Source organism: Sinohyriopsis cumingii, chromosome 12 (assembly GCF_028554795.1).
Source record: "Sinohyriopsis cumingii isolate HCF-2022 chromosome 12, ASM2855479v2, whole genome shotgun sequence".
Classification (NCBI taxonomy): Eukaryota; Metazoa; Mollusca; class Bivalvia; order Unionida; family Unionidae; genus Sinohyriopsis; species Sinohyriopsis cumingii.
Window position 1 is genome coordinate 55,552,370 of NC_142972.1, and position 63,622 is coordinate 55,615,991.

Consider the following 63,622-nt stretch of genomic DNA (forward strand, 5'->3'; position numbering starts at 1 on the left):
TCGTTGTTTCGATCTAACATCACTAACATAGATCTAGGTGATTCACCTGACGGAGTCAGTGGATTAAGCCGTGAAATTTTGGTAGATATTATAAACGTTACTACACTGAGTACTTAGAGACTGTATATACCGGTATATACAGGTAACCTCATTGCAATGTTTATTTGTTTCATTGTGTGGTGACCATAATGCTTGGTCAGACGCTACTGTATATACCACGTTGATAATCTGCTTATGGGGAATTTTAATCCGATTAATGTTTTAACGATATCAGGAATTCCAGTTATAACATCTTCTAGTCTTTTTCTAATATCATCGATCTTATTCGCTATCGTGATTGACTCTGAAAATCATTTAGGATCTCTGATAACACCTAATTGTTTTTTAATCGTTTCAATGTCTGACAACTGTTTTATTATCGCCGAGTTTTGTGTCAATTTCAGAAAGTTATACTTCGGCAGTCAACGGATTTACAAAGAAATCATCTGCGATTTTACTGACTCTTTGGACGTTTCTACAGAGATCTGAAAATATACTTACTTGAACGTCATATTCAGCTCATAGCGTGGTTAATTTAGTATCTACTGTATCATAGTTTTTGTTGCGGCGTCTTCATCAGATGTTGGATCTCTTAAAACAACTATTTTATTGCCATTCATGCTGATTTCACTTGTCATTATATCACCAGTAGATCGTAAATGAATAGCAACAGTTTTCGCGATTTCATGTATAATATTTGCAATTTATATATTTGAATCTCTGGTTCTACCATTGTCAATAAATACTGGAATGTTATCCTGAATAGCACCGAGAACTCTACGAATTATGTCATTACATTTGATATTACTCGTCTTTAAAACAACGTATTTATCTTGAAAAGTAACTTTACCTCGGTCAACTCCAGAGAGGTTCATAATATCGGCAAGGTCATGTTTAGTCGCGTAATTTGACAAATCAGTATCATCTCTTTTTTGTATTTGATAGAAGAAAATCTTCCGCAAATATCAACCATTATATTTACTGCTAGTTAACAATTTTGTTTGGATGAAGATCAGATTCTGAAACAGAACTTAATACATTAATTACTTCACGACCACATATTAGCGAATGAATTGAAAGTTGTGTTGGTAATGATGAATATCAAAATGGAATGGTTCTGGTGCATTTTAAAAATTCTACTGGCGAAGGAAGCCCATATAAATCAGAATAAATAAAACCGCGCGGAACAAATGCGCATGCAACCCAATAAGTACCAGGCCCAGAATTATTATCAAGATTAATAATTCCTGTTTCAATATTATTTGGTTGTTCTGGTAATTTATCACGCATACAATCTCTCCTAAATTTGTTATATTTTCAGTTTATTAGCTAAATCAATTAAATCAGAATTTGGCATTGGAAAGAGCAACAATGTGTTCCTGGAAGTCTCAGGCCTTTTCCGTATCTCTTCTTCTTTTAAAATCCTGTTCCCGTTGCTTTATTTAATGCCATTCCAGCAGCAGTTCCAAAAGCACAAAGTGTAGCTGCTATTGATACAGCTGGAGTTGCAGCGAATATTAACGCTGGTAAAGATGCACGAATTAAAATTATACCGCCTATTTTAAATGAATTTTTAATAGCGCCGGCAGAAAGATTGAGTTTAAGGCCTGTTTTTGATTGTTTGGCGCTATTGAAATGCTTAAATTGACGTTCATTTAACGAATATTTTTTTGGCCACCTGCGATTTGATCTTTTTTAATTGTATTCTTAAACCGCAATTCGTTGCTGAACTTAACTGAAGTTTTTTAATTGGATCAGGAGTCAGACTGACACTAACATGACAATATGACAATAAATATCGTGAGTGATTTAATTGCATGTTTTCTACGGAAGCATCAGTAACTCTCATTCGTCCAGCAACAGCTTCAAGCAACATTGATTTGTAGCTGAGTATGACTGAAATTGCTCTATAACCACCAGCAGGTAATCTAGCTACACGAGATCAAAAATGAATATCAACAACGGATTGCCAGTATAAATCTAAATGTTCTAATGAAAAATAGTAAATTGGATATAATGTTGTAAAATCCCGCTGAGATATTTGCAAACCAGTGTCAATATTTTGATCACGCCCCATAAATATCATCAACCGATGATAAGCACGTGCAACATGATTGCATTCAAAATTTAACAAAACTTTTTCAATAGGTTTCTGATGTCCGTTTATCCTCAAATGAATTTCATAATCTCCATGTGTGTCAAATATCATTGGACTTCTTTCCTGCATATCTATTCTGGCATTTTCATTAAGATCAATACATATATGTCGTGGTTCAGAAACTCCCTGTTGTGATGCTATTTGCCATGTACATAAACCAGCTGCATTACCCTGAACGCTATCTCTAGTCATTGTCAACCATGATAACAATGATTTACCACTTGAATTCATAACGGAAATTAATTTTTGTTCTTCAGCAAGCGATGGAGCCATTACTGGCATCCACAGTGAACGTTTTGTTAGTATTGCTTTACCAGCACCAACTGCGTTGGGTCTCTAGATTGTATCATTCTCATTGGTTTTTCTCACAAGTACCACTTTATGTTTAGCTCCAAATATACTTTTTCTAACATTTCTTAAGAATCCAAATATATGTGATAATGGAATTGTACATGAAAACTCTTCATCATCCCTCAACATTAATCGACGTGCAGCAAATCTTAAATTGAAATTTCGTTCTTTGATGCGACTTCAGTTCCAGCTGCATTTAGTCTAACGTTACTAATCTTGGGTTAATCAGTGGTATCGTTTGCGAACACCATTGACGGACCAGCTGATATCGAACAATCATCGCTATATCTTGACAGACCTAATATCGTCGTAGCAATATCAACATTTTCGAGACATGATTCAATATTCTTTCCGTCAATCATGTATATAGCGCTATTAGGTAACGCCATGACACCAATATTAACAAAGCCAAATACGTCACCAATTTCGTACGGTGTATCGTCTGCTCTTAAATGTCTACATTCTACTTCAATAAACGCTCCAGCAGGTAAGAAATATCTGCTTGTCTCTTGAACTTGTAACACGAAAACCGCTTCCTTTTATTAAACTTGCCGTTTTATTTGTGTTTATTTTTCTGTCTGGGGTATACCAGCCAGCTCTGCTAGACTTTTATTTGCAGCTTGATTTATTATTTTACTAATTTGCACAAGCATAATTTCAGTGCAGAGGATTTTAAAGTCTTATTTTTACTTCTAGTTTTTATGGTTTATTTTCTTCTCTTCTTACTAGTTCTACATTACGTTTAAAATTTATACATTCCTTGTTTCGTTCAGTGGGAATCACACTATTGTATATAGAATATAAATCCCCAACCCAATCTATTTTACCTTCTATATAATCATCACTATATAATATTTTCAGTTTTTATAAGCTTTGCTAATTCTGGTGTTGCACCAGTATATACTTATTTATCATCGAGTAATTTGTTAATCCTTGTAATATCTTTAGGTAAAAAGCACTATTCTTAATTTCAGTTACTGCTGAATCTTCTTTTTCTTTTTCTTGCTCATGAAATTGTGGTTCTTGTTTCTGAGGAGGCTGTGTTTTTGTTGTAACAGAGGGATTCGTGATCTTGGAGATTTTTGTTGTCATTCTATCTGTTGCAGCGGTGAAGGAAGTTGATAGGAAGGTTCTTGATGGGGAGATTAGTGTTGTTGTTGAAGTCGTAACCCCCAAAATCTATATATATTTTTACAAACCCAGAAGCGACAAAAATACAGTGAGAAACTAACCTAATTAGTGACACTCTGGGTAAAGTTAGAGGTTTTCGTTTGGCGTTATGAAAGTTATATTTGTTTAATTTTTTTGTATGAGGTTTTTAATTTAAAAAATGACGTTTCAGCAAAAAGACCTTTCACCCTCTCTGCTGCTACTGTCACGATGCTATTTGTTTATGGTTTTCATACTTTAACATTAATACATTATGAGTTTGTATATGTTCCCAACAGGTTTTGTATCTCAAAAAATTTGAATTTCAGTTCGTGATAATAGAATCCGTACAGCAGTAGTTCCCTTTTTCAAAACACACGGAAACCTCCATAAATTGATTTCATAAGTTTAATCGTTATGATTTTTGTGCTGACTATTATCAAATCCTAATCCGAAGACATTATTCATATGTATGTAATTGCTGAACCAGGTAGGGCAGATCTTGATTATATTGCTGAATTGTTAACTTTATTTTTCGAATGCAGAATTATTCATCAACTTTTGAAAGTCGTATTCAGAGGTTTTTAATCTAAATTTGTATTCAGCTCGATTCACCATTTTAACATGCGATGTGGCAAAATATTGCAGCTGTGTGAATCTTTTTCACTTTCAATCATATGTGCATCAAATACTTTGTTTAGCCTAGTAGTGTAAACGGAAACTCAGGAAAGTACGAATCATTTCCTTTATATACACCAATAATTGCTTTTATCTTATGGTGATAATAATTCTTTATGTGAACTAAAGTTTTAAAGTAATGGTGGGCAATTTTATAAAATAGTCGAAATGAGTTAGAATCTCTAAATCAACTTCTAAAATTTCCCAAATCCATTAAATTGTTATTTTTAAAGTGAATAATATGATTCTGGTGTTAATGAATTTTGTTTGGATCATTCGTCACGAGTTGTTTTCATATATATATATATATATATATATATATATATATATATATATATATATATATATATATATATGAATCATAACACTAGAGGTTTGTGAGGAATAAAGAAATTTAAGCTGGTTTGTTAAATGTAGAAATGAGTTTCTATATCCTATTTACTTCTATTTTGGGCACTGTTTTACGATCGTTTGTTTAATAGTACTTTATTACCACATAAACATCAATTATTAAATATGACTGTTTGCGTTTGTGTTTGTGTAGACAGTAACTGCTTTTATTTAAAGCGGGCCAGACACGTATATTCATATTTTTCTGAATAACCCATGCATACAAATCAAGGATCGTTTTTGATAATATCCTTTTCACGTAACCTAGTGCATAGATCTAAGGACTAAGGATCTGCATAAATTATCACTTGAGTATTGAAGATGGGATATTAATAAATCTTTATTCCTAATTGAATGACACTAGTTGATTTACTTTCACCGACTTGCAGTTTATATTGACACAATTTTATTTTAAGATGAACAGTGAATTACTGGATTATACAAGTAAAATAAAAGTGACGATTCACTGAAGTTGATTGTGATTTAAAAAAAATGTATTGCTCCGTCGATAACAATATATGTGTGAAATTATTACACAAATCTTGGATACAAACGTGGCCGTGTGGTAAAATGACTGCTTGGCCGTGAAGCTTACTCGAGATCAAACACGTTTTCTTAATGTGCTATTTTACTTGAATTGGGACGAATAATTATGTAACTTTTTACATGTTCTTTGTGATAAACCATAAAGCACAGCATAAAATAATAGGTAAACCGCAAACATTGTGCTGGATTCAGTAAGAAATGTGCTTCTTCTGTCTGGTTTACAGACTACATACATAGTCCATCGTGTTAGCATTGCATTTATGCATACAATAATAATAATAATAATAATAATGAGGACTTTGTATAGCGCCTATCTTAAGATGCTCTAAGCGCTTTACAACATTGTACAACAACTATAACATAAAAAACCTGTATAATGATATGATTACAAAACCTAACACCATACAATTAGATAACATATAAAACATGCTGAAAATATTTAAGGTAGGAAACAATATTAAGTTTTTAAGCTTGTTCTTGCAGTCGAAAGAGGTGAGTTTGAAGAGCCTTCTTGAATGTGATCACTGTGTCTTTGTGTCTAAGTTCAGTGGGCAATTCATTCCACGTTGCTGGGCTTGGTATGCAAAAGAACGCTGTCCATATGACTTTGTTTTCATAGTGGGAATAATGAGTATACGATTGTCAGAAGAGGAGCGTAAGTATCTTGCTGGTGTGTACACATGGGTGATGTCGGATAGGTATGGTGGACTAGAGTCCGTCAGTGAAACGTAGCACAGAGAACAAATTTTGTGTTTCATTCTGAATCAAAGTGGTAGCCAGTGTCGGGTAAAGAGCAGCAGAGAGGTGTGCTCTGATCGTTGTACTCTAAGTATGATCCGAGCAGCTGTGTTTTGAACTCTTTGAAGTTTCTGGAGTAGATATTCAGATGAACCAGACAGAACTGAATTACAATAGTCCAGTCTTGAAAGTACTAATGAACACGCAAGTGTTTTAGTGGCATTAATTGAAATATATTTGCGAATGGAGCTGATGCTCTCAGCTCAAAATATGCAGCCTTGCATATATTCCTGACATGTTGGTGCAATATGAGAGTAATGTCCAGAGTAACACCTATGTTTCGTACTGATTGTGTAAATTTAATGTTGGTGTTGCTGATATTTATTGTTTGAGGTAAAGGATGTGAATGAGAAAGTCTTTGTGTTGTGATCAGAATAGCCGCAGTTTTATCATCATTCATATGCAGCTTGTTACATGTAATCCATGATTTCACATCAGAAATGCACCTATCTACACCTTGGATGGTAGAACCAGCTTCAGCTGAGTGGCTAGATTTGTATGTTTGGGTGTCATCAGCGTACAATTGGTGAGACACTGAATGATGATATATGACACTTGAGAATGGTTGAATATATATAATGAAGAGAACAGGTCCAAGAACAAACCCCTGTGGAACAACACATCATATATTAATAGGTCTGGAGTGTATTCCATTTGCGGACAGAATTTGTGTCCTGTTGACCAAGTAGGACTTGAACCACAGTAAGGCTGTATTATGAATGCCAAATACATGGAGTGCGAAGTTGGTCCCTAACACTGCTATACCAAGCAGAACACTTTTGAATTGATACTCTGCACTTGGTAGCTGGGGCATGTTTGTCGAGCAATGAGCGTAGGCGGTTATCGAGTTGTACTACTGTAGGAGGTAAGCAAGTTGTTACGTTTCCTTGGATGTCATGCATTAGTTTGGTTCTATTTATCTTACGGAGGTTTATCCTAGTAGCAGATAAAGGTGGAGGGTTAGGGACAGAAACGTCAAAATGACATATAATGCAGATGTGGTCTGATGCAAGTTCATGAGATACCAGTAAGGACCGTAGAATGTTATCGTTAGGTCTACGAATACTCCAGTCTAAAATGTGACCATGTTTATGGATAGGTTGGTTAACTGACTGTTTACGGTTAAAAACATTAATGGAATATAGAAGTTTTTATGTATTTGGGTTTCCGGGACAGTCCAAGTGAAAGTTGAAATCTTGAAGAATAATCAGGTTGCCACCTCTCGACCTTCCATACTCCAGGAGATTCGGAAACTGCTCCAAAAAGAGAGATTCAGTCAGCTTGTTTTTTCTACTAGGAGGAAGGCGGTATAAGCAGGAAAAATGGACTGATCTTTGCTCCAGTGTGAGTGTGGTTTGGACTAGTTCAAACGATGTGTGGTCGAAATTGAATGTTGTGTGGTTAATACGGTTGATCATATAGTTCTTTGTGATGGCAGTAATTCCACCTCCGCGAGAATTACGGGGGAACGACTTGATGGAGTAAACACTGGGTGTTAGATCCGCGCACTTGGGCTCATCGCCTGATGTTTTAGCCACGTTTCTGTCAGGAAAAAGACGTCGATAGTCTGGTTGTTGATAAAATTAACTATTTATGTGCACTTTTCCTGTGGTCCTACTGATTGGGCATTAAATAATTCAATACGCAGAGGTATCTCTTGGATAGTTGACACAAGGGTTGACGATTTAATAAGGATTTGAATTAGGTTATCTAAATTAACGGTCGAATTTTGTAATTATTGAGCCGAAAAGGGCATAAGGGAGATAACTGGATTTAGTCTTCCTGTTCTACGCCGGGCAGCTTTGAAACAAAGTTTCTTTTTTCGCTTCTGTTTACATTTAGGTAATGATGAATGTTCCAGTTCGTTTCGTCTAGAGCACAATGTAGTGTGGAGAGCCACGGAGTGGTCATTTAAAGCAATTAATGAGGGTCTATCATAGCAAAAACTGGTTGACTGACGAGTATCACGTGATGGCGGTTTGTTAATAAACAAAGGAAGTTGTAGCAGTGGAGCAAGACAGCTGAGAAAAAGTATAATTGTTCTGGTTTCCAAAACAAGGAGATGAAGAAACACTTACGAATTGAACAGCCAATACATGATGAACACAATAACGTAGACAAAGACAGGCAACAAGCACATCTATCATGAAAACGGCCTTAAAAAAAAAAAAAAGAAAAAACGGAACAGCTGCTTCAAGCCGGCTAAGCGATAGCGGTCATCTTGAGAACATCATACATAAAAAAAAATGTGCTTGCTATCGAGAGAATAACGGATATAATTCTTCTCGTGGGTGAAAAGCAAGTATTTTACTCAGTTCATGGAATATATTCGTTATTCACTCGTCGCAAACAAATATCCACTATTTACCTTATGCCAGCCCGTGAATTACTGGACATTACAAGTGAAACAAGTGTGATAATTCACTGGAGTTAAATACTATAAACATTTGCACTGCCGCCTCAATAACAATATTACCGTAAAATTCGAAGTTATTATTAAATAATTTAGTAGACGAGCGATAAATATGGCCCCCCTCGAGTCCAATCTCAAGTAGGCGCGAATTTTATTTTTCTTTATGTGCTATTTGCAATTTAAATTGGGAAGGAAAATGTGTAACTCTTTTTATTTGCCTTTTCGCATATAATAAAATGCTGCAGAACATAAACGATAAACCGCTGATATTGCGATGAATCTAGTAATAACACTACCACTTTAATATGTTATACATCACGTCTTGATCGCCAATACTTTTGAGCATAATACAAACAAAAAATGCTTTCCACGATCTGAAAAGCCGATATATTTATTCCCGTGGCTGAGAATAGTTAGTGTTTTCAATCGTGGCTTCGAAACTCCTGAAAATTTCACTCAAGGACATATATCAGTCATTCAATCGTTTCTATGAACTCTTCTGTATGTGAAATGATAGAAGTTTGATATGGTAATGTCATCGGGTTGAAATTTGCTAACTGGTGCGATCATACTTCCTTATGCATGTTCAAGAGCGTGCTGTTTCTAATATGTGCAGACTGGTCAATAGTTTCATTAAATGACGACTAAGCAATGAATGATGACTGCTAGTGTCACGTGGGAAAGAGCTTGTGGTTCGACAGTTCATTACCCAGGCTTAAACGAATGTGTTGAGTTTTGAAATTCTTGATTCATAGAATGTTATATTTATAGTTATTCGACAACATGGAAGAAACATGTTATTGTAATAATAATCTTCTGCTCAATTTATTCTTTAACTGGAGAGTAATAGCTAGACACTAAAACAATCATTTCTTCTTTCAGGATTAGAGCAAGTATAAACAAAATATTTTCTTTCTGTTCCTCCAGGCGAGGGATCCTCAAGATGGGGGGATGAACGTTGACCTTCCAACTCATCCTAAGAGTGCTATCGTTCATGAAGATGTAAGCATATGTGAAATCAACAATTTTATGTACATTCAACAAGCACTTTATTTCCTGACAATACAAAATGGAAATTCAAAGGACACGATTAGTATTGCGAATTAAGTCAAAATATTCATAAATGTTCAATCACAAATCCGAATATATGAATGTTCCCACCGAATGAATTCCAATTGCCTTGAAAGTCATGATGCAACACATTGATGTAATGCAGAATATCTTTGTATGGGTTAGCAACATGTAGAAGTCAGCTATTGCGTTTTACCGATACAAGTCAAAACATATTTAGAGGTGAAGTCGGGGGTGGGAGAGGGAGGACAAGTGTCGCCCCCTTGCCCTAGGTGCGGGCTTCCGTGTGTCTTTTAATGATTTCTTAATAATCCAAAGTAGTGTGTATAATCCAAAAGCGAACAAGCACCCGAGTAATTCCCAAATAATTCCTCTTGAATTATATCTGAACACAACAAGTCTGATCATAAATGGATTCCCTCTGATCGATCTGATCCAGGATTGAATTATTCTTTTAGCAAATCCAGATTTATTCTAATTTTCACTGGATCTAGATGTGAAACACTACTATAAAAAAAAATTCCAATGTAATTGTAAACGAGACGGTCTAGAATGTTTCAAACTCATTTGCTGTGTAAATATTATATTCACAACTTACAATTCTGGACAGATGTTAGCTATGTAATCATCGTGTTTACACTATCCAAAGTACAACTTAGAATTATGGACAAAAGTTAAGGACACCCGCCCACACCCACCCACACACACACACGGTCGGTTAAAACGCCGCATATTGCATGATACCTGATCTTTATAAATCTTACTTGCTCGTTGCATAACTTATTTTTAATTGGCACTATATAGCTGGGAATCAGATTTTATGCTAATGAACCGTAAACATAGGTACTTACTATTTGACTGGTCTCATTTCAGGATCAGCCATCTGAGGAACATGGGTCGGTGAAGCTGGGATTAACAGAACCGATTGCTTCGGGGATTTTTTTTTATTTTCACAATAGGCTGGGAAATACACAACCATTTCGCAGTTTCATTGGAAACACTGTCCCGATCCATCTGACTGGCTCCATTTGCAGAAAATGTGATGGAAGAACCTGACCCTCTGAATTTTACAGAAGCAGAACCATTTATTGAAAGGACATTTTACCACTGAATGCGGAGAAAGAATTAACCAAGAAAGATTAGATAATACAGTAACCACTATCATATGAACTGCTTTTATTAGTGGATTGTCATTTAACTTCTGAAATAATTTATCACCCTTCATACCTCTAAAATTATTTCCTATGTACTGAGTTTTCATGTAAAATATGGTGGATGCAATTTTAAATGCTTTCTAAACGCCATAGATTCTTTGACTGAAAAGACAGTTTATCTTACTGAGTCATGCTGTCCTAGTCATATGTACGTATTTAATAAGAGGAAATTGCAAAAGAGATAATCCGTCGGGGTTATATATCTTGTCATTGAACGACCAGTTTAGTAAATGAACTGTTCGTATAATGTTTCATGATCCGACTTGGAATATCAGGTCGATTGTATTTCCAGTCATGATATAATACCTTATTATTCTGTGCATTTCTACATACTTTATTTAAAGCTATTTTTTTATGAATGAATTGACTTTTCCCCCCAATGTATGAAATTTCCTCAAGTTCTAACACCTATGCTGGTTTACAACTTCACAGGGTTCGTGCTTCACTTCGCCTGAAGCATGTAGGATACTTTTATTAACATTAATTTATATTTAACACAGGCACCGCTTTACTAAAAACATGCACAAATGTTCTCTGCTATGTCTAAAAATGTATACATCTATATTTCATCGGAATACTAAATTGTACTCCAAAACCACATTAAGTGAGTACATATTTAATTTCATCAGACCATATCTTAGAATATGATGATTGCGACCATTGTAGTTGCATATTAAAACAAATTCCGAAAATCGACTTTGTTTTGAAATTTTGAGTATTTTCAACCAGTATTTTACAGGCTTCATAATGTATACTGATTTACTATTTCTTCTATATTCATGCATACCAAACCTGTTCGCAGTAGCACGTACTCTCTCAATACCGAACACATTACTAAAGCCCCAAGTCACAGCTCCATAGGACAGAACAGGCAGTATCTTAGTATCCAACAGTTTCAATATTATAACTACTGATAATGGTCTAAAACAACGACAAGTATTTTAACGGTTGTTCAGAGAGGACATACTGGAATTTTTTTTTTACCAAAAACCACGTCAAGAGAATACCAGTGCTAGATCTTTATAATATGAAGCCACACTAATATGTGATCCCCATAGTTCCATTGGTCGTTGTTCCTTAAGCAGCCTCTTTGTGAAAAACGACAATATTTGTTTCGTCCTAATTAACTTTAAATCTAATTCATCACAGTAAGATTCAAGTCTCTTGGCAAGAGTTGTTTCTCAATTGGTATTTTAGAAAATTTGGCGAAATCATCATGTACAAAAAGCAAACTTACATTTTAATGTGCGGTTAATGTTTACCTCATCGTTCTCATTGGTCAAGGCACATTCATAGTCATATTAAAATAAAGATAGAAAGGAATATTTGCACTTTGTTGCCTTCATCTTTGATTCTGTCACAAAGCAAATCAACATTGGAAAATGGGTGAGTTACCCGCCTCGGCTTATGAGATTATTGCCGAGCGTAAAGTGTATCCGAGAAACACGACATAGCATCGTTTCAAGCAAAATTAGATTCAGGTTCATCAGAGGCTAACGTAAATGGAGGAATTTTACTTACAACACCATTGGGAAGTGAGCATTGTACCGTCAGGGAGATACGGCTTTAAAGGAGGCAAAAAGACCAATGGCTCTATTCATTGCTAACACCAACTTTCCTTGTCACAGCCATCCAATTATCTCAGAAACAGAGATACTACATTTATTGTCCATATTTTTTTTTTGTATGTCCTTCACAGCTGAAAGATAAATGCCCTTTCCATTTGTCGGTCTCGTATATGGTGGTATATAAGTATGTTTATGCGTATAATGTAAGTATATTTCTAACCTTTTCATAGAAGTTTGTTTGTACATGTCAGCACACCTAACCATTGTAGGAGTGATGGCTTGTTTGTGTGTGCGTCAGCACTCCTGGCCTTTGGTGTATATTGTGTTTATATTCCTATCCTTTTCTTCGCTAGAGTTATCAGAATTATAAGGGTTGTACGTTTTGGTATATTGGTTTATAAGCAGATGGTAGGGAAGTTAAACATGGTATGGGACCCACGAGAAGCTACCGGCAAGTTTTCTCATATACCCACTTTGGCCGAATCCTAGACTCGAACCCACGCAGACAGAGGTGACATATATCACGATCTCAGTTAGATTGGACTACATTCATAATGTATGTTGTCAATATCAGTGTAAAGTCTCCAAATACACCGCAAGCTGTTTAACGTATCTTAATTAACGTTCCTACTCATTAGGTTACTATTGTTGTCTTAGAAGATGAAACCGCTATGCAAGAGCTCTGTTGTTATATAAAATCGCAAAGACAAGGTCACCAAGAATGACTTGCATCAAGTTAGCAAGCGTTGTTTTCGACATGCAAGTGTGTTCTGGTTGAAATTATAGGTATCTTATCCCAAAGCCAAATGAATTCTTTTGATCTAATGAAGCCGTCATATTCCTGTTTAGACGCCAATTCAATGCGCGTGCTATGTCATATCACGAATTTTGAATGTTGATGCTTTTTATGTTAAGTCCACATAAAGTTAAAGATCGTATCCGTTAAATTTAATCAGAAGGTTTCTCACTTTACTGAAAACAACAGCAAATGTGTTTGACGAATTAATAGCAGATGTAAAGATTTGGATTTGCCAATAGCGAATAAAAAGAAAACAAATTATATATATATATATATATATATATATATATATATATATATATATATATATATATATATATATATATATATATATACTCCACTAAGTTTAGATCCCATGAATAGTCATTTAAGCATGCTGCATTGTTACTCTGCAAATGAAATGACATCTGCATAATGTCACTTAACAGTAAGAGTACCTATACTTCCTGTATTTTGCATCATTTGGTCTCATCTTTGTGCATGCTAAGCTGTGCGTATATTAAACGTCCAACGCATTAAGACACCATCAATGCATAAAGACGTTTGCCTTGGAAAACATGAACTATATGATATAGCTTGCCACAATAATTACTGTAAATCACATCTGCTAACTTTACGTATTTATCTGTTTGCTCGACCATATCTTAAATGTCGTATCAGAGAAGGTCGCATAATCAGCTCTGTCGACCATGAGGATCCTATGGCGATAATTATATCAAAGACTAGTCGAACCTACACTTGTAACAGTACTCAACGTCAATACCGTTTACAACTTGACTTTATTGTGAGGTACCACAACTGATTGCAGAGTACCTTAAGGAAAACTAAAATCACGACAATATCAAGTTCCAGAGTCTGAGTTACATAATCGTCGCGGTGACTTATAATTTATATTTTTAAACAGTGCTATAAAAGTCAATTTCACTATATGTCAGTGTGTAGTTTGCAAATCATATCCTCCTGAAACGGCGCGTTATTGTGAGTGAGTCAGAGTTGCGCTTTGAAAAAAGAAAGATGCCAAACTGAATGGATGGATGGATGGATAGAGAGGAAAAACAGCAACAATGCCAATGTAAAACACGCTAATACTACTGAGTAAAATATGTCCAACTAAACTGACAACTGACAATGTATCCTAAATAAATCCATTAAAATCAATAATGCTCGACGTTTTAAATCCATTTATATAATAAATCAATGAAATTCAGTTATGTCTCCTACAAATGTAAACATAGTTCAGAATGATCCGATTCACAATATCTCGTAATATATTAATTCGTAAATATTGGCCGACTCAATTTCCTCTACTTCATTGTCACATGAGGGCGATTACGTAGATATTGAGCATGGGCTCTGTATGTAACACTTTCACCATACAGTGTGAGGAATGTAAGGCTGCAACTGATCATATGTCAAATGTGTGGCAACATCACAGGGTATTCAAATAACCAGCATCTGTTACTTGGCACTGACGAAGTATCAAACTCATTGCTCGATCAAAGGGTTGTCACGTGGGGGAAAAAGTGTACTGCCTTTACAAGCTAAAAGAGATTAAAGTTAAATATGCACAGGAACTCTACTTGGCTGTGAAGAAGTACATGTACTTAATTAGTGGCTCGACCGAAATGACTTTGAACTTGAAAGCAAAGTGAGTAATGATTTTACAAGCCAAGGGCTTATCAGGTCACGTGCACTGTCAGAAGATTTAGAAAATATCACTCTGGAAATATCACAGAGGAATTAAATATAACCTTTGGAAAAGGAAATAAACAACAACTTAAATCAAAAGTTTTATCGCATAAAACAATGTTTACATAGTATAACACAAATATTAATACAAATACAGGTTTGTAGGAATTGCACAAAAAGAAAGCAATATACATACTAGAAAAAACCCCACAGTAAACAATATTGATGGACAGTCCATATTGCAGTGGACGGTTTTTAATGTATCTTTAACATTTTCAAATTATTAAAATCCAAATAACTGTAGATACACGTATTGTGTAATGAATACCCTAATGCAAGAGACAAACACAGTACATACTATGATATACACATTTCTGAAAAGAAATAGTAGCATAAAATTTTTAAAATATTTGAATTCAGTATTTTTGATTTTAATGCACATGTAGAATTTCCAACTTTACCTCAAAATGTTTTTGTATGTTCCGCTTCTAAGAGGCCCCCTGCGGGTCCGGGGTTGTAGAATTGGCCCGACGTGCCTCGCTACGTGTCGTAAAAGGCGACTAAGTAGAGGCAACCTGTTTGCCGTGGGTTGCGTCCCGTGTCAGAGGAGGAAAGGATCCTGGTAGTTGAGCAGAGGCTTTCCCTGCAATACACTACTTTGGCCTCTACTTCTCTTAGACGGGTGGTCGGGATGGGCCCGGTTCCGACAAATCGGCTGGTCACGCCGAGCCCTAGGAAGTCTTTATTTACTCTATCACCTTCTTTATCTGTCTCCTTTTATCTCTCTTGATACCACCGTTGCCCCTGTATTCTAGTCCTTTATCTTTCCCTTTTCCAAGTCTTAGAAGACTTTCTAGAAGGCGGTGGCTTAACGGGTCAATCGGGGGGTAATTTTACCGACCTTAGAAATTGGCGACTTCAGGGTCAATCAAAGGTAATTTTATCAACTGAGTATGGCATCTGTGTATCCCTGACACTTGAAAAGTGTCCCCTTGTTGGGCTCCTTGGTGGGTGGGGAGCAGGGGTGCTAAATTTTTAATCTAGCCAAAATGGATATTTCCAAAAAAAATCAAAATAAACCTATGAAAACTTTATCTGACTCGGACGACGAACCATGTAGTGTGGACACATTTCCACGCTTCATGGTAATACAATCTAAAGATGCCGCAAAATCCCTTGCTTCACTCTCTCCGTTTATGATCGAGAAAACAATTACAGGTTTGATTGGTACGCCAAAGAGTGTCACAAAAATGAAATCGGGTTGCCTTCTCGTGGAATGTGAGCGACGAGGTCAGTCAGACAATATCAAGAAGATAAAAACTTTCTTCGATATTCCAGTGACTCATTCGCTCACACCACACTCAATACGTCCAAAGGCGTGATTCGCTGTCGTGACTTGGCTGGAGTCACCGACGCAGATATCATTGAAGGAATGAAAAGTGAAGGTGTCACTGCAGTCCGTCGAATACGTATCAAACGTAATAATAACCTGCAGGACACCAACACCATTGTACTCACCTTCAACAAGCCAACTGTGCCCAAAGTGGTCAAAGTTGGCTTCTTGCAAGTGAAGGTTGACATCTACATTCCAAACCCCCTTCGATGTTATAAGTGTCAAAAATACGGCCATCACGAAGACCGCTGCTTTAAAACCCAAATATGTGGCCGATGCGGAGAAAATTCTCATCAGGAAGCTGACTGTAGAGCAACTCCGCATTGTGTCAACTGTGGAAAAGAGCACCACGCAAATTCCAAGGATTGCGATACCTGGAAACAGGAGAAGGAAATTCAGAGGGTAAAATACACAAGTAATATTCCCTATCCAGAAGCCAGAAAACTTGTACAGGCGAAAACAGCCCATCCTGGCCCATCCTTCTCCACTGTAGTGAAGAGCAATCCTAAAATAACGAAGGACGCTCAAACACAAACAGAAGCACCCAATTCAACACCAAGTTCAAACACCCCTCATTACCAATCACAGAGAAACACGGCATCTACACAAACTACATTCAGCAATACCCAAGAACCTAAATCACCAAAAAACAAAAATAAATCTCATGGAAGCAGGCAACAAAAGGGGTCAGATGACCCCATCAAACTTTATAACAGGTTTGGAGACATCGAGAGCATGGATGCAGAAGAATCTGCTCCATGCGCCCAAGGGAACTCCAGACCTACAAACAAAATATTCACCCCCGTACTTCCTCCAGAGAAATAACAAAACAAATTCCTTCTGCGAAAGGTCTAACCTAGCTCCACAATCTTTAATTTAAATTTATAATGAAAAACACTATCATACAATGGAATTGTCGAGGACTTAAAGCAAATTACAATGATATTCTCCTGCTTTTAAACGAACATGATCCTGCGGTACTATGCCTTCAAGAAACATTCTTGAAAGATACGGACAATATCACATTTAAAAACTACTCCCTGTTTAACACCTGCTCTCCAAATGTTGATAGGGCATCAGGAGGAGTTTCTGTTATTGTGAGCAACAGAGCTCCTCATAGCTTCATTCCTTTAAACACCAATTTACAAGCCATTGCTGTAAGCGTCACTCTACATCGAGTGATTACATTTTGCTATATTTACTTACCACCAAACACTAACCTAGTACCAAACGAATTAGACGACCTTGTTCAACAGCTTCCCGCGCCATTTGTTTTACTCGGGGATTTTAATGCCCATAACATTTTATTGGGATCGAATCATATAAGTGACAGAGGTCACAAAGTTGAAGACCTTATTTCTAGACACGATCTGTGTCTATATAATACCAAAACACCTACATATTTACACCCAGGCACGGGTACATACACATGCATCGATTTGACAATTTGTTCTCCTTCGCTGCTTTTGGACTATGAATGGAAGGTCGCTGATGACCTTCACAGCAGCGATCACTTCCCAATCTCCCTTGTAAATCATAACTCTACAATTGATGAAGTAATTCCACAATGGAATTTAAAGAAGGCCGACTGGGCCAAGTTCGAAACACTCTGTAAAACTAGGCTGAATGAGGATACAGTTTTCAATGTTAACGATCCCATTCAGCATTTTACATCTCTTTTAACCGACATTGCAGAAGAATCTATCCCCAAGTCCTCAACAAACTGTAAAAGAACCCTAAAACCTTGGGTCACTAAGGAATGTAAGGAAGCCATACGGCAACGCCGAGAAGCATTAAAAAAATTAAATAATCATTCGACGCCCGAAAACTTAAATATATATCGCATTGTCCGGGCCAAAGCTCGCCGCACAGTCAAAGAAAGTAAAACAGCATCATGGAAGAAATATGTTTCTTCTTTAAACTCTCGTTCCTCTGTTAAGAAAGTTTGGGACACTATACGCAAAATAAACGGAAAGAGAAAACAAAACCCTCTCCGACATCTGACACTGAACAATAACAACTTTAGTTCAAAACGTGATATTGCAAATATTCTTGCTGACAGTTTCTCGAAAAATTCCTCATCATCTAATTATTCAGAAGCCTTCCGAAAACTTAAAGCTCAAAAAGAAAAGTCACGTTTAAAATTTACATCCAACAACTCGGAAAGTTATAATCAATTGTTCTCACTATCGGAGCTTAGGGAGGCTTTATATAAGGCCCATGATACTTCCGCTGGGCCTGACGAAATACATTACCAGTTTTTGAAACACCTTCCAGAATCATCTTTAACATCTCTTTTGAAACTCTTCAATGATTTATGGATTACTGGTAATGTACCTAAAATCTGGAAAGAAGCAACTGTAATACCAGTCCCCAAACCCGGTAAAGATAGCCAAGACCCCAACAGCTATCGACCAATTGCACTCACAAGCTGTGTGTGCAAAACAATGGAACGAATGATCAATTCTCGGCGTGTCTGGTATTTGGAAACTAACAATTTAATATCTCCTTTCCAAAGTGGCTTTCGATATGGCCGGAGCACCAATGATCATCTGGTTAGACTGGAAACATTTATTCGCGATGCATTTATTAAGAAAGAACATTTAGTAACGGTTTTCTTTGATTTAGGAAAGGCCTATGACACGACATGGAAGTACGGGATACTAAATGACCTGAACGATCTAGGTCTAAAAGGCCGTCTGCCCTCTTTCATATCCAACTTCCTCTCAGACAGAGAATTCAAAGTACGAGTGGGCTCTGCCCTCTCAGATTGCACGAGCAAGAGATGGGTGTGCCCCAGGGCAGTATTTTATCTGTGACGCTCTTTAACATCAAAATTAATAGCATCACCAAGTGTTTGACTCCTGGTGTGGATTGCTCGTTATACGTTGATGATTTTCTAATATGTTATCGGTCAAAGCACATGCATACAATTGAAAAACAACTGCAGCAAAATATAAACAAAATTCAAAATTGGGCCAATGCAAACGGTTTCAAATTCTCGAAATCAAAAACGGTATGCATGCATTTCTGTCAGCTACGAAAACATCACGATGAACCGAACCTCACGCTGGATGAAACACCTATTCCAGTTGTTGAGGAAACCAAATTTTTAGGTATAATCTTTGACAGAAAACTGACCTTTATTCCACACCTAAAGAACTTAAAAGCTAAATGCTTGAAAGCACTTAACCTACTTAAAGTAGTAGCGCACACTGACTGGGGTGCTGATAGAAAAGTCATCCTAAATTTATACAGAACGTTAATTCGCTCCAAACTGGACTATGGTTGCGTTGTGTATGGTTCAGCCAGAAAATCGTATCTTAAAATGCTTGATCCAACTCATCATCAGGGAATAAGACTGGCTCTGGGAGCATTTAAAATATCCCCGTGTGAAAGCCTTCTAGCTGAGGCTGATGAACCACCGTTATCGCATCGTAGAGAAATGCTTTCCGCACAGTATGCTCTGAAATTAAAATCAAACCCTCTGAATCCTGCTTTTTCGGCTGTTTTTCAACCCAAATACAAAACTTCATACGAAAATAAACCAAACGCCATACCTTCCTTTGGCATTAGAATGTCATCCAGCCTTGACACTACAAATATAGATCTTTCTAAAATTCAGAAAACATCCATCTCCGAAACACCACCCTGGCTAATTAAACAACCAAAAGTACGTTTTACGCTACACGATGGAAAAAAATCCGAAACAAACCCTTCTATCTTCCACAACTCTTACCATGAACTCCTCACCGAATTTAAAAACTACACCAGAATTTACACTGATGGATCAAAGGATGAGGAAAAGGCTGCTGCAGCCTTTGTTCGTGGAAATCACACAACGCAAGTTCGCTTACCAAATGGAGCATCAATTTTTACAGCCGAAATCAGAGCAATAGACCTTGCTCTGCAACATATAGAAAAGAACCGTATTTTAAACAGTATCATCTTCTCCGACTCGCTATCAGTACTCCAGTCACTACACAATAGAAAACTGGAGAACCCATTATTAAAAAACATACTCGTAAAAAATACCGAGCTGAGTGTCAACCACAATATAATATACTGTTGGTTACCTAGCCACATTGGTATTAAAGGTAACGAAAAAGCAGATTGCGCTGCTAAAATGGCCCTTTCTCAAGAACCATCTGATTTTAAAATGCCATATGCTGATTTTAAACCTTGTATCAGAAAGTTCTTACGTCAGAAGTGGCAGGCATCATGAAATGATGCTGTAAATAACAAACTTCACGCAATCAAACCAGCTCAAGGAGAATGGACTCCTTCCTACAGAACCATTCGTAGGGAGGAGGTAGTCATTGCAAGAATCCGAATTGGTCATACTTATATCACCCACACCCACATACTAAAAGGTGAAGACTCACCAGAGTGCGTTTCTTACAATGAACCATTCACTGTCAAGCACTTTATGATAGAGTGCTTTGACCTACAAACTACGCGCGATCGTTATTACATTGTGCATGACATGAAAGAACTTTTTGATAATATAAACATCACTCGTATTATAGAGTTCTTGAAAGCCGTAAATATTTACTCTAAACTCTGACTTTTATGCTATCACCTTGTGCAGTTTTATGCAATATATATACCGTCCCAATTTAATACCTATTCATCTTTTTTACATCTCCCGTTGATCGGGAAGCTTTATTTTGCACCGTTACCATCTTACCGTTTTTAATTTCAACCATTTGTTCTTTTATATCGCTGGTCGATATAGGACCTTTTATAAGTTTTAAAAGATTATACAAATAACACTTTGTTTGGCGCTAAATAGCCTAAAAGTGCTGATGCGCCGTTAAAAAACAATCAATCAATCAATCAATCAAGCTTCTAAGAAGGCCCCTACTCTGCAAGAATAAAATTTTCAGTAAATAGCTTGACTTATGAGTTTAGACAGTATGTATGTATCTTTATATATATATATATATATATATATATATATATATATATATATATATATATATATGTGTGTGTGTGTGTGTGTGTGTGTGTGTGTGTGTGTTTGTATGTTTCCATGAAGGATTGTATCTATGCAAGTTTTAAATATGCATTTCCAATGAAAGAATAACTTTGGACATTCATATTCATTTCATCAATAAAAAACAACGTCCATGCGAGACAATACTTTAATTTTTAAGCATTGATATTTAGTATATGAAGTACTTATTGAAGAACTTCAGTATATATAGAGGGTACTGATTTAGTTGCTTTGCATACTGAATCAAATATATATTAGTCTCTTGAAAGGACTGCCAGTTTCTAACAGAATCTCCAGGAGTTTAAGATAAGATTCTTAACTTCTGAAAATCATTTCTCCTATTCTTCAGTGGTAAGAATAGTTTCACATTAGCTGCTGTGGTGGATATAGTGGATCAGTACCCTATTTATTTAGGAACAAGTAAACATCATTAGGAGCTCTTTGCTGAAAACCCCATGTCAATATGATCATCCATCAAGAGGACTAGTGACAAGATTCTCAAGACAGCCATCATGGCAGCCATCTTGGATATATGATTGGCACCATTGTCATTTAGGACTAACTAGGTATCGTAAGACGTCTACTGGTTCAAATATTATGCTGATAAAGCGATCTCTTTAGGAGGTTTAGAGACGACAATATTTTCAAGATTGTGATGATGGTGGATAATTTGGTTTTCATTTTGCATAATTTTCATTTAGTATCATCCCCATAAGAAGTCTTCAGGTGGAAACAAAACGATGATAATATTTTCCATCAAGAAGAAGTAACAATAACACTAATTTGAATATGGTAGCAATAGGGAACATATCTGATATCATATTGGCACCATTTCCGTTTAGGAACAAGTTATATATTATAAGAAGTCTTTGGGTGAAAGCACAACATCCAGGAAATTTTCCAGATGACCATTGCGACAGTCATATTGGAAGTCAGATAGGAACCATTTTCAATTAAAACCAACTAAACATTACAAAAATGTTTTCAATTAAAATCCCTTGCTGAATGAAAGTTCATTCAGGAGTATTGATCACAATTTCAAGATGGCAATACTAGACGTCTGAGCAGGATATTATCATTCATGACTAACCAGATATCATAAGAAAGCATAAAAAAAAAACATGTCACTATCACCAACCGATCAGGATGAGTAACAATAACATGATTTTCAAGTTAATGACAACAATATTTATAAGAAGGTGGTGACCATATTTGAAGTGCAAGCAAGATAATTTTACTTTGAGACCAGCTATACATCGTGTAATGTCTTCATAAAAAACAACACAAAAAATACCCAATGACAATATTACAATTTGTTCAGGACGTGTTTTAGTGAAAACTCTGCTGATATAACATTCGATTTAGGAGAAGTGACACATTTCATTTTGGACCAAATTATCCAAGGGATGAATGTTGCAATCCCTGCAGTAGTAGCAATAACAAACTAGTACCAATAGAGAGACTAATAACATGCCGTGTTTACACAAACTGAGCTGCATATTTGTTAGCTCTACTGGTAGCAGCCCAGAAGAGCTTTTGGGATGCCCAGGACGAGTAATAATGACAAGAATATCATGCTCACTATATTGACACCATTTTCATTTAATATCAACCATCCATTCACAATGGAGCAAAGCAAACAAGATTTTCATTTTGGTTGTGCAAATGACACATTTTCATTAAGGACCAGATATACAGCATATGAATTCTTCAATTGACAACCTCACATCAACGTGATTAGTGCTGTGGGATGAATATTTGTTATGTTTCAGAAAGGAAAAAAAAAAAACATTCCCAGACCTTCAGGACTATTACCAGTAGAACCCAAAAGAAAACCACTTAAGCATGATTATTTTTCAACAGAGTAGAAGTCTCACTGAAGTACAGCTTACCTACAATTACACTGGATATAGAACTTGAACAATACAGTAAACATTGATTGTGATCAAATCGTAATCAAGAAGTATTTCTTATTGTATGCAATATTGAACATTCTTTATAAAACATATTTTCTTATGGGCAACTTTCGACTTAATAATCAAAATCCAGATACTGATGTCCCTGCATTTGTTCACATCATCATTACAAAGCTGCCCATACAAGTTGGTTGAAATCCAATAATTTAATTAAAGGAGTCCGTGACACTTTGTGTTGTGGCTTACACATGAACGTGTTTGTAACGCACAGGTCATGGTAGGTGCACAGCTCAAGCAGTCTTTGGCCGTTTTCGTTGGTCTTTCCAGTGCCATGATGTCAGAGGCAGGTAGACCATGACTAGTGTTCCGCACCTACGTTGGCATTAAAGTCGCCGAAGAAGAGTAGTAACTCGTCTTTAGGGCATCCTGTGATCTATTCGTCTAGTTGCCCATATAACTGATCATTGTGGTCTTCTAAAGACGTGAGGATGGGAGCGTAAACACTTAGGATATTGACAGGACCTTACACAAGAGGTACTCAGTGAGGGAGGCTCAACCTAGACCAGGAGAGTATTTGTGATGGCGAAGCCAACTCCGTGCAGGTAGGGCTCCTCAGGTTCTCGACCCTTACAGAAGAATGTTTAGTTTTCCTCTCTGAGGAATCCGTTGACAGGCGAGTCTGGTTTCCTGGAGGACAGCTATACTGACCTTTTGTCTCGTGAGCTCTCTGTCGACGGTGGCCGTCTTCCTGGTGTCGTCCACCTCCCTTATAGTTTGGTGCTGACTTTCCGTCTGCTTGTCATGCAGAGCAACACACTGACCTCCATACACCCATTGGAGCAATGAGACGTTGGCGGGCCAACACCTTACTGACGGGACATGCCCGGCTTGAGGCAGGCGGTAGTCGGAAAGTAGAACGCAATGAGCCCTCCCACTGTGGAAGCTGACACGAGGCGCCCCTTCCCTACGCCAATCGGGTCAGACTTATCACCCGTAGACTGCCAGCTTCCGTGTTGTTTCCTCACTCAGAAGCGAGGCTGGGATGGCCTTTCCAGGGCGCAAGCCTTACCATGGAGTATGGCGATCCTGGAATGCTGAGCATGACAGTTGGCACCAGTTCGGATGTAGGAGCTGCCGGAAGGAAGTCGTAGTTGACACCCAGTCGCCTAAGGGGCTCCACTCCGGATTTTCTGTCTGGGTTTACTCCCGAAGGTATCCACAAGGCAACAGAGTCACCATCCATTGGCTGGGGCACTCGTGGGTTTGAAATCAGAGTTTTTTCTCCTAGAAACCTAGAGGAACTGCCTGACAAGACTAACGAGCTCCAGCTGCCGAGGTTTGGAGTCGGAGTTTTCCTGCTCTTAGACTGGCTGCCTACCAAAAGCGAACGAGCTCAGTCTGCCCACCCAGTTACACCGCCAGGCACTCGGTCGCACCACACAGCAGGCTGTGTGAAAATACGGCGCCTCGTATGAAGGTGTTGCTGTGTATGATAGGCCATATGCAAGTAACCTCCTGCTCAGCAGAGCCAGACATTGGTGCCGCGTGGATCACTACACCTGGAAAGGAGAAGTTGTGAGCGACGCTTCACTTTCCTATAGCAAGCGGCCCAGACCTTGCACACCTTCTTTAAATGTAAGCCACAATACAAAGTGTCATGGAAACACCCCGGGTCTCATAGCTGACCCCAGCTTGACTTTATCTGCCCTAAACAGTGTCCTCTCCAGCAGAAACTACCACAGTGCAGAATGCGACTCCGACCACGTCCGAGTGAACATCAGGGTGCGCCAACACCCACACACCCTGCTCGAAACCAAAAGGTCCCCATCGCATCAACAATGCGCAGATGTTGGTCCCCTCCAAGGTAGAGGAATATGTGTCCGCCCTGGCCCAGGCTGTCCAGGACCTGCGAGACCAGGATGCCACAACCAAGTGGAACGTCATGTTGAGTGCCATCTACAGCAAAGTCATGTCCACGTTTGGAAAGAAGGAACGGCCCAGTCAAATTGGTTCAACGCAAACCTTTCAAGAATGGAACCAATAATCGAGGACAAACTAAAAGCCTTCATAGCTTACAAAACAGTGCGTGAACGTGTACTGGCAGCAGCTGTGTGAAGAAATCCAGCTTAGTGTCGAATCTGGAAACATCCAAGGCATGTACCGTGGCATCAAGAAGGCAATAGGCCCTAAATCAAAAGGGGTCGCCCACCTGTAATCTCTGAAGGCAGAGATCGCAGACCGCGAGGAACAGATGGCCAGATGGGTGGAGCCTACTCAGCGCTTTATTTCCGAGAAAAGTTAGTCACCAATGCGGCACTTAGCATCATAGATACTGCCCACAATGGAGGAGCTGGGGACAAAGTGCCCACCTTTGAGGAGCTCTGCAAAGCCATCGACTCCCTCCCAATCGACAAAGCACCAGGTAGCGACAGCATCCCGCCAGAAGCTATCAAACGTAGGAAACCAACATTGCTTCATCTGCTGCATCAACTACTCTGCCTCTGCTGGGAGGAAGGAGCAGTAAACTAAGTCAAGCGCAACTCCACCATTGTGACCCTCTACACTAACAAGCGTTACCGCAGTGACTGTAACAATTACTGAGGGATCTCGCTCCTGAGCAAATTTGGAAAAGTGTACACTCACATCCTCCTCAACAGACTGCAGCTGCCACCAGACCATGTGTATCCAGAACCCCAGTGTGGCATCAATAGCAGGAAGATCGACAACATACATGACCTTCTCCCTCCATCAACTCCAACAGAAGAGCAGAGAGCAAGGCCAGCCACTCCACATGAAGTTCATTGACCTCACCAAGGCCTTCAACCTGGTCAGCAGGAAGGGCCTATTTGAACTTCTCAAGAAGATCAGCTGCCCCCCACCCCGAAAAAAACTCTGCAAAATGATAATTTCTTTTCTTGCCGATATGAATGGAACAATCCTATAGGATGGATCCTTCTCAGACAGCTTCCACATCAACAGTGGCATGAAGCAGGGCTGAGTGCTGACGCCGACCCTTTTGGGGATCATTTTATCCCTGCTCCTGTCCAACGCCTTTGATGCTGTATATCTACACACTAGGTCCGTCGGAGATTGTTCAACCTTGCAGACTGCGCTCAAAGACCAAAGTGAGGTCAGTGCTCATCAGGGAGATGTTCTTTTCTGATGATGCGGCTCTTGTGACCCACACCTTAGATGCCCTCCAGAGACTGGGATACCATTTTGCTAATGCCTGCCAGCAGGTTGGGCTCACATAAAGCCTGAAAAAGACAAACGTCAGAACACCAGATGCTACCACTGCCCCATCCATCAAAATCAATGGTGTCACCCTGGAAGCAGTCAACAACTTTACTTACCTGGGGTCAACCATTAGCAAACACTCTCGCTCGATGTGGAGCTGGGCAGAAACCTTGGAAAGGCAAACACCATTATGGCCTGACTAAATATGAGTGTGGGAAAACAATGTGCTGAGAGATCACACCAAGATCCAAGTCTACCAGGCCTGTGTTCTCAGCACCCTCCGTATGGAAGTGAGACCTGGAACACCTACATGGGGCAAGAGCGCCAGCTCAACTCCTTCAATATACGGTGCCTAAAATGCATCCTGAAAATCAATTGGCAAGACTGCACCCACACACAGCGAGATCATTCGGGATGCAAGTATCCTCAGCAGGTACTCTGAGCAAACGCCGTCTTCGATGGTTGGGACACATCCGATGCATGGAGGATGGGAGGCTGCCAAAGGACATCCTATGTTCACAGCTGGCCACTGGCACCAGAAGAGGCAGAATAATCTCACTCCATTTGAAGAATGTGTGCAAGAGGGACCTGGAGTTTGACGGTCTGCAAGGGCAAAGCAGTCGCTGATGTGAGGAGTGACCAGCTGGCAGCAGAGAAACATGACAGAAAGAACAGTTTGGCAGCAACCCCAGCAACGCAGACTTCCCAATACGTCTGCACCAACTGCAATAGGGACTGTCACTCACGTATAGGCCTCCACTGTCGCAGCAGATGATGCCAAAACCCCCAAGACTGACGAAACTCCAAGGACGCTACTCACATGGTCTCGAAAGACTGAACAACTGCATAAGGCTGATTAATCAAACTCAGCTAAGGTACTATCAGACTCAAGGCAGATACCAGATTTTGTTGGAATCATATAAGAATCAAGGGATTTTTGGTGTAGGAAAGAATTCACATTGGTCAAGCTATCAGGGAGTGTAACTCTGTTAGACAATGACATAAAAGGGCTAACAATCAAATTTGCCATGATGTCATCAAAATCAAGCTGAAATCATATTTGGATGAATCCAAAAATAAATAAGGGAGTTCTCTGGGGTAACAAAAGTGGGTATGTCAAATAATTAGTGACTATAACTCGACTAACACTGATGTAGTACACTGACAATCAATCGCAGGGAAAGCCTTATCAGTGTCGAGATACATGCACAATTTGGTTGAAATCTAATAATATGGGAATTATTGTGCAGAACAAAAGTGGGTCTGTCTAACAGTGAGGGGTTATAATCAGCTAGATGATGATGCAGAAGACTGACAATTAAACTCAACCAGGGTCTTGTTAATATCAAGCTGCATGTACCACACTCAACTGAAATCCAAAGGTAATTAAGGATGGACATCAGGAAGGGTGAACAAGGCAAATTAATGTGAAAATTACACATGCTGCCATTGTATTACATGTACATAACTTACAAATAATGTCATCTGGAGTCACATATCACAGCAAATTCATTGCAAGAGATGTACCAGAAACATATCTCCCTAACATAACTAAAAACACAGGGCCCTGAGTGGCCGAGTGGTCTAAAGCGCTCTCTGTTACAGACCACTGCCATCTCACCTCTCTCTGCATAGGTTCGAGTCTCGGATTCAGCCAATGTGGGTATGTGAGAATGCTTGCCAGTAGTTTCTCGAGGGTCGGTGGTTCTTTCCGGTGTTTTCCCAGGTTCTTCCTCCACCATTAATACTGGCCGCCATGTATAGCCTATCGTGCGCTGAAAAATGGCGTTAAACCCTACTACAACAACAACTAAAAACACAAATACTTTAAATATGGTGGCATATTGATTGCAATTTTCTTGACAGAAAAAGTTTCTCTTTACAAGTTTTGACTTATAAATGTTTCCTGTACCTAACTAATCAATAGTGCAAATATTTCCATAAAGGTTTCTTACTGCTTTTAACATGGTACTTGACATGCCAGTTGTTCACGACTTTCCCCTCTTTTTACATTGTATTATTCCAAATATTTCTCAGGTGGAATTTTGGCAAACTGTTTACACTGATGGTTTTTTTCTTCTCAAGACATTTTAGATTATTGGAAGAAATGCCATGAGGTTTGCTGATTACCATAAAACAGTGACATGCCATACTCATGATAGTGTAAACCATCCATCTGTTTTTGTTTGGAATTGATATTTGCCTAAGTTCTAGAATGAATTCTCAAAGCAAACAAGAGTGCCACAGACAATCTGTCACTCTACTGGCTCAAAACAATTTACAGGAATCAAATGATAAGACCATTTCTTCCTTTTAGCTGTTGAGTGTCAAAATGTCTGATAATCACAAGTGATAACAAGAATTTAAAGAGTCACCATGGTGGTCATTTTGGATGTAAAATCAATATCATTTCCGTTTTGGATCAACTAGCAATAAAAAATGTTTTAGTGAAGGCTTCATGTCAATATGACGTTCCATTTATTCGGAATATTGATACCAAGTTTATCAAGATGGCTGTCATGGTGGCCATATTGAAGTTGACATTAGAACCATTTTCAATTTGGACCTAATAGGATCATAATAAGTCTTTTATTTAAAACCCCATGCTGATATTAATAAGAATAAGCTGTTATAATCTTTGCAAAATGGCCACTAAGCTGGCCATATTGGATGCCTGAGTGGAAAGAACTACATTAGGACCTTGATTTGAATATGTTTCCATGACAATCACCCAAGTGGTTTATGAGCAGTGATAGCGATCTTGTGTTAATGGATAGAGGAACAAGGTAGACAAACAAGAAATAGGCAATCCCAGAAGCTCTTCTGGTACATGTCCAAAACCAGAAAAATGGATCCATAGCACATGAATGTCACTGTCAATGCCATATAATTAACTTCCATTAAAGAAATAAAGGCACGCTTCTAAAAAAAGAAAAAACAGGTTGTGTAACTTCTTAATAACAACTTATAAAATAAAATATAATTGATAAAACATTGTTGAGATCATTTACGACCAACTAGACACTGCAAGAATTCTAATACAAACAGGTGCTGGTGCTGTATCTTATCAATACCAACTAGACATCAAAATAATTCTAATACAAACAGGTGCTGATGCTGCAACATATTTAGATCAATGTGACATCATTTAAGATCAACTAAATATCTTAAGACTTCTATACATTAACCAGACGTTAGAGCAGGACAATTTTCATTCAAGACCAACTAGAAAACATAAGAAATCTTCTTTGCAGAAATTGGTCCATTTACATATTCAATTGACATATTCACTTTTTCATATATATATATATATATATATATATATATATATATATATATATAGACCTATCCTAACAGTCAGCTGAGATCAGCAGTCACCTGGTGGTCACAATGGCCATTATAATTTCCCCCCAGTAAATTTCTGATACAAATGTCATGTAATCAGTGGTCACCTGTCTTCCATGGTCAGAAGCAAAGTGTTTCTTAACCAATGACCAGTTTCACCGTGCTTTTGCAGACACTGCAGCATAACAGCAGCAAATGCTCCAAGTATCCCAATCAAACTTCTTTTGTTTGATGAGCAAAGTATGGTACATATAAAGGTGTATTATACTGAAACATTTCTTTTGTTGAGTATACTTATACAGCTAAACTCAAAGGTGTCTGACAAAGCCAGACTCCTTAAGTAAGGAGCACAGGTCACATGACAAAACAAGACTACTGTAGATATAAGTGCTATACTTAATGAATCTCTCTCAAAAGTTGTATTCACAGCATCAGGTTTCTGGTGTTTGTTCTTGTAATAATATCTTCAGAATTATTTATCGTTTCTTTCTTTAACAAACAGTATGTGACTTTCATTAAATATTTTCATATTTATGTACAACAACATTGAAAAGAGATTGTGTAGTCATGTAAACGACAAGTACCAGGTTAAATTTAATCAATGCTGTGGTTTCGTCTCCTGTCAGCGGATTAAAGGCATAACAATTATAATACTCACAATTTCTCAGAAAATCAATCATTTTTTTATTGATTTCAGGCAGGTTTGACTCAAGGTAACATCATTTAAGTTTGCTACTTTTCAACATTTTGATAGGCAGTTGACTCTGATCCTATATATGTCAAAGTATCAAAATTGGGGTGGGATGGGTCAAAGGAAACTTGGACAATCAGTCTATACTATAATAACAATAGCCTTAGGAAGCTTCATTTCTGTACCTAATAATCAAAGGTAGAAAACAAAAGCTGACTGTCTTTTGATCTCGGTGAATTTGCGTAATATCTCAATTGTTTAAAGTGTCGCATGTTTCACAATTACACATAAGCTGTCAGTTAGTCATTTTGTTTAGGAGCCATTTCTACTAATAATGAGATACAAAAATGTGCGTGAGTGTGTGTGTGTGTGTATACATGAGAGAGAGATGTATCAATGAGTACATGTACATAGTAGTAGTTTTCTTGATCTGATTGGGGTGTTTTTGAATTGCCAGATAAACCCAACACATTAAATTACAAGCATATTTATTTGCTGATAAATAAACAAAATGTTATTTCTGTACAGGACAGAAGATAATATCTCTTGTCACTAGCAGGTCAAAAAACAAAGAAACAAGAAACCATGTGAGGATAATTAATTATTCAATTTTTATTATTGTTCTTTTGGTCAAATAGCTACAGTAAATCAGGTATCTTGAAAGTATGTTACACAATCCCGCTAATAATGATACATATGAAATAAAGATGTAATAATAATAATTATATCCAATGCCCCTTGTGAAAAGTATATTTATCACAAATGAGGATTGAAGGTTAATCCTGCCATCAAATGTCACCTGTCCACAAAAAACAAACGCTTTGGCTTTTTGCCATGGGTGACTGTTGTCAAGAGAAAAAAACACGTTTTTAAATAACATACGTTTTAATCTTCTCTCTGATCCTTTTATAACAAAGAGGACAAATGGAATACTTTTCAGAACAATTCAAGCATACACATAGATGTGTGCAGGGCAGCAGCAAAATCTCTCTGTTTGCTTCTCTACAAACCACACAATGCATGTTTTGCCGAAGCCTCTGGTTTTCTTCACGAAGTCGCTGAACAGAACCTGGCAATGACAAAGCAAAAAGATTTCAGGGATTAGAAGATACTAGTTTGAATTAGGTCTTCTTTGAACAATTTGTATCCAACAAAGCTTATCACTGATCTGTTAATATACAAAATGATTTCTAGACTGATATTTCAGAAGGGTTGCTCTCAAGTAAATGTCTTAAATGGTTAATCAAGAGATGGACAGTAAGCATATAACATGTAGAGGTATAATGTGTTCCCTTAGCATGCAGTCCATGATTACCAGTCTTTTTTATACTAACACAGTTAAAACAAAGTATTTACATCTATATTGATTTCAAAGGACCTGTGTTAGATATGAGCTATTTAGTGTATCAGACAGAAGACAAATTAAAAAAATGCTGTATCATGCCATTCCAGTTTAAAATGGAAAGCCTGAAGAACTCTTGTAACATTGTGGAAACCCACTGAATGTGCTGAATAATTAAATTTGGATAAAAAAAATTTTATGTAAAGAATCAAGGTTTGGCCTGATACTTATAATCAAAACAAACCAGGTGAAACATTTGTAACAGATGATACAAGTAAATGAAGCATATTCAACAGTTGCACAAGCTATGTAATTTATCTAGGAGTGGAAAGATAGTTCTTTCTTAGTTTGTCCTTTTGCTGCCACATGACCTGGATTGGTATATTAAGCAGATTCAAAGCTATACGAATTACTGATTCGGAGTCCAGCATAATAACCACTGATCCACTGTTGGTCCAGGAAAAAGAAAGAGAAATCTCATCAATAAGGGATGAACCTGAGTGCCACAATCATCTTAGATGACTGCATGTAATTAAAAAAGAAGAACATATGTAGTTGATAGAAGGAAATAATTTTATTTTCAGAAGCTGCATCTGCATACAGGAATTATTTCTTTTATGACTCCTTTATTTCTATATCAAACACCGACCCCAGATCCAGGAAAGCCAGGTATCTTTAATTTTCAAGGATTGTGTGGGAAGTAGAACACAAGAAAACTGAATGAGTTTAGACTAAATATAAACGCCACATAAAAGTAGGTTACAATTTGTCCCATATTAAAATTCTCATAGTAGGTTACAATTTTGTACCATATTCAAATTCTCAACCACATCACCAATCATTATTTGCTAAGATGGAATAGAGCAGAACAGAAAACAAATACCACACTCCCCCAATTTCTCACACCCTGGTACCTGGCAATCTACAGTCATTGCCAAATTCTAATTAATTCAAATGTGCCAATTGATTTATTCTTCCTCATTCTCTACTATGTGACAAGCCAAATCAATGTTTGAATGACATGTAAATCATAATCACAGACTGCAAATGGCTTTGATGTCAGTCTCAGCTGACTGCCCTTAAGACTATTGACTAGTAGTGTAGCTTTAATACAAATAACAAAGACCACCACCAGTGCAAATTAGATAAACTAAAAGGTCAATTTAAGCTGAGGAGAATCAGTGTTTTATAGGTGAAGAAGCTGATCTGATATCTTCGAACAAGTTCTACAAACAGTGATAAGGAGCTGATTAAACGAAAGAGAAATATATTAGACGTAATGAGAAAATGACAAAAGGTGCATTATTCCAAGTTACATCCTGTGGTTAGTCAAGAATACATCAGCTACCAATTTATTTCAGCTATATCTACTTGGCAGACTTACTTCAACCATCTGCCACCCTCAAACACCTGCCAATTTTGTACTTGACAAGTATGAAAATGGGATTGAAATGGTGGGAGCAATGTATGTGTATTTACATGTACAGTGGTCACCTACAATAAAGTCGCTCAGCATATTGGGCTGGTAATGGTGGGTATGAGTTTATAACGGGCTGGTATTGGTGGGAATGTGTTTATAATGGGCTGGTACTGGTGGGAATGTGCTTATAATGGGCTGGTGATGGTGGGAGTGCTGTATGTATATTTACATGTACAATGGTGCCTTACAATAAAGTCCCTTAGTATAATGACTTGGTAATGGTGGGATCAATGTATGTGTATAGAATGGGCTGGTAATTGTGGGATTACTGTATATATATTTACTGTATATATATTTACATGTGCAATGGTCCCTTGCAATAATGTAACTCAATATAATCGATAGGTAATGGTGGGAGCACTGGATGTGCATTTACATGTACAATGGTCCCTAACAATAAAGTCCCTAGTATAATGGGCTGGTAATGGTGGGCACACTTATGTGTATTTACATGTACAATAGTCTGTTACAACAAAGTCAATCAGTATATTGGGCTGGTAATGGTGGGAGAACTGTGTGTTTATAATGGGCTGGTAAGGGTGGGACCACTGTATGTGCATTTACATGTATGATGGCCCCTTACAGTAAAGTCCCGGAGTAAATTGGGCTGGTGATGGTGGGAGCACTGTATGTGTATTTACATGTACAATGATCCTTTACTATAAAATCCATGAGTATAATGAGTTGGTGATGGTGGGAGCAATATATGTGTACTTATATGTACAACAAATGGTCCCTTACAATAAAGTCCCCGAGTATGATGGGCTGGTGATGGTGGGAGCACGTCATGTGTATTTACATAAAGTCCCTCATTATATTGCTGTTTCTATTATAACATGGGCATGGATTCCATTAAATTGACAAAACATGGCCTTATCATCATAATTTATTATTTTAAACAATTTTCATTCTTGGCTAATAAGAACAACTAATTACAGGTGATATTTTTCATCATTCAACACCCTATTTTTCTGTTGTTATGCATTTGACCTCATTACAAGACCATCTCACTTATAATGCCAATAACTTTTTTGACTCCGATTAATAGTATTATTAAGAGGGAGCACTGATCATTGTATTTAAATATTTGGAATGTGTTCAAAAACAGATGATCTTTTCATGATCTCAGTGTGTTGTGCAGGCAAGAACATGCTGATCATCATACACAAAAATCTACCCAAATTTTTATTTTTCTTACTGGGAATTAAAATTAGAAATTACATAAAATAGATAGCATGATTCAAAGAATAGATCAAAACAAATGGAGGACAACTAGAATGGCTAAAAAATTATTACCTGTAATCTGTGCACTGGGACCAGGGCTAGGTAAAGGAGATATTTCCCTTTGATTGCCTGAGGATAACTTGCCTTCATCACCATGTTCAAGAATCGCTTCTGCTATATCAGTAGATGTGTACTCTGCCTTACCTAAAATAAATATAAATATCAAATATATATAACTGTCATCTAATGTTTTCACAAGATCAAAGGTTACAGACCTCTCATTGTTTGTTGGCATGATATCCCACCCAGTCACATTATCCCGAAACCAGCTTGACCAGTCTTATCACTAACCTTTTAATGCTATTAGCTATTAGTACCATTTTTATAAGTCTCTGGTATGTTTCAGCCTGGTCTCAAACTTGCAACCTCCTGCATCTGGGGTGAATGCTCTAACCACTAGGCCACCAGAGTGGTCAACTCAGTCTCTAAATAAGCATCTGCATATGATAATGAGGCCAAGCAAAGGAAGACAGACAATATTTATGATGACTAAACCATGATGACAATGGAGGAATTCACAACTTTATAGGAAAAAGAGGATGAATTCTTGGATTTTGTACCAGATGCCATTAGGTATTGATGTTTATAGGATACTAAGAATTAAACGAAATGCTGACTAACCTTCAGGTATGTACATATTTAGTACATTTTTCCTTTGAATGGTGATATAGATAACCAATCATTAACATTAATGGGTACCAGTAAAAATTTCTAAAATTTTGACAGTTTTTATTTCAAGATAGACTAAAATCAGATTAGAAATGTGGCTTCCAGAGTGCTAACATGCACAGCCAATCAGCTTCAAGCTCACCTCATTAATATGAACTGATCTCTCTTATTACTGAACCTGTCCTTGATTTTGATCATACAAGCTGGAATTTACCATCTGAATGAAATCAGATGAGAAATATGGACTCCAGAGTGTTGATATGCAATTGTTCACTGATAGATGACATATGATGGATGATAGGCAATGCATGACACATGACTCACAATGGACACAAGACCCTACCCTAAGGTCAGCTGACATTAAGGACATGTGAACTAACTACATTAGAGATTTTCTTAATTGGTTATCATGGTTTTTTCACACTTCATGTCACTTAAGGTATTTTTGCAGGTATTATTCCTAATTACACTGTATCCTTAAAAACAAAAGCTTCATCCAGAAATTATGCCTCTCACTAAAATTACTTTTAAATTCAATAGTTCCTCACTATGCTGTTTTGGAAGTGGTATCGATCAGTGTAGAAAAACAGTAACAAGCATCACTGTACCTGTCAACTTACCTTTGTTAAGTAATTCATTAACTGCTCTGGCTACTATGTCTCTGGAGAAACCCATTTCAATCATACATTTTTTAGCAGCTTCAGTTTCCAGCACACTTTGCTCATTTTCTGCAAAATTATACATGCAGGTTTAAATGTGAAATATTTGGAGGCGATACATATGTTACTACACATACATACAGACACACAAACACACATACATAAATACATACATACATACCTACATACACACACACATACTCATACATACATACATACATGCACATACATACAAACATGCACATATATACATACACACACACACACACATACATAGATACATACATACATACATACATACATACACTCTGACCCCTTTTCACAAGCCAGATTGGATAGACAAGATCCATATTACTGAAGTAAATGAGTGTCCAAAGGCATTCTCTGGAATTAATTTTTTAGTCAAGGAACAAACTTTAATAAACTAAATGCTGTATTGTAAAAATCCAAACAGATATAATTCATATTGTGAGGTGGTGGTGGGATTTATGTGCCAGTGTTGTCGTGGATACCACTGATAGTAGTACACAGAGTCATAACTGTTCTACATGTTGCAACACTTGCATAACTTATCTTGTACTTTCTGAGCTTCAAATAATTCAATAAGTAATGCCAATGATAAAATAAATATTTGGAACTGTGTATTGAGCATCAATATCAATTGTCCCATTCTAAGCAGTCACTTCCCACTTACCAATTGCAATTCAACACCATCTTTAAAATAATGAAACCACCTCAAAATTTTAAGATTTTACAGAGAATTACATGATAAATTAGTCTGGATATCTGGTGGCAAGTAACCTAAAAGCACAGGGATTTTACATTCTGTTCTTTGCTCAGTAGCAGGATTGTTCTCCTCCAACATTTTTAGGTCACTGCAAATGTCCAGCATGGTGTACATGAAGCTGCAGATCCTTGTAGAGAATCATATTCTGACAATCAATCAGTGGTAAATTTATTGACCGGTTCAAAAAATGCAAAAAGTCCTATAAAGTATTCAGAATTTTTCAAACATCAACTTCATTATCTGAAAACATGAGTACAATGTCTGTATTATCTAGGTTTATTGTCTTAAAATAACACAGCATCAAGAAACATATATGCAAAATTGAAGTCAACCATCCATGTGTCAGAAGAAATTCCTTCCACCATCAAACTTGTCATTAATGTGAGATGGTATGTAAGCATGTATTTCAGAACATATCTGTACAACTGTCACTTTTTGTTGGTTTTTCTACATTTGCTGATCTGTATGCACAAATCAATGACTATCTAGTAACATAATCTGTTTCTTGAACAAAGATATAAGAATTAAACTCAAAGACCATTTCATTTTATGTTTTTTGAACATTTTAAAGTCATGATATATCAATTTTCACTGGAAAGTCTGTTATGTCACTATCAAAATCATATTTTTAATGCCAATAACAGCCAAGAGTTTTTTTTAAAAATAAATAATTCTTTTACCATGACAGTACAAAGAGCAAGACTATAAGCTTGTTCATGACACAGATATCCCTGCCAATATGATGCAATTAAAGGGAATGTTCTAAGTGAAATACAGGCCATAACGCACAAAATGTTTTCAAATTCTGTCAAGTTTGTCACATTCTGTCATTGTAATAAATACTTTGGCAACCAATCTGAAAACAACACTTTACCTATTATTTCTGCTGGTGCATATATCCATCCATCTAAAACATCTTGGTAAAGTTTTGCATTTTTGTAATTCCAGGTACTGTGGTGGGGCATCCATGGTCCAGGAACAAATTTCTTATGTGTATTTTTGTTTTGATCAACCAAACCCATTTAGCAACATGCTAATGCAGGTTGCAAATAAACAAAAAAAAAAACAAACAACTTGTGTGCATGTAATATTCAAGGTTTTAGTCAATGTTTCACCCCAAGTCGTCATCTTTGTTGAATCACATGGAAACCAAACCTTATAAGCACATCACTGTTATCGTCTATGCCATCTGCACCAACATCAGTTTTCCAAAACAGTCTTTTGCAAAACATAGGATACACCCAAAATTAGTTTCATGCCTTTAATCAGGTCAGGTATCATCATTGGATGAAAGGTGTTTTAATGTACACCCTCTTCCTTGATCAGTCAGTATTTGAAGAAAAAACAAAGAAACAAATCTGACACCCCAACCCAGCCTCTGTACAGTTTGACAATGAGGGGCAGTAGTAATAACATTATAACTTTATTGTGCTTGCCACTGGAGACATGAAGATTTGGTCACCCAACTCCCATGGCAAGTCATGCAACATAAGCATAAACAAACTTAATAATCACCCCAAAAATGGCAAACAATTGTTAACAATACCAATCTTACAAGATGGAGAAGTAAAAGACAGAAGGGACATGACTGTGAGGGACACAAAAAGTTTTGTTCCATGACATGTGACATTTTGTGTTCCAATCATTGATACTGTGACCTTTATGAAATATATAAGTATTTGTTCATCTCATTCCCCTGGTGATGCTATGGGAGAAACAAAAATACTCCCGGAAATTGCCATATAGAGGATTCTAACTACCACAGAGAGGATTCTGAACCATAGAGAGGATTCTGACTACCATAGAGAGGATTCTGACTATTCATATGCTATCATAACTTATGCAACTGACTTCATCATAAGCATGATATTAACCATGCCACACAAACTACTTACCACTGTCAAAATGTTTGCAAGACAGTTTTTACAAAAAAATATCGATGATCTCAGAAATGTAATTCTTATAATATATGGACCCAATTCCTCATATCAGACAGTCGATTCATAAAGGGATTAGTACTAGTGTTGTAGCGAAAGCAGCAAAAATGTGAAATTTGTAAGGATGGATCTATTCAGAACAATATTTGTCCATTAAAATGTTGCTTAAATATGCAAGACTTAGTTTAATAATGAAAGGAATTCAATTACAAAATGTGATGCTTTAGCTAAAATCTTTGCAAATATGTGAGACATGTGTTAAGACATATCTACAAATAGTTCTCGTAACAAGTACCAATAATGTTTGCCATATCAGATGGACATTGAAACAAAATATGCAGATTTACAGTGGGCAGTTTTGTTCCCTTTTCAGAATTAAATGACTCCTCACGTGGCAACAAATTTGCTCAACTTACCTTATATTTTCTCTATCTTATTAGATGAAAAAAAAATAAACTGAACTTTCTAGCTCAAGGGAAAAAGTACAACCTACTCCTTCTTTTAATATTCATACCTATGAGCTATTAGTAATAAAACTAGTCAGTGATAAAAATTTGTTTCAAAAGTACTGTTTATTACAAGTTTAAAGTCTTGTCACACTGATATGTACTTAAATGTAACATTGATATTTGTATGTACAGGACTTAAAATATGCAATGAATACCTTATCCCATCCAACTACAATGCCACCCTTGCCCATTGTTCTATTAAAATCATTAATGTGTTAAGTTATGGAATGTACTCAAATTATAGAAAAAAAATAATTAAGAAATAAATTCATGTACTGTATTTCATGTTATTTTTCGTACCCTTTAATTTTTTGTACACCATCAAGCCATAAAAATAATAATTAATTAATTCTATCATATTTTTCGTACGCAAAATTTAATATTTTTTCGGTCATCCTATTATTTTTCGTACATACAACGATCTTCTGTGAAGATTTACTTTTGCCAAAGTGATAAAAAAAAAGTACGGCCCTTTAAATTTTACAGCCTAGAATAAGAGATAAAATCATTGTTTTAGTTGCATTTTTATTTTTTGTTTATCGATTATTTTTATATCATTTTGTTAAAACTGAAGACAGGTTCCCATTTCAAATGGATTCAAAAATATACCAAAGTTCGATTTAGGTACATCAAATGACCAGGGTATTGTTTTGCTAAGCAAGTTACGAGTAATGACTAACTTTGGGCATGTTCTTAACTGAGGCACAAGTTGTCAATTCATTTTCAACTGGTTGAGATATTTTGAAGGAGTGTGTCACCAAACATGAATCCAGGCGGGGTAAGTAATTCATGTACCGGTATGTTAATTTTGCTCAATGATCTTTTACTTTTGCCATCAATACCATGTTATGACTCCAGTGTCTTAATCTACGCAACAAGAAATAGCAAAACAAACAAGTTTTGCATAACTGAAAATAATTTATTTCTCAAAATACAGAAGTGAAAGAATTAACTTACAGCATGGTGAATGAATTCTTGTTTCCTAAAAGTCCTTTCAATTCCAATAATTCCAAGAAATCCGAAAAATGCCCTTTCTGTGTTGAATTTCAAATGTACAGAAATATTTCCAAAGAATTCAACAATTATAAGTGTGTAGAAAGCCCGTTGCTCAGCTTACTCAGAAAGGGCAACTGTTTTGTTAACTAAGAATCTATTCACATTCATTTTTTATTGACCTCCTTCGTCTTTTGTATCGGCAAAAAAATATAATGATTGATGTATTTGTTCCCTCTCTGACATACACATACAAACACACATATATATCTTTGGGACAAATAGGTGCCTGGCATGGCCACCCAGATCAGTGCCAGGGTTTGCACTACCCAGTAAAAACAAACTAAGTTGGATATCTGGCAAATTTCCCCCCTTTCCATCCCTAGTTAACTGTAAAAGAAATATTATTTGGAGAAAAAAACTCCTATTTGTGTTTTCATGCTCATCAGCCAGAACAGCTAAAAATCTAAGTAACATTTGTTGAGCTTGAAATAAATGTCAATGCCAACTACCAACTTCTTCACTGAAATGAAATTAATTACAAAATCTTATCAAAATTTACCTGTATGTGTATAGGTTACTGCTCAATTAAGTACAGCAATAGACAACAATAATAGTAATAACAAAATCTGGTGGCCATGTTGGAGACCTGATCGATGCTTTTTACTCTGGTACCAAGTAGATATGACTGCTAGTGAAGACTGCATGTAGATAGGACAATATGGAGAATTTATGACAAAATTTTCAAGAGGACCACCATGCTGGCCATATTGGATGTCTGATTGGTACTATTTTCATATAGGACTAAGTATCAGATGAAGTCATTTAGAGAAAAACCCATCTCAATATGACCATCTATATGGATGAGTAAGGTGACAAGATCTTCAAGATGCCTACAGTGGTGGCAATCTTATATGTCGGAAGGCATACCCGAGGGGCACAATTTCCAAATCTCTATATAAAAAAAACATCCATTCATTGGGAGTAGCTATAACAAGAATGTTAAGATGCCCACTACAGTGACTCATACAAACTGTCTGAAAGGCATCCTTTTCATTAAGGACCAACCAAACACAAAAGTCTTAGAAAGAACCATATATGAATAAAAGCATTCACTCAGGAGGAGTAGCAATAACAGACACTGAAAAAGGCTACATGGTAGCCATACTGGATGTCAAGTTGAAAATATTTTCACATAGAACCAACCAAACATCACAGGACATCTTTTAGTGAAAATTCCATGTCAATATGGCCATCCTGGACTCAAAATTAGCAGTAGTCCACTATCCAGAGGTACGGAAATTTCCAGCTGTAGGGTGCATAATTTGAATAGTCCAATGTAAAGTATTTCAGTAAATGCCAGCACTGGTTTTTGTTAAACTAGTGATGATTTGGCAGGACGAGTAACTTTTTCAGTCAGCTAGACCCTCTGACTACAAAGAAATTTATGTTAAATTCTAAGGCATGCCATCTGTTTTTTAAATTAGTAACAATAATAAGACTTTTCAAGGTGGATAATTCAGTGGCCATGCTGGGTGTCTGAAGGGCATCATTTTCATTTGGGATTAACTAGACCTTGGGATGAATGTGTTAAGTTTTGTGACTATCATCCCATTTGTTTACTAAAAGTAGAGACATCTAACTTGTGTACTAATATGAGATGAAAACAGTGGGCAAAAAGCCATCACATAAGCTATTCTTATCTATGACCACTAGAGCTAAAATAAGACAGCCATTATGTAAATTATAATAAGGGTGGTCATTATGTAAATTATAGTAAGGGTGGTCAGATTTGATGTCAGATATGCATATTTTATAAAAATATTAAAAAGAGCTTCCTGCAAGAATGATTTATGCAAAATAGAGTTACATTATCTTTAGTAGTTTTTGAATAGTAGTGGTTGGATTGTTTTTCTATTTTCAATAATGGTGGCCATTTCATTAGAATCAGCATCACTTGTACAAACCTGAATTGCCTTATGGACTGGATGATTGCTGTCAAATTTAAATGAAACTGGTCCAGTGGGTTTTGAGACGTTTAAGAAAACAAATGTTAATGCTTGACACACCAGGTACAGGGCCATACAAAAAACTCACCTGGCTTAATGGCTAGAGTAGCTAAAAAACTAACATAACAATAAAAAAAAGTATTTTGTTTGATTTCTTTGTGAAGACTTATTTAAAACAATTAAAATATACATTCAAACTAAAATACGGATCTGTACAGTACCTTGATCAAGTTGTGGATTTAATTCATTCCTCAGATTAGGAGTATCTGCCATCGGATTATTAGGCTGAAATGTGGAATGCACTACTGCATCCTCCTCCTTTAAAACACAAGATAAGGTCTTAGTTATAAAAAATACTTACATTTATACAAAGCTGAAATTCAATTATTCAAAACTTGCCAGTTCACAAGAAATTTAACTTCTTTAAAGGCAAAAGGAATACAGCATCAAACAAAATAAAATGTGCCTTTCCATTATTTATAGGTGTATTCATGTATGATAATTACTAAAATACATCAATATTGTAAAATTTTGTCAGTGTGCTTTTGTGAGAGATCAAAGCAAAGATATCAAACGTGGACAAGTAGGCAATACATGTTGACATAAATTTTGGAATTTTGAGAAACAATTACTCATTAGGGAGCAACTAAATTCCTGTGCAAAAGTAACATAGTACCTCATCTGATTCTTCCGTCATTCTCCGTATAAGGTCAATGAACTCTTGACCTTTAACACGTCTTACAAAAGGACATTGTGAGAACCAGCGTGCATGCTCAATCCAAGGATCATCCTCGGGATCCCAATTTTTAAGTCCACCATCACAGGCAAAACAGCGCACTACATCTTGTAAACCTATTTTGTTGAGAAAAAAACAAAGGTATGTCTGTATAGGCTTTATTGACATGTTAGCACAAAGATGGCTGTGAGATGTCGATTAAAAGTTCTAAAAATAAAAAGATAAAAAATTACACAAAAAAACTTTAACAAATGTATGCAGTGTCCTTAAATTGTTTAGTATTCTTGTTTTCCTTTTTCACAAAACGCTGCTAAATGCTTCTTATACTGTGTTTAAAAAAAAAAATTTCCCCATGTTTACTATGATGCATGTCACCTGTCTGACATAATGACTGGTTTCACTGTTTTCTTATTATTTCAATTCAGATTTTACAAACTTGCAAAATACTTTTGCTAGTGTCACTGTCGTATAATTCTGAACAAGCACTTCCTGGACCCTTTTCAAAGATGTATGGGCTATTCTTGTCAATTTTACATGCTGATACATCATTACCGAGATACATTCTTTCTAAATATCATACAGAGGCATTTGAAATATTTCACACAATTTATTCACATAGGCACAAACTGCTCTAATTTTATTTCAGGACATGTTTTTTGAACAGAGGTAACCAACTGATCTTTCTAGTCTTGCTTCCAATTTCTTAGCTGATTAAACAACCCAGTCTACTCAGAAGATAAATTAGCTTTCATACCATATGCTAAATCATACATTCATAGATCAAACAACATTTCCTTCTTTCCTTTAGACATGTATTTATTTCATGATCAACTCATTAAGCTGATAAACCTGTCGGCCTCATTATTAATACCTTATGATTTTATTCTCTCATAACATTAGCATTCAATCTCTTTTATTAACTCCTGACCACTTTTCACTGTATTATTGCTGAATTCAGTCTTGATTATTTTAGTGTAGACTAACTTTTCAAAATGTCTGTCATAAGCTCAGGCACTTAAAAAATTTCCTGGCATTTGGGGGTGGGGAATTACTTCATATGATGTAATTTTTTTTTAGAAAATGCAGTTTTAATATTCCCTGGACATCAATTCAACCTAAATGGGTATTCAAGTCTGCAATTTATGGCCATCTATTCTACCTGTACAGGTATATTTAAAATCTGAACATCATATGGGAAAATCATCTAGTCATTTTCAAAGGACATGAGTACATAAAAAAGGCAAAACATTTTGTTTCAAAAACTTTTAAGGTTATGGCTTTAAAAGACACGGTTCATACAGCCATGGATTTTTAAAAAAAAGGACTAATCAAGGAGTTTTTAAGCACTTGCAGATGTTTTCAAGGTGTATTTTGTCTTAATGAACCTGAACCTTTGCTACATGTTACTTTGTAAACTACTAGTGTTGTATGTCACTTGGTCTACCAAATCTGAACCCATTTATTAATTATTTTGAACAATTACATAAACAACAAAACTATAAATTCAAAAAATGATGCATTTTGTTCAGTTATAAGATTTCATTTTCCCTCAGATAATTAATTTATTTTTGGCAAAATGTAAAAGGTTTTCTCAACATATTCAAGAATGTTTCAAAGAAAAAACTTACAAAGAAAATGATTCAAGGAGTTGTCAAGGTAACCCTTTAAATTTAAGGCATTTTCAAGGCTGCACAAAGCATGAAATACTGTGAATTCATTAAGTTTTTTGAATACCAAAATTAACCACTTTGCAATTTTTTTTAGATATACATATATACTTAAATTCATGAATTCATAGTAATGTTTTAATAGAAGGATCATTATTTATTGGTTATTTAAATTTGTGGTCTAAATGCACAAAGCTTGGTGCTTTGCATAGAATAATGAAATCAGAATTTAAAATAGGGATTTACAAAAATTCATATAATGTGATATTGAGGATGTCCATTGCTGAAAAATAAGTTTATCAAATGTGACAAATACATGTTGTTTTTTCTTCTTGGATGAAACGTATTGAGGATTTACTTACGACTCCTCCTGAATATATTCCTTTGTATACAATGAAGGGCAAACGTTTTTAAAAAATTCAGTTATCCAGTTCTGATGGAAAATTCTTCCTGGCACTCATCCTTGGTAAGTTATAAAAACTGCTCATCCCTTTCATTACTTTATGCAGCATAGTAAGTTTTATCACTTCAAATACCTCAAGTGACTGGAGAAGTCTGCAGCCTCCTAAAGAATCTCACAGAAACTGAATAAATTGAACTAACAATCAGTTCAATTATGTATTTTATCTGTCATTAGGTGGTGGCTCAAGAGTCCTGATGTTTCAAGGACTTTCATTAATATCTGCAAAATTAAATGGCTTTTCCCAGTCAGTAACAAACTTAATCTTTCTCCCAACATTATCTCTATTTACTGAAAGCATGAAAACCCTGCCAAAAAATGATTTGTAAAATATATCAAACAGATTGCCATGACAGAGACCTGGAACAATTTCTTGCCCGGGTCTATTTTTGGGAAATGTGTTTTTGTCCTAAGTATCTTCATCAATCTTCTGTGCAAGCATGCATATTCTCTGATTACATTTCCTTACTGCATATTGGTGCTAAACATGATCAATCTTCTATGTAAGTACCCATATCATCTTCTCCATACATTTTCATACATTTCTTTACCAATGAACAATGGCATATTGGTACAACAATGAATCATGACATATTGGTACCATACCAATGAATCATGGCATATTGCTACCATACCAATGAATCATGGCATATTGGTACCACAATAATGAATCATGGCATATTGGTACCATACCAATGAATTATGGCATATTGGTACCACAACAATGAATCATGGCATATTGGTACAACAATGAATCATGGCATATTGGTACCATACCAATGAATCATGGCATATTGCTACCCAACTTGCAACACAATTCTCCCAAGTATACAATGGCATAAAACAAGAAATGACAGTTGAGACAGTCACAAGCAAGATGGCTAAACTCTTTTTTAGTGTCAGAAATAAACCCCTTTGGAAGATTATTCATTCTAATAGCAAGCCATTTGTTAGTAGTAACAAAATCAACTTTTTTGTTGTTGTATAGGACACATAAACATACACATACCCTGACAATATGTAATACCTGTATAATAAAAACCTGCATCTGCTACTTGTTCCGGTCTTTGCCTGATGTCATTCGGCCAGCGGGCAAATGATGCTAATCGTACACTGTATGCCTGATACTGCGGGCTTCTGATATGATCTGATGAACTCCATGGTCCAGGATTTCTTGAGTTCACTACTAATGCATCTGCAGTGGCACCTGACACAAGGGTAAAGACAATTATCTATCAATTACTTTGCATCTCTCATACTAAATATTAAAATAAAAATCCAATGTTGGTTTTCTTTTAAATGTTTTCTTCAATTTTGGTCAGTATCTATTTTTAAAAAAAACTTTATTTCTCTTTTTATTTTAACATAAAAATAAAAGGGTTGAACAGTGAAAAAAGACAAAGACTAACTTTTAATTATTCTAATTTTACTCCTTAACATTGTTGTGGCTGTATTACATGTGAATATATATATAACTACTGTTAATAAAATCTTCTGACTTACCATTAACGCCCTGACTTCGTTGAGTCCCATTACTTATCTGTGCCTAAAAAAGGTTAAGTTTTATATTATGAATGGAGGTAATTAATCAATCACTCAAAGATTAAGTTTCTAACATAAAAAGGAACATATATTAATTCTTAGCAAAACCTTTCAAAAATGCCGTCATGCAAATCTTGGGTTTTTTTAGTTTGAGAACCTTGAATTAGCTGATTTGATATAAGGGTTTACAAGATTCAAAATTAATTACACTAAAGCTGATGTCACCATAGCACCAAAATGTTATGCATTACAAAAGATTATTTTCTTCATAAAATACAAATTCTGCATGGAAAAAGCTGCTTGTAACTATTATATGATATCTATTCAACCCCATTATAAAGTGGCAAATTTGACATAGCTGTAGGAATATTGTATGCAAAAAATAAATAACTGAAAATGAAAAGAAGCACAAACATTAATCATGCAGTACCAGATAGTTTGAATGTAGACTCCAGCCATGTCCCATGAAATTTAAATCACCAACTGATTATAAGATCAATTATGCAGACAAAATTGTTTTCTTACAAAAAGGGTCTGGATAATTTGCATTTTGCTGCAATGTATTAAGAGTATTGAAAATTCTGATGGTTTAAATGGTTCAAAGTTAATTATATCCAAGTCAAAACAGAACAAGCACTTTGAAGACAGTATATATATATATATATATATACATGAATCAATTTAAAAGAATCCATGACTTTCAAATTTACGATGGAAAATGACAAGGTTTTTATATTTTATGTTTGTATAACTATAATGAAACGATAAGATTAGTTGACCAATGGTCTGATGTCTTCACTTTAGCATGTACGGAGACTTTTGTTGGATAAGAAAACATCAAAGGGCTTCCAATCTCATTTTAAAATGCATGTGGTGTTTTGTTACAGACTTAATAAGGAGAACTAATTAACAATAATACTTAAAGGTATGGTCTGTGAAGTTCTTTGTCCATTTGTTAATAAACACCAGTAGATATTGTAAAGACAATAAGAGAGCTTATGCACATGAGTGCCCGCAGGATTTGGGGGGGGGGGGGGGCAGTCAGTCACACCCAGACATTTTAGTATAGGAAGCAGTCATAAACTAAAGTTGATATTTATTAAGCGTTTTGAAATGAATCTTTTGACATATTTTCAGCTTCTTTTCTGCATGATTAAACTTATCGGAATTTATATATATGTCTATATATATTTGCAGTATGACATGTGACCCCCCCCTTTACCTACGCTGTGGGCACCCATGCTTATACATCAATCATTGTATTTTCTCACCAACAATTATTATTGATTTTTGTAAAAACAAAATGGCAATAAAGTATTTTCAATCTTTTTGCAAACGTAAATCTTCTTAGCAGAAATTTTATGTCTGATAATTTAATGAATTTTTTCAAAAAATATAAAGTGATATGTATGAAAAATTATGATACATTAAAAAAAATTATTTTCATAACTGGATTGTGTACAAAAAAATCAAATGGTACAAAAAATACATGAAATATGGTACATAATGATACCCATTTGTGTGACTTGTTAAATAATGTCTGAGACTTCTATACTGTACCTTTGTTCATTTCCTTTTGGTATTTAAAATATCAAATAAATATCCAATAGTATCATCCATTTCAGCTTTATCTGATAATTATTTGAAATTATATTTTGTGATAATAGTTTCAATACTTAACTTGTTCACCTTCCTGACATGTCCCTTCACAAGGCTAATCAATTCAGTCTAACAGATTGCATAAAACCAAAATGAAAAAAATATTTCTCTCAATCATCTTTAAATATTTTTCAATGTCATAAAAAATTCAAAATTTTTTGTATCCACCATAAAATCTGTACTTTTTAATATTGCTGTTAAACTCTAAGTATCTGTCATATTCTGTTTAAATACTTTATATTTACATTTTAATTTTTTTCACAATTTTAGGGGTTGTTCATATTCAATGGTACACGTGTATATAGTCAACTTGTTAACCTTCTCGACTGTTCTCTTCATAAGTCTCACTGTTAAGTCTGATTGTGCTTTCACACATCCAGATTGTCATAGTTTTCTATGATCTTCTTCAAATATAGTTGCAACGTCACTAAACAATAATACAAAAATCTTGATTATTACCACCAAATTATGTATTCTTTAACATTTCTAACAAATGAAACTTTAAGCAATTATCAATAATTGTATTTAAATTCTGTCCCTTCCAACTTTTTAATTTTGTTTTAGTGGAAAAACTTATTAAAGGCGGTTCTGGAAAAATGCAGATCAAATATATCAGTGTAAATTAATTTTTTTAAACTAAACATATTTCGATATATTTAACTATTTTTCATGCAAATAATGTGATCTATTTCAACAATTACTTTTCATATGAGTGCTTTACAACAGTTTATAAGTTTCATAAAACTGGGTTGTATAATTACAAAATAACCTATCGCCAGAATGCAAAATGAGTCTGCTAAAAATATTATATTTTGCTACGTGGGTTATTCGGAAAATAATATTTATAACTACACTAGATTTTGCTGTCACTTTTTATTCCAGTTTTATTCTATTTCTGCACAAGATGGTTATTATAAAATGTATAGTGTGCTAGTGTGCCAGTAATTTAAGTCTGATTTTAATTGTGTATCCTCATACAAGGTAATGCACAAATAAAGTCATAAATGACCATCTTCTTTAGCTTCATTTGATCAGGGTTAGTCTAATTAATCTGGTTTTACTGTGAAGTGCTGGAACTCTCAATATGTATATAACTTCCAGAAAGCTCAAAAACATGGAAACAAATTGATGAAAAATAATTGCAGTAAAAGCTACTAACTATAATTAGACAATTCAAATATTATTACTAACAAGGTGTCCATGGTTTAATTTGTGTAAGTCAAGTTGTGTTTTTACAATCTTACTAACATACTTATTCAGATGGAGAGATAGACATAAACAAGACAAAGTGCCCCTGCTGCAGGAGGTGGGGGTAATATAACACACAAAGCAATATTTTTAATTAAATAAATGCTTCAGATTCTTACTTTCACAATGTACTAAAATTCAACTTAAAAAACGTTGTTTTGACTCTATTTAAATTGTAGGCCACTACATATCTACAGTTTTTGAATTTTCATACAAGGCCCACAAAACCACAAACCAAGCCAACAGATACTGATCACCAGACAGTCAGAAAGACAGACATATAGAAATATGCGTCAAGTTCACAAATTTACCTGATAACCTGCTATTCCATCAGGTCCAAGTTTCTTCCTCAAATACCCACAAGACGGTGATTTTCGAATGTGTTCAAGGATAGGGTCATCAAAATGTGACAGACTGGAAAGCTCTACAGCACAGAAAAAGCATCGGACAACTGTTCCTTTCCCTTAAATTGTAAAGTTAGAAAGTGTAAGAGGACTAATGCTGAAAACGAAATCAAAAATATTTTAGGTGACCATGGATATAATGATAAGGAAATCAAGATAATTGATGGCTACCTTGTTTGGTGCCAACTGTTCACTTTTACTTGATATACATATCTGAATGGAGAATTGTATTTATTTAGGTTATAGATAACACACAGCAATTTTTGCTTGCATACAATTAACAAATCTTGACAAGAAAGGAACAATGAATGTTTTTGTAAAAAAAAAAACACCTTTACACAACTTGATAACAAATTTAGTTATAGTTCAAATAAATCACAAACCATTTATCAAATCTAAGTTCAATACCACCAACCTATCAAAATCATCAAAATACACATCCAATCAGATGATCCCATAAAATTTTCAAAGATATCATCTCAATTTAGGTTATGTTACCATTCAATGATACCAAACGAAATATCAGTGAAAATTTAAAAACTATCTGTGTGCAATAAAGGAAGTTGGAGCAGTTTCCTTATCATTCATAGATACATTCACAAGAAATGTTAGGGTTATGTGCTGACCTAAATTTACCTTACTCAAAATTATGACAGCTCCAAGGTGCTACTCCACAAAAACTATGACCCATACAATATTAGCTGAACATATGCCAATAAAAAATAAATTCCATGCTTTTTTAAAAATTTCTTTTGAGAGAACTAAATATTTTTATATTAGTCAGTGCTAATGTGAATATATCATTGTTTCTAAATTTACAAATTTACCAAATTTAGAGACTGTCAACATGGTTTTAAGATTTCATTCATGAAAACTGGTTTGCATTAGGCTTGTAGAATTTCTTCTACACTAAAAATAACTGATTTAAAAGGAGGTGAATATCCATACCCAAGAGGGTCTTCAAGATCAAATGGGGAAAAGATTTAATAAAAACAAAACAACAACAAAGACAAGTGGGAATAATTTCAGGACTGAAATTATGTAAAAATAAAGGTAATATTTTTATTTATACTGGATGTTTGTGCTTATTATAATGCATGCTGTGTGTGCAGTGCCATTGATTGAGAAATGGACACTGCCAAAGATACATTAGAAAATAACAATATAAGTATGTTACTATGACCTGCTTTGGCTGGATGGTGTCTTGCTTCTCAAGTATGACAAAACAAATCAGTAGGAAAAAAGAATGTGGTTTAGCAACAACAGCCTGCTTTGCAGGTGAGGCAAATGGTTATGTCATCATGACACTCCAAATCATGCAGCATTTTTCCATGCAAAATGCTCAGAAGCACTTCAAATTATAATTGATATTTAATTTTTGTGAAAGAACACCATTATACAGTCACGGAAAAAGAAAAGAAAACAATTTACAAGAATACTAACATAATTGCAATGATTGAATCATTGATTAAATTGCTCACTACCACAAAGTGTTTAGCAGTCTCCAGTAGACACTGTAAAGATTACTTATCATATCGAAAATGTTCAGAATAAAGTGATCTAGACAATAAAATGTAGGCTCTGTGACAGGTCATAAAAGACATAACAAAAGAGATAAAACTATAAAAACCAGCTCACCAATAAATTAAAGATTAATGAATTAAATAAACGACAACATTTATGTTCAGTTACCTATGTTGTAAAATCCAGCTTGAGCTAAAGCAGCAATATCGAACAATTCAAACTGACGCCACGTAGCATAGGATGCAACACGGCTACTGCACTGCTCATACATTGGATGTCTTGGCCTCTCAGTATTCTCGGTACCAACAGATGCTGTGGCATTGCCTACTCCCAAATGCTGGTCTGATACCCGTGTGTTGCTCTCATTTTGTCTTGTTACCGTTGTCCTTCTGGAATCCTGATATATGCCAGACACAGATTGTACAGGATTCTCACCATCTGAAGAAACACTAATCTGTATGGAAGAATTAGAGTTTGGTGCATCTGTTTGTGGTACACTTTCCGATGAATTTTGCAGGTGGAAGTTCGAGTCGATGTCTGGATTAGTGCTGGCAGTTGACGGATTGACATTCTCATGTCTGGAGTCATTTTCAGCCAAATGTTCATAACCAGGCCTACTACCATTTGGTTGAGCTAGATTTTGTATACAGTACTGAAGGGAAAATGGTTCATTCATGTGTTCCTCCTCTTTCATCATACAACAAAGAAATACAAATAAATCCAAACTAGATTCAAAATGAATAATGCAGGAAAACCTAATAATTATTTTGAATGCGATTTACATATCAAAGCAAAAGGATCATTATACACAGGATCCTACACATTACTGTTCATTGTTAATAGGAAAATACACATGTACAAGAGAAGCCCATTATTGTTGCTAACATCAAAATATGCATTTCAAATTTAATAGTATAATTTTATTCCACAATTTCGTTCTTTTTTGTATTTTGTTTCCAACTGTTTGCCAATGTGTATGGAATTTTAAATGGCAATTCATCCATAAACACACTGTTTGCCAAGGTAAATGAAATTTTAAAAGGCAGTATGTCAGTAAACACACTTCATGATGACATGTTCCCTTTGAATGTTTACAATTGTCAACGGAACAGCCACCACTCATGGTTTTTAATGGTATTATGAACTTCTTAAGGTGTGACCATTCATGGCCTTTCTCTCATCTTATTTCTAAACTCTTCAAAGCGACAAAACTCCAGTCCTCCAAGCCATAAGAAAACCTGAAATTATAAAGAAAGCTATGCATTTTTTATCAAATGTCAACTTAAAAAAATCTGAAGGTAAAAATAATTTACTATTAGGACATAAAGCACAGAGATAAAAATTAAGCCCTCCATATCTAACTTGTAATTATAAACAGAGGAATCCTAATATACCGCTCCCTCGATAACTCGCGCCTGGATAACTCGCGATCCCACTTATAACGCGGTGTCCATCTTGGCTTCCGATTTTTTTCCAGAGAAAATGTATTTAAAATATCTTTAAAATATGCTGAACATGAAAAAATTACGACAAGAATTGATAAATTAAACCTTGATACATTGCTCGTTTTATCATCGAAAATGGTGATTAATGCCCGTAAAAATATAATCCATATTTTGAAATTTGCAAGTTCTAAAGAAGAATTAATTTCAGAGATCTGGAAAACGCTTAATTACACGTATTTGGACACCAATTTTTGATCTGGGATGCAGAAAATCACTGAGGCGGGAGTCCTCCGTACGCATGTAATAGGTGCGTGGGAAAATTCAAAGATTTGCCGGTCCTGTTTCAGCCACCTGCTTTGTGGGAAAACGTGTTGATCAGTTAACTGTGCTGATATTTACAATGACAGAATTCGGTGACTGAAAGACTCTTTGATGTACTGTTGCCATTTTATAAGAGTACATAAAAAAAAAATGATGCGACAGCTAGGCGGCTAGTTCAAAGGCTTTGACTGGCGGCTGAGTGAGAAAATGTACTGATATTTAGTGATTGAATTCAGAGGCAGAAAGACCCAGTTTTGAAATCCTAGCAAGACCTCTGTTTAAAGATATCATATATTATGTAAGTTTTTATGATAAATAGTTGTCAGTATACTGTAAATAAACAGTCTGGTGAAATAGCGATCAATGAAAACTTCTGGTAAATGCTAACAGGTGGCAACAGAGAATGAAATAAACACCAATTAAACGTCTTCCTGTGTGAAAGTCACGTTCTAATCCTTTAATTCCGTTTCAGTGTAAACATTATAATCACAACATATTCTGTTCACTGAAAGCATGAAAAAAGTCAATCGACCGTCACATCGAAACCTGTGAGTACTTCTGTGAGAACCTAATTACATGTACATGCCAGCTTTGTTTTGATCAACAACTTAGGGAAGTGTTTGTTGCATTAAAAAAAAAAATCGATTACAAGAGACCTGGGGTGCTGCCTTTGATGTAAAGCAAAACAGTAACAGAGACAACGACGATGATAGTGACTTCGAATGTTTCAGTGAAACTGATGTCATTAATGCTGAGGCTGTTTGGGAGAAATTCGTAGAGACTCATGGTCCTGAGATGGGCGTTTCTCTTGATGATATGGAGGAATGGATTTGTGCTGACAATGATTGCCCCACAGCTGAATACATGTCAGATGAAACTATAATTAATTCTATAACCAACAAATTTTCAGCAGAAGACGATTCTAACTGGAGTAACACAAGTGTTTAAAGTGATGCAGACGCAGATGTTGCACCCCCCCTCCTCTGTACAGGAAGCAATCAAATATTTTGATATTGCCATAAGGTGGCTGGAGACCCAAAATGTTGACTACGTAAAGCTCATGAAGTTGAGAAACCTGAGGGATTTTGCTCGGCGGCGGAGAAACCAAGGAGTAACACAAACACAAAAAAAATTAACTGATTTTTTCAAAAAGTGAATTGATATTTGTCAAGCGTGGCACAAACGGCAAGTATTAACTTGTTCTAATTTACATTGTTTTAAATTTGTAGACTAATTAAATATGTTAGTACTGATTAACCCTTGTTTTTTTTGTTTTCCATTTTACTTCTATCGCATTCAAATCTATCTATCTATCGTTCGATCGACACAGTTTCTCAAAAAGAGTCGATCTTTTGTCTATAAAAAACGTCTAATTTGGATCAAACAATAAAACTAGAATGTATCCAATTCAACATAAAAATTAGTGATGTAGTACACAATGTGTGAAGTGGTACACATGTTCAGCGAACGGAAACCACGTGGAATAATGTTTTTGATGATCGCCTCAATATACTGTAATTTATTCTGAAATTAATGTTGTCCTATGAGGAAATAATAAAGTACACCGTTATGAAGAGATATTTATTCACCGTTAATCTCAGAACGATTATAAAGTGAGTATTCAACAGTATAATCTGCCTACCCCCCCCCTTATTTTTCCGTTATGTCGTCAATCACTTTATTGGTTTTGGGCTTATTTTATAGGCCCTCGATAACTCGCGCCTCACTTATAGTGCGGTCGATGTTTCTGGACCCCGATGTGCGCGAGTTATCGAGGGAGTGGTGTATAATACACTTTTGAACATAATTTAGGATTTAAACACAGCTGTACCATGATTTCCAATTATTTTACTCCCTTTTTTGCCCGACATTACTCAAAATATCAGCCAAGACATCAACAAATAAAGGTTCAGAGTCTACAGCAAACAGATTATAATTAATGTTCTTACACAGCAATGATTAACTTTCATCATGCATGTGGCTAGCTTTGTCCTTGATGTTTTATAAAATGGACTGGGAGTCAAATTATTGATATACATTTTAAATGTATTTATTCATCCCACCCATAACCTCCATTCATGCAATCACCTAATTTTGTATTGTTCTTTCCATGCTATGGTTTGGAACATAATGCAGTCAGTTGTTGTGGACCCCTAATATTTCATAGCAGATCTGCCTGTATAGCTCATCCGTGATGGAAATCAGACCTGGAACTTAACAACACTGGGAACGGAAGCAGTGACAGATAACAATGGGATTATATAAGTAGTGCAAAGTAGAAAGTCCAACAATGGGAGAGACTTTGCAAGAAGCAATTGTTGATGAATGGTCACAAAAGCATCTGAATCCTATTGAAGAAATTTTGAAAGTTTGATTTTGATAGGAATGATGTCTGGTTTCTGTCACTTTGTTTGGTAATTTATTTTAACAATAATAACAATTTTACTGAAAGTTCTTCATATAAAAAAAATGGACAAAAGTGATATTTTTTTAAAAATCAAAATGAGCACTAGGTGTCAAAATGAGCGCTAGATTTTTTATTTTACTTAAAAAAACAGAGAAAATTACCTAAAAATCATAATAATTATAATCTATTATCTACATGTCGATTTTGTTAAAAAATGTTTTCAATTCCATTTTCTACAAACTGCAGACTATCAAACAAAATTTGAAAAAGGATTTGACATGTTTGATGTTTTACAATTTTTACAAAGTGATTTTGAACCACTCCGGTGGCCTAGTGGTTAGAGCGGAGGTCGTAGGTTTGAACCCTGGACAAGTCATACCAAAGGCTTACAAAAATGGTGCTCAGCATTAAGAGGTTAGTGTTAGGACTGGTCGGCCTGGTGTCAGGATAATGTGACTGGGTGGGACATCATGCTACATGTCTGTGGCATGATGCCCCAGTGCTAGACATCACTATAAACTGTCACACTGCACACATCATAGCGATATGACTGAAACACTGTTAAAGCTACGTCAAAAATCCTAATCACACACAAAGTGATTTAGAAAGCAGAGGATATGTTGGTGGCATGTCCGACTTTTTGAGGCAAATATTATACAAATAATATCTATTTATCAAACATTTTTTTATAATTTTCACGGAATAACTAATTGTAATGTTCATATCACATGCATTAATTTATATAGCTACATTATAATATGTATTAATTATTTTCAATTGCATTCATACCAAGCTGCATCACGTACAGACAAATTTTTAACATGTTCATAACTTAAAGAAAAAAAAGACTTAAAATGCAACAGGACTGATCTGTGGTGTGCACTACATTTTGACAAATAATATTAACTTTCTTTGTTTAAAATTTATAAAAATGGTCAACAAAAAAACACTAATGATAACTTTCTGAATAGCACATTTAGGACTATTTGTGATTTAAGTCAAAACACTGTTTTTATTAAATTTTCACTTTGCATGTGTTACAGAAATAAATTAACTGATTTTAGTCATCATGTTGATTTTGCTTTTCTCTGAAGCATAATTTAAGAACTTGAGTCATAAAATCTTTAATTTTCTCTTAGAAAGGGCAATTTGTGATTTTTAGTAATGCTGCATTAACATGTTTGTTTTTTCTCCATTTCTTTTCCTAATTAACTGAATCCTGGTATTTATGAACACTTACTTTAGCCTATTTAACTTTCTCATGTGACTTATGTTGTGTACCAGAATATCTGCACTTTTAGCAAACTTTCAATCTGATTAAAATCAAGTCTCCACTGCCCTAAGTGAAGACTGTGGAGATCTGATTTTAAACATATTGGCAAAATTTATGAACAATGCTAGAATATATGGAAATCCAAACAGTATATTAAATATAAATGTTCTGAAAATTAACTTAAAAACAAAGAACAGTTCGCATCCTATATTGTGTGTGTAAGTGGCAAAAATATTAAAAACACTGAAAGCTGAGAGTGTTTGTGGTGATACAGATTAACTAGAGATTGAAGAATCAATGATATAAATACTACAATTCACTCTTTTTATACTATAAGAAAACAAAGTGCTCCAATAATCTGTAAAACGCATTTCTAAACATTCTTCCATACATATATGACACTAGCAGTTATATTAGCATTTTAATAATGTTTATGTGTTGATTACCCTTTAAAGTATTTTCTACAATAGTTTCCAGTATACAGTGGAGATAACCACTTAACTGCTAAACATTCACCTGAATTGGAGTTCCATCCCTTACTATAATCATCAGCATCAAAGGCCAGTGGCTATAGGACTCATAGTACTAATTCAGTTTCCATAGAAAACCTATGCAAACACCATGATATTAAAAATTCAATAAGTTAAAAAAAAAATTAGTGTTCATGATCAAACCAATATTTATCAGTATAGATGAAACCTGGATGTCAGCTTCTGTGTAGAGGAAAGGATATGAGCTTCGGCATTTTCTGGACCTGCATGTGTTTGAAACATGTGCTTTCAATTTTGCACCAAAGAGTCTGGTGCTAACTTTAGAAATGAGTGTTCCAAACTCAAGACTGTTAAAGGACTGAAATTCCATCAATAAAACAATATCTCTATTTTTTTTTTCACTTACAACTAGGATAAGCTCACGAAAGATTATTTTTCCTACAACATAACTTACATTATTAACCAATCCTGGTCAGCCTAACCCATACATACTCTAGTTTAGGTTCACTCATTTCCAGGCTGGTTCCCATTTTTCCATACCATTAGTACCATGAGTCCTATGCATTTTTCTATTTTTTAAAAATAAAACCAAACAGGATAATACTATTAATAATATTAGTAATACAAACTATATTTGGCTGAAGACAGTGCATACTATGCCACAGACAGTTTAATCTCTCTAATCCAAAAATATTCTTATATTCTCATGCTTTTCCCCATATGATTTTTTAAAGATGTTGTGAACAAAATGCCACAAGATTAAAACTGAAAAACCAAGTACATGTATAAGAATTTTGAGATCAAATTTATTTTCATAATTCTCCTTTATCAACTTCTGTTTTCTATGAGATATTGATGTTCCTCTACCATATCCTTTTGGCCATGGTTGATTCGTAATGGTTAGATGAAGATTCACAGTTAGTTCATTAAACCAAATCACCTAATGTAAGAACCTTCCAGCAAGAAGCTGCCTGGTTGTTAAGTGTTCACAGAAGAGATAGAGCATATCACTAATATTTTATCTGCATGTGCTAGTACATGAAATAAATTGTAGGGTATCAATCTAAATGGAGTATATTTTTGAAAAGGTAAAGCTTAAGTGTGTCAAAATACCTGACTCCTGGAAACTTGAACATTACGGAAGTAGTAGTATTGTTTGGTAAGACAACATCAACAATGAAGTAAGTGACATAAAAGCAGTACATTACACAAAGTATAGAGTTTCTCAAGTAAAACAGGACATGCTGATTAAACCCAAAATTATCCTTAAAGCCTTTATGGCCATTATTTACAGTGGGATCCTCACTGTCTTTCTAAATTTGAAGCCAACATTATTCCTATCGATCTATATGGAAAGTGAAATTAGAACAGGATGCAATTAAAGTATACTTGAAAGACTACAAACAATATAAATAACATAGATAATTCAGTGAAAATAAAATAAAGCAAAACAAAAACCAATAAGAGGAACCTTACAAAATAACTATAAGATATAAGAGAACTGGCTGAAATGCTGACCACAGTGTTCAATGGATAAGATATAGGTGTCAGAATGTCATTATCTGCTGAAAAATAATTAGTAATATTTTTTAAGAAAAAGAAGTTACTTCAAAACAATAAATACCAAATTTTCTTTCTTCTTAATTTCAGCATTTATGGTTAAGTGAAACTTTACTGCAGTTTCCAATCTCATTCTCTTTGGAACATTTATAATATAACAGTCTCTGGCAAGCCATTCCAATCATCCATTGCATTATAATAATATGATGGTAGAGGATATGCTAATTACCTGTTGTACTACAAAGTTATGATTAATGCCTTTATTAGTATGCCAGTGATGTTTGAGCTCACTAGATATGCTGACTCACTGAGGTTGTTTGGCTCTCTTGTCCAAAATGAAATACCCCAGCAAATTAAAAGCAAAGATTAGTGATAAGATATTTTGGTTTCAATATTTTTTAAATATTTCTCATTTAAATAAAAAATTTTTTATCAATATCAAGTATGTTCTTCCAATACGTAGTACAGAAAATTACATGGAACAAAATAAATCACAATGGTACTGAATCAATGCTGCACACATATTATTTTCCAAGTCTGAAAAAAAGCATAATTGCATTGTCTATGAACAGACATAAGCCTATTATCAACTTTATTCTAGATAACATTTGTATTAACTTTACGGATAAATGTTGATCCAAGATAAGACTCAACTATTTTCAGTGATATCTGTAACTTGATACGATCCATTATATTTGACACTAAACTATTGTCACCATTATATGTTTAAATTTTAACAAAAAAGAATACAATCATTTTCACTAAGATAAATTGATAGTTGATTATTATGTAACAGATTATCGCATGATGCAAGTTTTTGTCCAAGATTATGTGATATAAAATAAAGATTTTTGTGTGATAAGCATTTCACTGTAATCAACATACAAAAATAATTAACAGTCTGATTGTTATATCAGTTACACAACAAAGCATGAGAAGGGACACTAGTACTAATATTAGTACCCCTACTCCTACCTCGTGGACGGGAACAACAAATCAAGTTGAGGCTACGACATCGTAGCTAAAGGGACTCAAGATTCTACCCCAAGATAGCAACGGTTATAACACTTCGGGTCTGACATTGTTCTATTTACACCAACAATTTGGAGCCCGTTCGACAAGCATGACTGGAAAATAGACCAGCAAGTTGTTCTCCACCTTTTTTTTTTTTTTCTGACTGGCGGCGGAGTCAAACAAAAAAAAAAAAGGCGGATAACAACTTGCTGGTCTAGATTGGAACCTAGCTACGATGTCGTAGCCTCAACTTGATTTGTTTCCCGTTCACTTCAAATTCTTTCATAAAATGCAATGAATCGCCATTAAAAAAAGTGCCTGATTTATGATAAAAATATAAAAATCTAACGAATATGATCGAAAGATTGGCATAAACGTTTAGAAATTAAACGTTTAGCTGGTGGCTATGGAAAACCAGACGAATATTTTACACAGTATATTGCTCTGAAGTAGACCAACAAGTTGTTCTCCACCTTTGTTTTTTGCCTTACTGGCGGCGGAAAATAAAAGGTGGAGAACAGCTTGTTGGTGTAGCCCTAAAGTAACTTAAGCATGTTTTCCCAATGAATGCACACCCCTTGCAAAAATAGGACTCTGTGATCACAGATATAGGCAGAATTTTTCACGGTTTGTAGTTTGATTGCTTAAAGCAGAGAATAATACAAAAATAATAGAGCATATACTTATCCAAGGTCCGGTGTAAACGCCGATATGATTTCAGCACTATTTGATGCTTTAGCTTGAACGAATATGAAGAATTACGTATTAAACTGCGTTCTCTTTGAACTGTGCCTGGTCTGGTTCCCTGCTTGGTATGCTCCCTGCATTCAAACCAGACTAGTTCAACAGCCACTTTTTTTTTTTATCAGTTACTTTTGTCTTTCTGAGCCAACTGGTTCACGGGGCCTACTAAAATCAGCAAAGTCTGACAAAACCCGACAAAGCCACACAAAGCCTCAGAAAGAGATTAAGAGCCCCACATAGCAATGCAAAGTCAAATTAAAAAAGTGTATTTATATTGTTGATTATATTATGAATAAATTAACCAAGACGAAAGACTAGTTTTCAACATATTTATGCAGAATTTAATGACTGAAACTTGGTGGACAAAGTTTGAAATCGAAAAATGACCAAGTAATAACAAAGTCTGACAAAATTATAAATTATATTGACGAATAAAATAACCAAACTGAAGGCTAAGTTTTCAACATAATTGTGCCGAATTAAATAACCGACTCAAATTTTGCAAAGTTCGTATTCGATTAATGACAAAATCGTATGTAAAATGTTTATTATTCGTTAAATCGTTCATTTTACTGATTATCGAAATAAAATGCAATATTTCAATATGTCCTAATTATACAAAGCCTGACAAAGTCATACAAAGCCCAATAAAGCCACACAAAGCCTGACAGAGTCGTGCAAAGTAATATTAGACAATGTATATTGTAAATTATATTGACGAATAAATTAACCAAACGGAACGACTAGTTTCAACATAATTATAAATAATTACAAAATCTGGAAAAAATGCACATTTGCCCGTAGTCAGTCTAAACTATATTCGAAAAGCAAATATGTATATTTGTATGTGATATAAATAAAATATATGTAGAATTTGTACATTGTATCCATGATATACCACTCGTTGTTCAAGCATCGTTTCCTTTTAATGAAAATATTTATACATTTCTTGGTATATCATTGATACAGCGTACATACTATACATAAATTCTGCTAATACACCGTTATTCTGGTCAGAAATACGTGTCTTTAAACTGTTTATAAATAATCAAAATAAAATATGTGATAAAACACAACCTTGCCTTACCTCGGCTGGGCAGTTAAATATTTATATCAAGCTATTCTGCGCTTTCACACAATCTTTCATATTTGCATATATGGGTTTTGGTATAATAAGCATTTTATAACTATTTTCATTTACTAATTTATGATAAAGTGAGTTTCTGTCATGTCAATATGGACAAACGCTTTTTGATAATAATAATAATAATAATAATAATAATAATAATTATAATAATAATAACAGTATTTGGACTGTTCATCGAGCTTTCATAGTTGTACACTCCACTGTCGGTTGTACGAATGCACACACGACACTTATAAGGGTATTGTCCAAAAACAGTTTTTAAATCAACAGATGTCAACCCATCACACTTTGCATGCATCCATCACTTGCACTTATCACAAATAAAGGAACCAACACAAAAATTAAGTCCACATACAGCAGAAGACCAGTTTGTTTTTGTTTGTTGTCTGTTTCGAGCAAAACCACTAGGCATTTTGGAATTTAAATATAATATGATTTTTGATAAATATAAACAAGAAATATAATCTAGAGAGATGTAAAAGATATACGATAAAACTAAAATGGAGTAACTTTTGTGTTGATATACCAATATTACCATGTCTCCTATTATTAATAGGCATCATTTTGGCATGTTGCATGCTATTAATTGGTTAATTATTCAAAGATATACAGGTGTTACATTTGGGTTTTCAAGTTAGGAATGATAATAATACTTTCTGTGATGACTACTGGTTCATATACAAGGAAATAGTTTTATAAAAGGCCGTTTAGCAGACAAAGAGGAATTTTTATTTTTTTTTATTTTTAAACATCCAATAATATTTTGTCCTGTTCTTTTAATTCTAGTTAAGAGAGCCGGATCGTGCAATATAACAGTTATAAAACAAACCACGTGATCTTAAATGGAAAACATGACAAAACAGATTCATGCAAATTCATCCACTCTGCTCCTAGTCCTTCGCAGTCCGATATGGATTTTAGCGTGTATGCAAGCATTCATTCGACACAGAATATGTTTGAATGGCCAAAGACCATCCTCTTACAGCTGGACACGGGTCGTCCCAAATATTTTCGATCCATAACATTTTGCTGTTGTTTGTCAACGCTGAATTTTACAGTGTGTCCAAATCCAAATAAATTATGTCTTTCTAAGGTTTCTTCAAAGATGATCTCACCATGAAATTTTCAATTTTCATTTTATGTTAAAAAGAACAACGGGAAAGCAATGTCCTGGAATGACTGACCCGAGCCAAACAGATATGTGAACTCTGTATTTTTAATGTTAATATAGTATTCGCACAACTCCCGTTTGTTAGCCGATTTTGAAAACAAAAGGCACCAAAGTTATAAAAATATACACAACGTATTCGTTTCAGTCATCAATTTATCATTTCTAACTTGATTTTTGCGGGGTGGGTGGGTGGGCAACGCTTTCAACTTAGTGGCGTTTCGAATGAAACGGGAGTTTCTTTCGTAACACGTTCGCCATATTTGCATGTCTCTGTTTTCGAGCAACAGATACCATGTAGTTCACCGACTTTGATAATCTCAATAAACCCGTAAATTTTGGATTTTCATCTCTTTGAACACATGTATACAAGCGTTCATTCTATTTTTATTTTTGTTCACTTTGTGTTAGAAATTTTAAATTATACATTGCAAACATTGGACGAAGAAGACACAGCTTTTACTGAAATTGAATGTTCTAGACGCTTGATAAGGACAGTGTGCAGTACCGAGAACTTCCTTTTGGATTGAAACGCCAATTATTTGACAACGTAATCCCCACCCCGCTACATCTGTTGGAAATTATAAATTGATAAATGAATATTTATCGTTTACAAATTAATTATTTTAGTTATATAAAAATATTTCAAAATCGAAATCGTTTTTTGTTGATTTTTCTTTTATTGTATAGCGCTGCACA

General features: G+C 35.4%; 1 protein-coding gene across 1 annotated transcript; it reads right to left on the reverse strand.

Moving 5' to 3' along the window:
* Nucleotides 1-31,032: 31,032 nt before the first annotated feature.
* On the reverse strand, nucleotides 31,033-60,703 carry LOC149786495 (putative inhibitor of apoptosis). The gene is made up of 10 exons (XM_089976966.1): nucleotides 60,548-60,703; nucleotides 51,522-52,591; nucleotides 49,737-49,888; nucleotides 46,480-46,522; nucleotides 46,004-46,183; nucleotides 42,790-42,965; nucleotides 42,335-42,431; nucleotides 35,840-35,947; nucleotides 34,563-34,694; nucleotides 31,033-31,513 (listed from the first exon to the last, which is right to left on the reverse strand). Exons 2-10 carry the CDS (start codon nucleotides 52,048-52,050, stop codon nucleotides 31,314-31,316), a joined length of 1,617 nt encoding a protein of 538 aa, XP_089833092.1. The 5' UTR covers nucleotides 52,051-52,591; nucleotides 60,548-60,703; the 3' UTR covers nucleotides 31,033-31,313.
* Between the last annotated feature and the right edge of the window lie 2,919 nt (nucleotides 60,704-63,622).

What these genes read in the sequence shown, in the direction of transcription:
- LOC149786495 (XM_089976966.1), bottom strand. Translation starts at nt 52,050, where the DNA reads ATGATGAAAGAGGAGGAACACATGAATGAACCATTTTCCCTTCAGTAC. An exon ending in ATGGAATAGCAGGTTATCAG is followed by an intron (nt 46,523 to 49,736) that starts GTAAATTTGTGA and finishes AACCTTTTTTAG; the next exon opens with GCACAGATAAGTAATGGGAC. An exon ending in TCCCAGTGCACAGATTACAG is followed by an intron (nt 31,514 to 34,562) that starts GTAATAATTTTT and finishes TGTCATTGCCAG; the next exon opens with GTTCTGTTCAGCGACTTCGT.